The sequence below is a fragment of the Beta vulgaris genome, chromosome 6 (assembly GCF_026745355.1).
Source record: "Beta vulgaris subsp. vulgaris cultivar EL10 chromosome 6, EL10.2, whole genome shotgun sequence".
NCBI lineage: Eukaryota > Viridiplantae > Streptophyta > Magnoliopsida > Caryophyllales > Amaranthaceae > Beta > Beta vulgaris.
This window is the reverse complement of record NC_079207.1, coordinates 10,230,517-10,301,452: the sequence shown is the minus strand read 5'-3', so window position 1 is coordinate 10,301,452 and position 70,936 is coordinate 10,230,517. Positions and strand designations below refer to the sequence as shown.

At 35.9% G+C, this 70,936-nt stretch overlaps 7 protein-coding genes across 11 annotated transcripts in view; 2 read left to right on the top strand and 5 right to left on the bottom strand.

Annotated features, from left to right (window-relative positions):
• Positions 1-10,330: 10,330 nt before the first annotated feature.
• Positions 10,331-12,392, bottom strand: LOC104895653 (extensin). Its single transcript, XM_010682219.4, has 3 exons — positions 12,256-12,392; positions 11,090-11,825; positions 10,331-10,788 (listed from the first exon to the last, which is right to left on the bottom strand). The coding sequence occupies exons 1-3, from the start codon at positions 12,307-12,309 to the stop codon at positions 10,601-10,603; spliced, it is 978 nt and encodes a 325-aa protein (XP_010680521.3). The 5' UTR covers positions 12,310-12,392; the 3' UTR covers positions 10,331-10,600.
• Positions 12,393-19,429: 7,037 nt separating this feature from the next.
• Positions 19,430-25,128, bottom strand: LOC104895652 (haloacid dehalogenase-like hydrolase domain-containing protein At4g39970). Its single transcript, XM_010682218.4, has 11 exons — positions 24,630-25,128; positions 23,310-23,403; positions 22,674-22,718; positions 22,523-22,573; positions 22,234-22,308; positions 22,125-22,158; positions 21,924-21,979; positions 21,758-21,817; positions 20,046-20,105; positions 19,827-19,873; positions 19,430-19,696 (listed from the first exon to the last, which is right to left on the bottom strand). The coding sequence occupies exons 1-11, from the start codon at positions 25,028-25,030 to the stop codon at positions 19,648-19,650; spliced, it is 972 nt and encodes a 323-aa protein (XP_010680520.1). The 5' UTR covers positions 25,031-25,128; the 3' UTR covers positions 19,430-19,647.
• Positions 25,129-35,543: 10,415 nt separating this feature from the next.
• On the bottom strand, positions 35,544-36,884 carry LOC104895651 (EPIDERMAL PATTERNING FACTOR-like protein 1). The gene is made up of 2 exons (XM_057396018.1): positions 36,318-36,884; positions 35,544-36,078 (listed from the first exon to the last, which is right to left on the bottom strand). The coding sequence occupies exons 1-2, from the start codon at positions 36,441-36,443 to the stop codon at positions 35,815-35,817; spliced, it is 390 nt and encodes a 129-aa protein (XP_057252001.1). The 5' UTR covers positions 36,444-36,884; the 3' UTR covers positions 35,544-35,814.
• Positions 36,885-42,578: 5,694 nt separating this feature from the next.
• Positions 42,579-45,355, top strand: LOC104895649 (F-box protein FBW2). The gene is made up of 3 exons (XM_010682216.4): positions 42,579-42,739; positions 43,254-43,568; positions 44,439-45,355. Exons 2-3 carry the CDS (start codon positions 43,261-43,263, stop codon positions 45,097-45,099), a joined length of 969 nt encoding a protein of 322 aa, XP_010680518.1. The 5' UTR covers positions 42,579-42,739; positions 43,254-43,260; the 3' UTR covers positions 45,100-45,355.
• Positions 45,356-46,987: 1,632 nt separating this feature from the next.
• On the bottom strand, positions 46,988-54,636 carry LOC104895648 (uncharacterized). 5 transcript variants are annotated; one of them, XM_010682212.4, is made up of 14 exons: positions 54,153-54,609; positions 53,984-54,049; positions 53,846-53,888; positions 53,299-53,459; positions 51,405-51,506; positions 50,171-50,245; positions 49,978-50,090; positions 49,813-49,885; positions 49,332-49,424; positions 48,752-48,816; positions 48,622-48,634; positions 48,457-48,537; positions 47,526-47,634; positions 46,988-47,420 (listed from the first exon to the last, which is right to left on the bottom strand). In XM_010682212.4, exons 1-14 carry the CDS (start codon positions 54,291-54,293, stop codon positions 47,323-47,325), a joined length of 1,233 nt encoding a protein of 410 aa, XP_010680514.1. In that variant the 5' UTR covers positions 54,294-54,609; the 3' UTR covers positions 46,988-47,322. The 5 variants fall into 5 exon arrangements, 4 of the variants coding, with proteins under 4 accessions (XP_010680514.1, XP_010680515.1, XP_048501891.1 ...); XM_010682213.4 differs by having other exon boundaries at positions 49,978-50,081; positions 54,153-54,605; XM_048645934.2 differs by lacking the exon at positions 49,332-49,424.
• A 1,661-nt stretch (positions 54,637-56,297) lies between these two features.
• Positions 56,298-61,288, bottom strand: LOC104895647 (hypothetical protein). The gene is made up of 3 exons (XM_010682211.4): positions 60,446-61,288; positions 57,457-57,567; positions 56,298-56,949 (listed from the first exon to the last, which is right to left on the bottom strand). Exons 1-3 carry the CDS (start codon positions 61,091-61,093, stop codon positions 56,752-56,754), a joined length of 957 nt encoding a protein of 318 aa, XP_010680513.1. The 5' UTR covers positions 61,094-61,288; the 3' UTR covers positions 56,298-56,751.
• Positions 61,289-66,424: 5,136 nt separating this feature from the next.
• Positions 66,425-70,936, top strand: part of LOC104895646 (polyadenylate-binding protein 2) — an 8,270-nt gene continuing 3,758 nt past the window's right edge. The window contains exons 1-3 of the mRNA XM_010682210.4: positions 66,425-66,719; positions 66,874-66,976; positions 67,854-67,921. Of these exons, the coding sequence (XP_010680512.1) occupies positions 66,597-66,719; positions 66,874-66,976; positions 67,854-67,921 (294 nt within the window). The 5' untranslated portion in view covers positions 66,425-66,596. The remainder of the gene's footprint in view (positions 66,720-66,873; positions 66,977-67,853; positions 67,922-70,936) is intronic.

Below are 70,936 nucleotides of genomic sequence, written 5' to 3'. Positions count from 1 at the left end.
GGTTAACGCCGTTAGTCATTACTCATTAAGGGCATTTAAGGGTACCCCGTGTATTAGTTTGAAACTTAGGGGTACCTGGTGAATTTTGAAAATATGGAGGGTACCAGGTGAATTTTTTGAAAACTCGAGGGTACTTGGTGAAAAAACCGTAAAAGTAACTATCGTAGTATGTAGTTTTTAGTTGGTTGCTGCATTGACCATGATTAACGGTTACTCTCTCCGTTTCTTTTTAATCTAACCACTTTCTTTTTTGGTTTGTTTCTTTTTAATCTATACATTTGTTTTTTTCTATTTTTTGGGTAACAAATCTCACCTACTTTCTCCTCTTTTTTCACCCATGTCATCCACTTTTTAGTATTTAAATCTAATCCTTAGTTTCTCTCACTTTATAGCTTATCGCTCCACTTTTCAGTTTTTCTCTCATACTTTTGTACTTCTTTTTTGGTTCTCACCAAAGTGAAGTGACTAATCTAAGATGAAACAAACGGAGTTGATGTTAGCTGTAGTTATTAGGTGTCAAAATAACTTATTATCAAATATTGATATATTCAGTTATTAGATTAGTATCACAAAATATTAATATAACTCCATTCGACATTCAATAGACCTTTACCCAAAAGAATATATATTCAATTACTTTTCATAAACACTTCCTCGACTGCTCAATGATACTCTATGCGTCTCTCCATTATTATAAGTTGTTTCACTATGACATTTCACACTATTATTCCTGATTTTGATCATATTGTTTTACATATAAACAATTTACATAACATATTTTTGATTTTATCTTAATATGTATTCAAAGTATGAACTTTTCACAATTCTTATTAAAAAATTGTTCAAAATATTAATGATCATTGACAAATATAAAAGTCAAGTGAAACAATTAATTAATAACAAAAGAGACAGTACATTACAACGCTAGTTCAGTGGATACAACTAAAAGCTAAGTTTTGTCAAACCTTACACAATCCAGCAAGATTATCACCTGTAAAAGGAATCTAAAACTATTCATGGTAAATAGTCAAATTGGTGAAACATCTTTAGTTAATATTCTAATCCGCTCACATCCATCATTACAGGATCTTGTTAAGGGTGCGTGGCAATAAAGGAAATGGAGCATATGCATGCCATAAATAAAATTCGACATCATTAATATAACTTCAGTTCTCTTGGGTTTCATGCGATCTTGCAGCGAATAAAATGGTGAAATTCATGTGACAACATGAAATAGATAATATGTTAGTGATGCTACGACGCGACTTAGATCAATCCCCATCAATATGGTGTTTGGATCCTCTAGAGTTGTAAAATAACTCTATAAGGTAGAGTTTGAGCAATATCAACCATTGAATAAAAAATCAATGGCTCATATATTCTCTTTCCAAAATCCCCCTTATTTTATCTCATCAAAATCTATTCATAAATCTTTCCATTCCACCAACATAAGCCTTTGATTTTAAAATGTATGGCTCGGATACAACTCTACCTTGTAGAGTTTCACTAAAACTCTAGAGGATCCGGACTCATCAATATGATCGATATGCTGTATTGCTGTGTCTTAAACATGTAAAAAAAACTAAACTTTTCTATAATTAGAACAATTAACTTACTAATTATTCCTGGAAAAAAATTTATGTGATGGGTAGATCAGGTATCAAAGTGCCCTTCTTAACGTTTGCGGATGATACAATGTTGTTTGCTAAAGTAACTATTGAAAGTTGTTAGGTTTTTAAAATTATTTTAGACAAGTATTGTTGTATGTATGGATATTTGGTCATTTAGTTAAATTTCATCAATCAGCTTTTCAATGTATTTCAAATGTTTCCTAGGAAGCATGTTTAGTTTACAAGGATATTTTATTGATGGATAATGCTTCTCGTTAGGTAATTACTTAGGATGTCCTATTATTAATTCTAGAGTTAATAAAAATACCTTCGAGGGTGGTCTTGTACAAGTCAGTTTACCAATTTACCAAATGGAATTGAAGGCTGATTCGCTTTCTCAAGCGGGACGAGTTGTATTGATTCATTCCAATTTGCCAAGGTTTGTTTATTTCTGGAATAAAGATCCCAATGCGGTGTTAGCAAATCTCATTGTTTGGGATTTTATTTGCCAGTCTAAGTGTTTGGGTGGTTTAGGTTTTAGAAATGCTAAAATTACAAATATGATTTTTCTAATGAATTTATTGTGGATGATCATGTCCTCTCCTGGTAACATTTAGATAGATTTAATTAGGAGTAATTATTAAAACATGCCTCTCTTTTGGATTATGTTTTGAACAGTAGTACTTCTTGGCAATGGAGAATCTTATGCGTCTTCGTCCATTTTTTAGGACAAGTTAGAGATGGCAAATTGGTTTTAGAATAGTTTGGAGTTGGTCCAAACTTGGAAGGTTGTAAAACTTCCTTGTTGTTGTCCCACATTGGTGGTAGAAGAAGTTATACCCCAAATTATATAGAGAAATGTTCATAATGTGTTAAACATGTTATGGAGGAGATAATGCACAATCTCCCGCACATTGTCGTCTATCCGTCGTCGCACGCACGCCGGTCGGCTCAGCACAGTACTGTACTAAATGTGCGTGTGTGATTGTTATTTTTGGGGTCCACTTGGTATAATATTTTGACCACTTCAACTCTCTTGGTTGTTAAACTTTTGTAACGTTTTTATTAACTGTCATTATTTTCTGAATTACTTTTTATAGTTGTTGGAGATTTCCTCATTAATTCATCAGTTTCATTGCCTTTCATTTCTCCTGTAAATAACCCATCTTCCCTTTAGAAATATACAAAACACAATTCTTTCTCCCTCTGCTCACCGGGAATACTATTCTTATATTTTTATTTTGTTCGAGTTCAGTTCCTACTCCATGTACCGGAGTACATCGGTGCATGGAGGAGATGTTAACCCTGGAGTCAAAGCATGCTATCCAATCGCACATGTTGTGGAGGTCTATCGACTTAGGGCAGTGATCATATCACGGCGTCTCGATTTTCAGATAAATTACAGTTTTCCTGTACTAGTTCCAATATTGGTAATGGTGATAGTATCTTTTTTTGGTTTGGTAATTGGGTGTATCATATTCCTACTTTTTCTATTGTTTTTGGTCCTTATGAGACAATGAGTATGAGTTACTGTATAACTGCTTATAATACTTGGAATAGAACTTTTCTGAATGAATTGCTCCAGCAAACATTGTCATGGATATTTTGGGTATGTTTATTTCGTCTTACGAAAGACAAGATAAATTGGTTTGGAGTCGAATCCAAATGGTGTTTATCCGATTAAGTTAGGAGTGAAATTTTCTTCAAAATTTAGATAAACATGTCTGTCTCTCCTAGAGTGGGTTTTAACTGGATTTGGTCTTTGAATGTCCCTCCCAAGATTAAGTTTTCCTTTGTAAAGTTTGTGTTGATGCCCTTCCCTCTAAGGCTCGATTAGATAAGTCTCATGTTTTTGTACCCCAAGATTGTGTATATCATAGTTATCATTCAGAAGCTGCTCATCATATTCTCTTTGATTGCCCAATTACTCATGATGTTGCCTCTCTCTCTCTCTCTCTCTCTCTCTCTCTCTCTCTCTCTCTCTCAATCTGACAAGTGGTATGTTACTCCCACGGTAGACAGGAGTGAGGGGTCGGGATTGATGATATATTTTTTCTTCTCTTAGTAACACTAGTAGAAAAACTTATATTGTTGCAGTTCTTTAGGGGTCTATTGTCGCGGTTTTCGTATCGACGTAAATCAAGGCGCGACAATAGGTTAGATTTTTTTAAAAAAAAATATATTGCTGCGATTTCTTTTTTTTGCTAATTAAGTAAGATAGTTGAGAACAAACACACCATTACAACCAAAACAACTAGAACTTGAGGGGACAAACCAACTAGGTTGGACCCTCCCCAACAAAACTAGACCAACTAATTACATACTTGAATCGTAATTTGCCTTATCCACCCTCTATCACCTTTCGAGACTTTCTTAGGCATAATACTATAAACTCTATTTATAATAGATCTTTGTATGCTATTAACTAATTAATACACAGTAATAACCCTATGCTCTCAGTAAACTTCATTTCTTACTATCCATATGTTGTATATTGCCGCGGTTTCTAGTAGAAGCAACATCAATAGGTTATTTAGAACATATTTTTGTTTTCTAACGCAAGTCTATTGCTACGTATAGGTAAAACCGCGGCAATATGTAATTATTCTACTAGTGTAATTTTATTAATAAAGCTAATCTCTACAAACTTGCTTTATTTGGGGGCATGTTTGGTTATCCCGTCATAAAGTTATTTTCCAAAATGAAGTTATTTCTAGTTTTCGAATTGTTGCCCTTATTAAAAAAATTGTTCAGGATTAGTTTTGTAATCCCCACAAATTAATGAGTTATATATATATATATATATATATATAATATATATATATATATATAATATAATATATATATATATATATATATATTATTTAGTATTTAAATAATTAATTTCTTTAAGTGTTGAATATTTTTTTAAAGTCAAAGGGATTATTTAATATTTCACATAATCAAATATTTTATTTAGTCATACTTTGAAAGTTATTTTATAATTAAACTAGTGGAGATGAAGTACAAGAATTTTAATATCAGGTTAGAGGAGCCCAAACCTTATAGTTTCTCCTATGAACATTTTTACTAAACTAACTCATCAAAGCCCAACTCACTATTGAACCCCTAATGGAGGAACCTATAAATACTCCCTTATTAAACAATTTTGCCACATTAAAATACAACCTAATTTTCTATTGTCTCTCTCTCTCTCCCCCATGACTTCTTCTCCTACTCCCTCTCTCGATTTTCTCTCTCCCCCCTTCGGTTCTCTCTCTTGGCCGACCACCGCCAGTAGGCAGCTGCCCTCCCCTTCTCGGCGTTGTGTCTTCCTCCGATCCCTCTCTTCTTTGGTTTATTTTCTCTTTCTGCTCTATACTATTTTAAAGTTAGGTTTTATGTTTTAAATATTGTTTTGAGGATTTAATGATTAAAGTTTGTATCTTTGATGATTTAATTATAAATTTTAGATTATATAATTAGTGTAATACAGTAATTAAATTTCAGATTTAATATATATGTTTAAGTTAAGGTTTTAAGCATCAAAGCATGAATTTTTAATGTTTTAAGAGTTGGAAATTGTAGTATTATGTTATTTATGAAAATTGAGTACTATAATATTTAAAACTATTTTAAAGTAAAGAATTTTAAAGATGTTATATGTTGCTGAAATTTTAATTAGTATACTTATGATGGACTTTTATATATCAAAGTATGAAATTCTAAGGATTTTTAATTACTAGTATGGTAGTACTATAATAGGGGACACTAAAACTTGATGTTTTCATGTTTAAGAGGGTTTTTAATCACTTTTCAAGAGGGTATAAAATATTTTAAAGTTGTTGGAAATCTATTAGAGTATTGATACTTGGTTATGTTAGTATTTGGTAGGCGTAGAATACTCTTTGAGCGATTTCTAACTCTCGTTTTTTCTACATAAGGTACGTACATACCTATGTATTATTAAAGTAGTATCATGTATAATTAAAGAAACTTATTATAGTTCATATGTGGCTTATATTCAAGTGACTTTGCATGTTTTATGCCGTTGTGTGAAGCATGTTGCCTATGATGGTTATTATATGTTTGTATGGATGATTGATGCAAGCATGTGGAATTAGGAACTTTATTTTATTAATTCACATGAGGGATTAATATTTATATTATTTATTGGACCATGTTGTTTCTTTGGATTATTTTATTATAATTACTTTATAAGGACCGTGGACCTTGTTTGGTAAGTTGGATATTCACCTATGGAAAGGTTGGTTGATTGTTGATCCAAGTCAACAAATAAATATTTGTTGTTATTAAACTAAGTAATGGAATTATTCTTGGATTATTTGAGTTGTTTATCACCTTATTTAATCCTAAGATAAAAATAGAAGTTTTGTGTATCCATGTTATTTATGTTGGTTGTCTTACTTTGTGAGTCACAACAAATAGTATTTATTAACAACTTAAAATGGAAAGTGAATAACAATAAGTTTTAGGCTTGTGCACGTCTGAAGTGTTGGACTAGTATGAGTTGGAGTACATGATGGTAGCCCATGGCTTTTCTTGAGACCAGTTGATCACTGTGTTCTATTTTAATTAATTAGTACCTCGATATCGTTGATCGCGGGAGTATAGAGTAGCTCCCATCTTCGTTTTCTAATTTGAAGACTGGTTTGGTTTGGACAACTCTTTTCGTTGCCTATTCAATTTAGTTATAATTAACCTATAGGTTGTGAAGTCATGTTCAGTATAGTCATTCTCATTCTGTTATTTTATTATTTATTTTTGAGTTGATGTTTATTAGTATCATGTTAGATTTTATATTTTATTTATTATGTAGTACTCAGCTTTACTGATTATGAGCTTTTTTGTATGTCAATCGTGGTTGTGTCTCATTGATCCTGTGATGACCCATTTGGTGAGCAGTCTCTTGGGATCAATAGAGTATTAACCATTACTGATCTGAAAATGATGCATCATGGGTTCGGATTTCATTGAAGAGCTTGTGTTTAGCTATTTAATACTTTTATAATTTTGATTTAGTTATGGTTTGAATAGTTGTTGGTTTGACTTTTGGTTTAATTTGGTTTGGAGTTGACTTTACGGTTACTAAGTTATTTATGTTTTAAAGTTTTTTTATTTTCGTTGTAGAATTCTGAATAAGTCGATACGTTATCATACGAGCGATAATGCTTCGATAATTCTCTGAGTTTTATATGAAAAAGGTATTTCGGAAAATAGAGAATTGTCGGGGTGTTACAAGTGATTTTTTCAAAAAGCGGAGAATGTTAATAATTACTCATTCTAGAAATTTATTTTAAAATGAATATAGTTTTTGAATTAGAATAAAAAAAAGTAATATATACATTTTAATTAAAAGCACACATTCGTCATTATAAAGAATTGTCAATCTCGATATCTCTGCTACTTAGTATTTGGATGTGATTCATGATTGTGGTGTTTCCCCCACTCCTAATGCTCTTCCTAGTTTGAATTCCATAATTTAGACCCTCTAGTTTAACCAAAAATTGACATTTTATTCAATTTAGCTTACTTTTAGTGACTTTATCTTGGTGAGACCTGATCATTGTGGTTCTTCCTTGCTTACCGCTTGACTAGTTTAGGTGGATAGTTAGGGCTTTTATTTAATTTTAGGGGAAGTAGCAACGACGTATTTTTTTCCTTGTTCATATAACATGTATTATTTTCCCTATTTTATTATTACTACTATTTGTCATCTCTTTATTTAGAGAACGTATTGTGTCGGACTCGTCCGACCATAATCTTGGTCGGACGACTTTCAGGTAGTTCCAATTTTTTTTCAGGTAGTCTTCATTTTTTTTTCAGGTGGTTCCAATTTTTTTTCAGGTAGTCTTCATTTTGTTTTCAGTTAGTCTTCTTTGTTTTTCAGTGGGTTTTTGTGCTTCAGTTAGACTTAATTGGGTTTCAGTTTATCTTTATTCTTTTTCAGGTAGTCTACATTTTTCTTCAGGTAGTCCTCATTTTGTTTCAGTTAGTCCATTATTTCTTTCAGTTGGCCCATTATTTCTTTCAGTTGGTCCAACTGAAAGAAAAGAAAGTCTAACTGAAAGAAAAGAAAGTCTAACTGAAAGAAAAGAAAGTCTAACTGAAAGAAAAGGAAGTCCAACTGAAAGAAAAGAAAGTCCAACTGAAAGAAAAGAAAGTCCAACTGAAAGAAAACAAAGACCAACTGAAAAGAAAACAAAACACTAACCTCTGCTTTCTCTCACTTTCTCCTTCTTCTTCATTCCTCTTAGCTGATTTATACCAGCTTATTAAAATTATTATTAACCCCTCAAACAATCATTACAGCAAGTCAGCAACTATTGTAAATGGATTCATGTTGGATTGCTGGTAATGTATGGCACACAGTAGCACAAATTCATCACATGTTTTATTGACCATTTCAATCCTTCCACTTTTTCTCCTCTTATTCTTCGTTGACTATTAGACTCGTAGTCGCAGCTTAAGTCGCAGCAGCCCAAAATACTCGCAGAACCTGACGGAGCCAATGTGTGCGTAAGTACCAACAACGTGTTGTCAGTGGAAAAGGTGGTGCCGTGGTGGTACTCAGTAGTGACGGAACCGCCGTGGTGTTTGAGTGATGCAGCCACCTTCTCCAGGGCAAGACACCTAATGTTACCCAGTTCATGCTTGAATCTACTGTTGATCCGTCACCGGAAACCACCGAGGTTGATGTTGTCGACGACGTCGCCTCCATTTTAATATACCCGGGCTGTTTCAGAAGATTGAGGTGCTGGTTTTGTGGAGGAAAGTCGAAACTAAAATTGTATAGTACTGGGCTCAGCCCGTCTGAAGAGAATATTGGGTCAGACGGTCTGACCCAATACTTTCACCTTTATTTATTGTATCATCATTACTTTATATGTTATTATTGCTCATTTTTATGTTATTTTCACTTATTTTTATGTCATTTCAGCAAACATTTGTCATTTTATGCTATTTCATTATTATATATGAACTCCATATGTATCGTATCGTTATTACTCACCTCTTGTGTCAATTTCGCTCATTTTTAACATTTCACAGTAAGTGAAACACTTTCCTTTTTTGGCATATTCACAATAAGTGAAACCAAGCTCTAAATGGCAAAAAAATTATGCCACCAAAAAGTAAGAGGGGACTACAACCTATTTGTTTCATCACTCTACTTTATTGCGGTCCTAACTTTCTCTCTTGTTGGGTATATGGCATTATATGGAGCTCATGGAGGTGTATGGGTGTGGAGATGAGGTTGCGTAGAAGGAAAAGCGACAAAACGGATTGTATAGGGGTTCCCGATCGGGACCGCAACGAACTTGGCAGCAACGTGTTTTGAGAGGCGTTCGATGGCATCGGGCCACTTCGCCCGATCGGGCGGGACACCAAACTACGACGCATGCATGTTTCGCCCTGTCAGGCCCGAGAGCATCTTTGGCTTGGACAATAGTGCCCGATTGGGAGGGTCTTGCTCGACCCGATCGGGCGGTGGGTAATTTTGTCTGGTTTTGGTTCCGAAAACGCATTTTTCCTGAGGGGTATAAATAGGATGCCCTAATACGTCATTAATGGTATTACTCATCATTATTCACAGAATTAAGAGAGAGAAAGTTATAGAGAGAGCTCTTGGAGCGCTTTTGTAATCTTTCTTGAACGTTCATCGATTCCTAGTGCATATTCGTAGTTTTTCTCCCAGTTGTTGGGTTTCTACATAAAAGTTCTTGTGTGTTCTTTTTTGCTTTGTTATTTGTTGTTCTAGTATTGTTTGCTATTACTTGCTAGATTGATAGTCAATAGAACCTACATCTCTCTATATTCCTTGATATATGTGTACTTTCTCTATGTTTCACTTATTGTAAAACGGAAGAAGTATATTATTATTACGCAAACTTGTACCATTTTCACAAATTTTGTTATCATGTCAACTTTTTATATATGTACCATCTTATTATTAGTCATTTTTGTGTCTTTTTTACTCACTTCTATGACACTATTCAACAAAATTGTATCATTCACCTATTCTATTATTATCTATTAAGTGGTTATATATGTACTACCTTATCATTATTACTCATAATTTTTGTGTCATTTTACTCATTTTTATGTCATTTACATGTTAAGCATTTAAATGCATTGCATTGAAATTATACATTTTTATATTATTTTATATAAATATGAGTAATTAAGTAGAACAATATATTTCTTATCTAGCGTCTCGGGACTTCCATTAACTTTTATCATATCCAAAATGGACTCATGGCTTATTTTTGGAAAGCTAGCACTAACACCCATGTTGTCCGTAGCATAAAGAAGATTTGCGCTTGACATACCCAAGTAAAAATCACAATAGAAGACTTCCTTTACAATAATTTGTTGACTAGCTAGTTTCCCGTATACATGTGGCTATAAGCTTATAGAGCGGAGTAGATGAAGATCTAAGAACTTCAATGTCCAAAAAGGAAGTAGGGTTAACAAACAGATTCCTAATGATAAATGCAGTGCCTTTTTAAATAATCTTTATGAATTTTGACTAGTGTTCGTCACTGGCATGCCATCAACCAGGGTAACATAGACATAGTTATCCTAAAAAACTGATCACCCTCAAATTCTCTAGTAAATGAGGAATGATCCTTTTAGATAGAATAAAACCAAAATCACTTAAGCAATGTATTCATCCATAAAAACGAAAGAAAAAATAGAAAGAACTGAGCCATAGAACATTACGAAAGATGACACTTCATTAAATTATTGTTAAAACAAGAATACAACTAGGGAGTACAACACTGCGGCTATAGAAGTAATTGAGATACATATCTCCTAATAAGTATGTACCACCCTATTCAAGACGAACTAGTATCGTTTGACTTACAATTATTATAAAGGTATCAAAGGAAAGTAGCTATTATAAGGTTCAAGCATATAATTTGCTAACATAGTACATATAATTGTAGTTTTGGTGTTAGAGCAAGTAGCCCTAAGTTGATGCATGTTTAAGGGCACTGTACGGTATAGCCATGGTACACAATGGAGTCCCAACGGGGGCAGGTAACGGCAGCACTAGGAACACACTTGTCATTTTCTTTACAACATGCGCTGCATATTCTCACACACATCCTTGTCCTTCCGACGTAAGCTGGTGAAGATTTGCACCTATTCATGCATTCGACCACACAGAACCCTAACATATTGCACACCCACATACAAGTAATTAGTTTTACGCTATATTGTAAGATTACTTTAAAATGTATTCTAATATTTATAATAACGTAGAATGCAAGATTATATCTTTGATCAAAATAATGAAGATATAAATATTATCAAAACTTGTACTCCCTTTTTTCAAATTTAACTTGAATGTCTCGTTTGAAATGTAAAATATTAAAATTGGTTCTCCAAAATCACAACCTTTCAAATGAGATAATCAAATTTGGAAGGAAAACTCTATAACATATGTATATATATTTAGATATTATGCTTACCATGGTTGTAAGGTGCAGCAGGAGTTACTGGAATTGGTGGGTACGCAGAAGGAGGTTGGGCTGGAGGAGTAGATGGAGATTGTGGTGGTGTGTAGGTTGGGGGAGTGGCAGGAGCTTGTGGTGGAGTGTAAACTGGAGGAGTGGCAGGTGTAGGAGGAGTGGCTGGAACCTGTGGTGGAGTGTATACTGGAGGAGTGGCAGGTGTAGGGGGAGTGGCTGGAACCTGTGGTGGAGTGTATACTGGAGGAGTGGCAGGTGTAGGGGGAGTGGCTGGAACCTGTGGTGGAGTGTATACTGGAGGAGTGGCAGGTGTAGGGGGAGTGGCTGGAACCTGTGGTGGAGTGTATACTGGAGGAGTAGCGATAACCGGTGGACTAGCAGCCGGAGTCGGGGGAGTTGTAGGAGCTTGTGGTGGGGTGTATGTAGGAGGAGTCGCAGTAGTTGGGGGAGTCGCAGGAGCTTGTGGTGGAGTATATGTTGGAGGAGTGGCTGAAGTTGGGGGAGTTGTAGGGGCTTGTGGTGGGGTATATGTTGGGGGAGTCGCAGTAGTTGGGGGAGTGGCAGTAGTCGGAGGAGTTGTAGGAGCTTGTGGTGGAGTGTAGGTTGGAGGAGTGGCAGGAGGAGTTGTAGGAGTTTGTGGTGGTGTGTAGACTGGGGGAGTGGCGGAACCTTGTGGTGGAGAGGATGGAGACTGCGGTGGGGAGTAAACTGGGGCACAGTTACCGTCAGCGTACACCTGCATCAACTTATAAATTTGAGAATAGTAACTAGCACAATATACCCTAACACCTCATACGCATTTTGCATTACTAGAGAAAGATAGATGTGAACAATGTATATTACTCGCTTCATCCACTTTGTTGGCATGTGGTTCTCATAATATTTTTATCCATTTCATCTTCCATTTTGTCATTTATCCATATATTTCTACCTATTTTACCTTCTTTTTTTCATAAACAAATGAAGTTATGGTCTCCAACAAAATCACATGCACCTCCTAAAGTGTTGGGCAAGAATGAAATTAAGCAAGTTAAAAAAAATGAGAGTATTGCCTAGCTCTAAATACTAAAGCTAAAAAAGAACATAATAAAAACAAAGGCAATAGTAATATATATAGCATGACTTTATGGAAAACTTGATTGATTATTATATTTTGAGACATATACCTGGGTGGATACGATAAGGAAACAAGCAAATAAGACTAAAGTTTTCAAAGCCATTGTAATGGGCAAGGCTAAGAAAACCTAAGAAGGAAGTTGTTGAAGGCTAAAGGTTTGGAAGTGAGGTGTGGAAGTGTGTGGAGGAGTGAACTATTTATAGAGGGGAAGTACCAATACTTTGGAGAGAAGAATTAGGCTTTCAATTGCATTAATGAAGGGAAAGCAAGTCATAAGCAAAGTTTCCTTACATTAAGAATGTACTCACGTTAAATGTTGCAGTGATTAGATCTGACAATTAAAAAAAAACTTGAAACACTAGTTAATCATATAGTATAACTTAGTAAATGTCTACATTTTCCTGATAGATCCTTACACAATCCACATTCATATTATAACTTTTCCTGATAAAATCATTTATTGTGGTCAAATTTGTGCAATTCTTGTACTATTTGGTTGATTTTTCTAATCCTCTCGCATCCATCATTACAGGATCTTGTTAAGGGTGCGTGGCAATGAAGGAAATGGGGGTATATGCATGCCATTAAGGATAATTGATATCATTACGTTTAGTTCTCTTGGATTTCATGCATGGGATCGTGCAGCGAATTTAAAGGTGAAATCCATGTGGCTACTAGGTAATGCGACTTCGCTTTATTCCCATCAACATGCTCGATTGCGTGCCTTAAACAGGGAAGTACGACTTTAAAAACCTAAAGTCTAGAACAGTTATCAGCATTATGAGTTTCCAATTGAAAAATTGATATATTCTTTTGAACGTAAATTTGTTGAAAACTATATTTTTCGAACAGCTTTTTGTATGTGAAAAAAGTACCTTTTAAAAAAATACTATAAACAATTACCTTCCAAAAACTTTGTAAGAATAGTGCCTTGAATGTGTTCGTCAAAATGCGTCAAAAAAGAGTTTTGGGGTACCGCCCAATCGGGTCGGGCAAAGCCGCCCGATCGGGCCCGCGGCGAACTTGAGAACAGTGCTTTTGGGAAGTCGCCCGATGCCATCGGGCTTGGTCGCCTGATCGGGCGAAGTACCGAACTACGACTCAGACGAGTCTCGCCCAACCGGGCGCGCAACGATTTGGGAAGAAGTAAAAACCGCCCGACCGGGCGGATGTAGCCTGACCCGATCGGGCGGCTGTCCGGTAAACGCGGAAACGCGTTTTCTTTGACGGGAATATAAATAGGTTATATACCTATTCTTTAGACTATTAAAAACACTTTATTCTCTCTGTAATCTGTTCTCTTCTCATAATGAAATATTCTCTCTCTGCCGTGGATGTAGCCAAATTGGTGAACCACGTAAATCTATTGTCTGATTTTATTGTTTTTGAGTTCATTATTTGTTTTTCTCTCACGTCCGTTATAACAAGCTTTATAATTTAATTGGAGTCAAATCGAGAAACCGAAAGTCGTAGGGGGACTTAGAATTGTCAACCTTCTCCAGCACAACATGGCTCTTCTGTTTAAATGGGTGTGGAGATATCTCACTGAACCAACATCCCTTTGGCGCTCGACAATCCAAGTAAAATTCGGATATGAGAAACTTTTCATTGCAAATGATCTCAAATTTCCCAAAATAGGAGGACCATGGTGTGGCATATGTTCGACCATTATTCGTCACTCTCAAGGAAACACTTTTTGGTCTGAAAACATCCGGAAAAGAGTTGGTAATGGTGCTGAAACTCTATTCTGGCATGACTTGTGGATCGGTTCTTCATCTCTGAAACTCGCCTATTCGAGGCTCTTTCGGATTAGCTCTCTCCCTAATGGTGCAATTAACTCCTTTGGCTTTTGGGACGGTATAAAATGAGTTTGGAGCTTTGCATGGTCCCACGCTCTTAGGCCTCGGGATGAAATGGAGAGGACTTCCCTACTCCAAACATTGCAGGAGACCACCTTTCACCTATGGACCAAGACACTTATATATATCTGGTCCCCTTGCAAAATAGAACCTTCTCGGTCAAATCTGCAGCAATGGAGCTCACTGCTCCTGTACTCTCCTCCCATCTCGACACCGTAAAAGGCTTGTGGGAAGGTTTAGTTCCCTACCGAATTGAGATCTTCACATGGATGGTGCTCATAGGGAAGATTAATTCCCAAGACAAGCTAGTAATGTGAGGCATTATACCCATATCCGAAGTTGTATGTGTTCTTTGTGGCCAATGGCAAGAGAATGTCAATGACCTTTTTTTACATTGCTCTCTATCTCATCAAGTATGGTCCGAGTGGTTAAATTTATGGGACCTCCAATGGGTCTTCCCGGGTTCCATAAGACTTGCTTTCGATCAATGGAAATCACCACCGCACGGCCCTTTCTTCAGAAAAGTGTGGTGTGCATCTTTCTTCATAATAGTATGGTCCTTGTGGAAGGAGAGAAATTCAAGATGCTTCAATCAAAAGGCAATCCTTGTCACCCAGCTTCATGAACTCATTCTCCTTCGCCTAGGTTAGTGGATAAACGGTTGGAATTGCTCTTTCCCATACTCATCTGCAGACATTAAAAGGAATCCCCAGTGCCTCATCTGGAATCCTCCAAAACCAGCTTCGCCTCCCTACCATTGAATGCCCTCCCTCCATCTTGGCTCCCTCCCCCCGCATCCAAGTTAAAGCTAGTGGAATGTGAATGCCTCCCTTGGAGAATCCAGATGAAGGGCCGCAATTGATGGCATCCTCTGTGACTCAAACAGACATTTCAAATGTCTCTTTTCAAGCCCCATTTCGGCTCTGGACATTAATCACGCCGAAGTTCTGGGAATTCATAGAACACTCAAGATCTTCACAGCCTCCCAACACTTCATTGAGAATCTTCAAATTCGATATGATAAATATATGCATAATCAATTTGATCATTTCAATGATTATATTAGCATATATCATATGATTTTAAATATCTCAAAATCATTAATTTAAAATTAAAAATGATAGCAAAAATGTCGTAATAGATAATTAGATAACACTTAATATATTCACAAAATGTCCTTCAATTAAGTAGAGTACAAATTGATGTGACCGAGGTAAGCGAATAAAGAAAAAATAGAAACTTAGGTCCCTTTGTTATTAAACTACGTGATTTTCAGTTATTATTATTTTTATTACACCAAAAACAAATAATCTTGCGGAATTAGAAGTATGTTAAATTTTAATCAAAAACTAAAAAAGTGGAAATTAGCACTATATCAAATGAGCCCTTAATAATTAAGAGTTACCTAATACTCATAATTACTAGTCTTTTAGCCTTTTCTCAGCAGAAAATGTAAGTTAACTAGTTGTGCTCTTTCAATCTGATAACCCCGTGTAAACAGACACGTACCGAAGTCGGATGTCTCTAATTTGGGGGAGAAAATGCAACAAAGCCTAAGATTTATAGATACAAATAAAGAATTAAGAACTAAGATTACGTCCGAAAGTTGAAGCTCTTTATTTTGGGGGGATCCAAAAAAGCCTAAGATTGAAGTAATAGATACAAATAAATTGTAACACGCGACCCATACGAAGTCGAGTATATCGTCATCAGTGTGTATTCAGGGCCAACAATTATCCTCAATAACCAACACAAGTTCTTCTAGCGCATTTTGCCCTCACTCATGCGCGCGCACCCTGAGAACCTAGGAAGTCACCCATCCATGCACTACTCCCAGCCAAGTTTAATTGTGGAGTAGCTAAGAAAATGAACTCCCCTGCTAAGGAAATGAACTCCTATCAAGCTCATTTCATCTCACTCTAATCCAACAATATCTCTAGATGCTTAGATATCTCACACCAACCTAGTCGTCCTTTTTCTTCTCCATCCTTTGTTTTTCTCTGAATCTTGAACTACAACAGACAATTTCACTATATAACTCAACAGACTTATTACCGAATTGATTAATTAATTAGTCACTCAATTGGATTAAAACTGTGATTGTTAAACTAATTAAACTGATCACGAATTGATTAAACTAGTTATGATATTCAAAAATGTGGTCAAATAAATAGTCATTCTAGCCGAAGCCCGGCCATATGCACACATACAAAGTCTAGCTATAAGAAAAACCAAACTAAGTTCAATTGTGATAACAGACTAAATTCTCACAAACTCATTTTTAAGTACTCTAATTGCAACTATTTTCTATTTAATCATGTCACATGCAGGTCGGGTCTAGCTAGTATGACCCAAACAGATCTAGATTGTTCATGTTCTTATAAAGTTGATTTTAGTAACTTATATAGATTTGATCCGCACTGAATATAGTGTAGATCTGACGCTAATGTATGCTATTTATGAAGAGAAAAAAAAGGTTATTGTGTTTAAAATAATATATATAAAAGAGGTACCAACAGTTTTTAAAAAGTGATTATGTGAGAAAAAAATACTATTTTATAAAATTTAATATTTACTCCCTCCGTTCTTTAGTAGTTTACCCGTTTTAACTTTTCACATTTATCGATGTAAAACTTTGATTAATAATATCACTAATTATGTATTTGTAAAAATTATAAAAATTTGATATTCCGAAACTACATATTGAGACGAATCAAATGATATCTCACATAATTGTATTTTTCCTTACATATAAAGCACAAATGATGGTTAAAGTAACAATGATGAATAGTGTTATAAGTCAAAGTGGGTAAACTAATAAAGGTCGGATGGAGTATATCGTAAACATATATAAGATAGGGTGATTGTATGAAAAAAAATATCACTATATTAGATAATAGTAGATTTGTGTAACATTATATGAAGAAAAAAAAGTCACTAAACATTTTACGTGTGAAACAAAAAACAAACAAGCTTCTACGTGTGAGCATTTTACTACTGTCTTTGTCCTTATAAGCCATGGAATTCAGTTATTTCATAATAGCACTATAGGCACGTGATGCGTGCGACAGTATTATATTATCTTGTAATTTGGTAGATCATTCAACAACTCTCCTTTTATACAATGATCTAGGTTATAGGCGTAGTCTATGAGTAGTAATTCAATTTAATTTCATTAGATAATTGAGGTTTTAAGCATACTATGGTGAATAGTACTTCAATAAAAAAAATTATAAATTGATTTTATCAAATGACAATGTATGCTCATCTCTTTAATTATTTATTATCTCAACTAGTTGTGAGCCCCAAAAAAAATAAAAAAATAAAGTTTGTTTATGCATGTTATTTGAAATTGTTATTGCAACTAAAGTTTAGATGGTAAGAATCAGTACCATATTCAGGTTCCATAAACAAACTCTCTCCTCCCTACTTTCAAAAACCCTAGCCTCCATTGTTGATTTTTAAAGGGGATTCCATCGGTTTTTACCGTTGGAAAGCCCCCACCTTTGTTTTTTTATTTGTTTTTAGGTTTCCAATAACGATTTCTCCCTCGAAAGAAAGGGTTTTCGATCTCCTTCGTAAGAAAAGGTTTTTCGATCTCCTTCGAAAGACAAGGTTTTTCGACCTCCTTCGAAAGACATGGTTTTTCTCCTCTTTTAGAGGGGGAATTTCTACAGGTTACAATCCGGGATACTAGATCTAATGGATTGCCGTGAAATTGTTTTGTTGGTGAAGAATTATGCGGGATCACAAAGGTTATCAATTTTTCGAATACGGTCAGATGAATCCGACGGAAATCATCCTCACGACTACAAGGGATCGTTAGATTGTCTTCCAACAAGGCTGTATTTTCCAGCGATATAAGCGGGAGATGTTCCACATTGCAAGATTTGTTTGACGATCGTAGTTTTTATGAAGGAAATTTTTGTTTGATTCAACTTATGTATTTGTTTGATTCGATTGCTTATGTAGATGTCGTATGACTTTTTATTAATGAATTAATTTTACTATTCAAAAAAAAAAAAAGATGGTAAGAATCTCTGTAACTCTTTGTTTTTATAATTGTTTGAAAATTGATATAATCATCAGTTTATATTTTCAATTGTCAGTTTCCTATTTTTACACTTTTTTATGTATGTCTTTTTGGTAATATTACCCATAGTTGTAATTGAGGAAAGAATTAAGAAAATCGTTTCTTCATTACTTTTTGTGAGATTAAGGGTATATAAGTCTTTTCAAGAGCAAACACCATAACTGCCCCTCCACGTATATAATAGAGATAAGGATTATTTGCTTATAATAAGGCAAACTTTTGGCAATTCGCAGATAATAGAGCAACCTTTTGATTATTCCACAATTAAGCAACCTTTATACCCATTAATTTTGGGTAGGTCAAGTTGACCAGTCACCTGAACAAATGGTAATTTTGTAATTAAAACTCTTAATTCTAATTAATAATTTTAAATAAACTTAAAAAAAACCTAAACTAAACCAAACCCCCCACTCACTGCCACCCCCTCCCTCCCTTTTCCATCCACTGCCACCCCCCCCCCCTTCCTCAACCACTGCCACCCTCCCTCCCCTTCCCCATTTACGACAACCATCACAGCTACTTGTCTTTCCCATCAACAAAACCAAATCTCTCTCCTCCCTCCTCCTCCCCTTAATCTTGACCCACACCCACAGTTGCCGCCTTTCCTCCAACTCCACAAAAACCCTAACCATCAAAACAAGCATCCCTTTCAAATGCCACATCGTCGAACTCTCATCTTGTTCCGTTGACACAATACCCACCGAACTCATGACCTTCCACGACATGGCCCTCATGCGTTGTATGGAGATCATGGGTCAAGTAGAAGAAGGGAGGGGTAAAGATGGGTGGGGTGAGGGTGGCGGTGGACCCGATGGTAAGGGAAAAGGGTGGGTTGGGGTGAGGGAAGGAGAAAGAGGTGTGGCAGTGGGTGGGGGGAGGGGGGGAGGAGGAGAGAGAGGTGTAGCAGTGGGTGGGGGGAGTGGGGGAGGAGGAGAGAGAGGTGTGGCAGTAGGGCTGGGAGGTGGGTTTATTATTTTTTTTATCTTTTGTTTAGATTTTTTTTATAAAATTTGTTTATGGAACCAATCAATAGGCAACACGTGTCCCATTTTACCTATTCTTCATGTTATGATTGGTTTTGGCTTACTCAAAGTTAATGGGGTGTAAAAGTTGCTTTATTAGTTTATTCTGAAATAATCAAAAAGTTGCTCTATTATTTGCGAATTGCCAAAAGATTGCATTATTGTAAGCAAAAAATCCTAGAGATAATCCTTCATAAATTAAAATAAAAACGGCTATAATGAGGGGAAAACAAGATAAAGAAACAAAGATAATAACAGAAGCAAAATGGGAACATATAAATTAAACTTTTATCTCCCCTCTGATTTTTACATCTTACATGATCACATAATATCATATGGACGAAGACAAAGCTGAAGAATGAACTGAAACTCATGAACAAATTCTACAAAGCAATAGTAGCTTGCAATTTATCCACAGTTCCCAAACTCCTTTTTCTTTTTCTTTTTCTTTTATCCATTGCTAGCTACTAGGTGGCAGCAACAACATTTTGAAGCAGCGTCTCCAAATCACTCAATCTGTATGGTTGACAAAAAAGTCACATGCATGAGTGTAGAAGACACTTAATGAACGTAATGTCCAACTTGTTGAACAATCAAATTTTTATTCAAACTTTTTTTTTATTCAAACTTTATGCGCACACAATACCTTACAGAACTCAAGTCAGGGTAAGTTGCAATTGCGTCCGTAAAATCCTGCAAAATGAAGCGCCCATCATTTTTTTTCTAACCAAATCCTTATATTGTTATCTAGGCGAGAAGACTGAAGATCTCCTGTAAGCTCAGTTCTTAGTCAGTTTATCAATGCAGAAGAATTTAGTTTCTTAATGATCGAGTTTTCGATTACATTACAAAACAATCAACTGACCTGGTTAGCTGTGGACGATGTGTGAGTTATAACACAAGGCATTCCAGCCTTGGTTGCTGCCTGCAATAGTATAGGTTTACATTTAAGTTATACTTTCTTAAAAGTCCTATGATTGGACTACTATGATACTGTATAGTGATTATTGCCAGAAAATATTGTTGATATAAAAGAATGAGGATCATCATATTTCATTCAAAATCTCAGTGTGAGTAAGCACATTTGATGCATCTATTTCAAATAGAAGTGATGCAAATGCTCCAATCAATGGGAGTCACAGACTCATAGTCAGCATATTGACATTGATCAGTTTGTGAAAAATCGAATACTTGTGCAATTTGTAGGAACTAGGAACTGCACTCTTTGGGTTTGTTTGGTCAAGCTTCTACATCACATATTTCTTGTTTTAACTAAAATATACTTGAGTTGTAATAGTCTATATTTTGTAGGATTGGAAGTAAATATGTTACATGAATTTATCAAAAGAGTTGGCCCAACTATTCCATCAGAGCATTCAATCAAAGCTTGTATAAAAAACCCCACCGGCAGTAAAAAAGCAACCATGCATGTGCAAGCCCATAATTATCAGTCAAAGAACAACTCTTAGCTATAAATCAAAAAGGAATTCTGACCTTCACCCCTAATATGCACCAATAACTGACAAATGAATAAAAGGAAATATTAAGATCTACAAATTTCAAGTAAAAATCAATTTTAATTGCTTGGACTTTGTCGTTTTGGGTGGACGAAAAGCAGTGATAATGGCCAATGCTAACATGAAGCATGTTAATTGTGGAGATGGCTACTCTTACAGTGGCAGAGGTGAGAAGGAAGGGTAGTTTTCTGGTTCCATCTCTTCAACTGATGTGTGATGTGTGATGTCTCTATATCTATAATGATGAGAGAAAAAGAAATCTAAAAGGGGGTCATTTGTTCTTTTAATCAGGGGTTGTTGCGTATGCATCCCAATCCCCAGGAGAGATAAGGAGGAGTTACCTAGTTTATAAGAATTCACTAACTACATTAATATGAGGTCTTTTAGAAAGTAGCCCAAAAATTGTGCGGGTTAGGCCTAAAGCAGAAAATATCATACTAATGGTGGAGTTGTAGGTAGACTCGTGGGCCCTTCAAGGGTATTGTAATAGATAAAAATCATCAAATGTCGAAGATTGCTCCCTGAAAAAGTTTTGAGAAGCTCTACATTGGAGCTTCTATCTCTATCCCCTGAACTCCCAGAAGATATATTGTTTGGCATAGTTTCAATTTTTGGATAGTAGAAGCTCGGCCAAACACGAGCCCTGAGTTTTATATTTATATCATTAATGCTAACATCCCAGTTGCAAGTCCATGGGCTTGTGGTTTACAGTGGTTTTTTATGGTTATGTAGAAGTAGAACCATGTATTCTTTCAAAGACCTGGAGCATAAATCCCAATTTTGTGAGCTTATTCAAGCTTCTCTTTGTCACTATCAGCAGCGTCCATTTATTTCACCAAATTATCACAAAATCACTCTTATATATTTAGTTCTTCTCTGTCTATGCTACCATAAATGTACAACACCACACATCTGCTGCATCTCTTCAAATTAATGGATATCAAGACTCGGAATTCTGAACTGGAAGTGTCAAATTCACCAATACAAAGCAAGAAATATGTGGAAGAAAGCTCAAAGTTAGTTTAGCATGTGTTGGATCTTAACAAAAGATGTGGTGTACCTGGAGGCCGATGACACTATCTTCCACTACGAGACACTCTTCCCCAGACAAACCAAGTTTCTGCAACATTTGAACCCAAAAATGTCGTTATTTATTCATCTCTAGATAAATAAAAGGAAACAGCTAAGAAGCATGCACTGGATATAAGTCTGTTACATTGATCTACCTTAGCAGCGGCTATGTAAATTGATGGATCAGGTTTCTTTTCTTTGACATCGTCACCTGCAATAAACATCAGAAATTTGAGACCCTCAGAATGAAGCAATTTGATATCACTATCATATGTTTTCTGTTCCTGCATGTTACAACTACAAGAATGTAATCTGATCTCAATATCAAAAGAATGTCAGTTATAAAGTCAACAAACCTGCAAGAAAGCAGTCAAGACCTTGGAAGCGATCCTGTGAAAGAGGAAAGGTAAGTTCAAAATGAACAGCAGCTCAGACGCGCTTTGTCAAATGGAAGAACGAGCTTACTAGTCCTATCAGACTCTCAAGAGTAAGTATAACTGAACTTTTGGTTGCAGCTGAGCACACAGCTAGCTTCTTTCCCTGCAAATACGAATACCAAAAGAACCACGTCATAAATCTCTGAGATCCATGAAGGCACAAGTTCGTTAACATTCAGAAAAGTGAAAAACAGGATTTCATAAGGAAAAATCAGAAGCATCCAGTGGTAAACTGATAGCAATATATCAGCAACAATTCAACAATGAATTACACCCACAAATAGGAATAAATGTAATAGTAGAGTAGTTTAACTTACAGAAGCCTTTGCTTCATCCATCAATCTCAAAACTCCAGGTCTTGGTGGCACCTGATAAAACATTGTATTGTTATTCAAAGGCTCAAAACATCAAACTAGCCTTGAAAGAAAGGGGATTAGAAAGAGCGCAAACATTATAAAAAAGACTTACAGAGCCAGACTTGATGATTTCTTGGTACCTTTCTGTTTTCCAGTCCTACAAAACTACAAGCAGAATCAGCAAGGTCTCCACTATTTCGAGAATAAAGTTTGAGTTTTAATACTTCTTAAATTCATTACTTTGATATCGGTGTGCTAAGCCCATACATCAGCACCCAATTATTTACACGTATGCAAGGAGAAAGAAGAAAGATAGGAGTGCTGGGGGTACTGAAGTAATTAATCAAGGAGTCACAGATGGCAGCAGAGGAGTGGACTGATGGGAGAAATTATTCTCTGCCACATAACAGAATCAGTTAGAGGAGATCATTACATGACGGAGGGGTGGGAGTGAATATCTGTAATTATAATAAATAGGGGTGTTGAGGAGAGAGAGGTATCCAGAAATTGAGTAAAGAAAGGTAGGCTTGGAAGATCCCTTACCTCTCGAAGTGTAAGGAATTGTATTGTGAGGTTGCTGAGTTTCTCATATATACAATTACTATCCTACTGGGTTGTGCCTAATTCTCTTGCTTACTTTGTTATCTGTTAGCTAGGTGAGCCCAGTACCTAGCATCGTGATCATCTGTACCAGCTAGAAACTGACAACATTACTGTATAATGAGCAAAATATAGATAATACAGGAACCTGAAGGATATCGATCAACTTTGATCTATCAGCATCACTTTCTGGAGGTGTCGCAAAGACTGTTGAAGTTGGCCATCCATGCTCCTTGAAGTACCTTGCATTTGAATTCTGACCAATCAGTGAAGCAACATGAAAAACAACCTCCTCAACAGGCACTAGGCAGAGCATCACAGATCTACTTATGAATGAACATCACTTATTTCTCTTGGCAGACCATAACAACTAAAACGACAATCAATAAACCAGACTGGCAGACTCTCCAAAGGATGTCGATTCATAGACACCAGTTCTATCACAATTCACAGCCTTTGCCAATCTGTGCATCTTGAATAATAAATGCACAAGTTAAAACATTTGTTGTTACTTCATACATTTGAGAAATTGCACAGAATAGATACCCTTATCATATAAAAAAATAAATAATGAAGCGAGCTGATATGTAACTTAGTCTCCTCTATAGGATATTCGGCAATTTTTCAAAGAAGTTCTCTCTCCAGTAGGGACCCTTTGGTCTAAGTTAGGAGGTTCTCAGCTATAACGCCACCACCCCAACCCAGCTGATGAATGAAGATAATAACAATCATCAAAGTGTTGGACTAATGATTGAAATATTGAATTGGGACACTCCTTTCTGTTGCTATTCACTCTTTGTTGTTTCTAAAAGCAACACATATGCGTTAGTGTCAAATATCATTGTGCCATTTTTGCTTCAAGCCCATGTATTTATGACCTTATTATCTTAAATCAACAACATAAGAGTTATAGGAATACTCCCAGCTTAGTGTTTTAAACAAACACGTTTTTACTAGAGCAGGGAAAGCTTTTCGAAAACTAAAAAATTCACAAAAATGTCACAAAGGTTGAACTACTTGAACATTATGGTATTTTTACATGAGAAGGGGCATAACAACTATTAGCTGAAAGGTTCTGAAGAGAAAGCCATCCAAGATTACATTATACAACCGCATGAATTCCACCACTGCAGAGGACCTTAATCCAACAATGAGGAACTATTGCTCTAATTCTGATCCATTAACCAATCACTCCTCTTGTTTTTTCTCAACTTGAACTATATTAATAAATGACTGTTACTCAATTTCATAAGGTTTAGCGTTAATCATGTCTAATCAGGTCCAATAACGTTATAAAGCATACGGTGAAAATTGAAATCAGATTGGATCAGGTCCAATTAAGTCTTAAAAAGTTCAATTCAGATAAATTCAAGTGAAAAGAAGGCGCCACAAAGAAGCATGACATATGAAAAACTCAATATCATATTTAACTCAGAAAATGAATGAAATATAGTAAGAGAGAAAATACCAACGCATCTTAGGTTTTCCACCACCAATACGATTCTGTAAAACATCATAAAACTCAATATCCCAATCAAGAGCTTTATCCGAAGAAGAAGAAGGGCAACGAACATTGAAGAAAGCGAAGGCATCATTGTAAGCTTGACGATGCAAGTCTTCAGACTCTAAAATTACTCCGTCGCAATCAAAAATTAATGCAACAAAAGAATTTGCGGATGCTTTTACTACTGATGATGATGATGATGAGAAGGTGGTGCGATTCTTCGAGCGAAGTGGAAGAAGAGAGAGACGGACGGCATTGGAGGAGAGAGAAAGAGAAGAGCGAGAGATGAATGCGGCGGAAGAGAGAAGAAAGTGGTGTTGGTGTTGGAGTTGCGGCACCACTGAAGATGAGGTGCTTAACGCCATCCTAATCTTTTCTTTTCAATTTCACACCCAAATGGAGGGAGAGCATTTGGATAGACTATTTGTTGCCGCCCTTTTTCTCTTTTTATTTGCTTTTTTTTTATCGACAGGCGATGTGTGCAAAGGCATATAAGAGTAAGCCATTGGATGATCTACAAGCTAGATCATGAGGAGAGAAAGGGAGAAAAATATAATAAAGAATTAGGAAAAAAAAAAAAAAGAGGAGAGAGAAGGATGATCAGATCATTACAATGATCTGATCATTATTGGATCATAGTGAAAGCTCATAAAAGAGAATAAATGGTAGGAGGCATTAGCTTTTTCATTGAACATATCCAAGTCACACCGATTATCACAGTATTTGGTGCGCAAGAATCTTGACCATAAAGTCGTCAGTTCAGTCAAGAGATGCCAACCGGGTTTGGTGAGAAAGGTTGAGTTGGCGTGCCTCATCACACGAATTCCTAAAGTTTTCTATCTTTTTTATGTTGGCCCACGACACCATATGCATCTTTATTACCCCTTCCTTCTCACCCCAAAAAAAACCCATTTCGATCAATATCATCAGATATGGTCAATCTAAATCGTTTTTGCTTTCCAACTTGCTAACTTATCATTCATCTTGTCCACTAGGACTTAGTATTCTCTTTTTGAAGTATTGTCCATTGATGGTTGGAACACCCAAATATTTCCCAAAATCTTCAGTACGACTTTCCATCCCCAAGCAAGCACACACTGCATCTCTCACATCCTAAGTTGTATTCCTGGAAAAATAGACCCTTGATTTGGAGATACTCACTTTACTAACAGATGCCTCACAAAACGAATTCAAACAATTCATTACAAGTTGTGCTTGCTTGACCAAAGCTTCACCAAAGATGATGAGGTCATTGGCAAACGCAAGGTTTGATATTGGAGGCCTATTTCTACTTGCGTGCATCGGCTTCCACTTTCCTAACCGAACTTCTCTATCAATCAAGTGTGCAAGCCATTCCATACATATCACATACATATAGGGAGACAATGAATCCTCCTGGCGGATGCCTCTTGAAGGGCTAAAAGCTTCCATCAGCCCCCCATTCCATAGAATCTTAAGTCTTGCCGAAGTGATGCAATTCATAACGACGATCCCAACAAGATTATGAGGCAAGGAAAGTTCCATTAAAGAGTCGCGAATGAAATTTCACCTTAATCTATCATATGTCCTTTCGAAATCTATCTTTATTGCCATGTAACCATCTTTTCCTTGCTTTCCTCTCATTGTATGCAACCTTTCTTGAACCATGATGATGTTGTCCATTATTTGACACTTTGGGGACAAAACTACACTGAGTTGGTGATATAAGAGAAGGAAGAACCGGTTTTAACCTATTCACAATCACTTTAGTTACCAACTTGTACACAATATTGCACAAACCAATAGGTCCAAATTGATTTGGTTGGCTTGGGACATCCACCTTAGAAATCAACACTAAGAACGCATCAGTCAATCCTTCCGGATACTCACGACCCTCTATAACATCTTTTACCAACTTTGTAACATTGGGTTGAACCACCTCCCAAAACTTATGATAGAATAAAGCTTGAAAGCCATCCGGCCCTGGAGCTTTGAATGTTTTCATATCTTTTAAAGCAACAAGAATTTCAAAATTACTAACTTGTCGAGTCAATTTCTCCCTATCATCATAACTTATGGCCGGGAAGTAGTCTTTCAATAAACTACCTCTTGGGACATTCGGGTTCTCCTCATGGAAAAGAGACTTCCAGTATTTTAACACTATCACTTAGATTTGTGTACCATTTGTAATCCACTGACCCGCATTATCCATCAAAGCATCCACTCAATTTCTTCTTGATCTAATGATGGTTGAAAGATGGAAATAACGAGTGTTACGGTCTCCATCACAAACATACATGCGCGACTTTTGGAATCAAAGCATCTCCTCATCATTAAGCACCTCATCCATTCCTCTACGTAACTTTGCTTCTAGTTTGATGAGATGTAGTTGTCTAGCTTTCGATAAAATTTATTGAATACCTGCTAATCTCGCCCACAACTTCGATTTCCTTTGGAATATATTATAGAACTCTCCCTATTCCATTGTTGGAGTTTAGAGGCAAACTCGCTCAAAAACAGTACAAGGGGAGCAACAGATTTCCAATTCACTAGCACAAATTCATAGAATTTTAGGTGATTCAAACACGCAGCCTAGGATCGGCCCGGTCTAAGAGCCATAGGAATTGGCGCAAAACCGAAGGTGCTAATGAGAATGGGACAATGGTCTGACTGAGATTTAGGCATGTTACGAACTGCACCCTCCTCAAATCTAACCCTCCACTGATCATTTGCAAGCCCACGATCAACGCGTGCTGATTTAAAAGTTTCACTTGAATTTTCTCAAAACCAAGTGCGTTCCGGTCATGAACACCCCAAATCAATCAAATCATTATTGTTAATCCAATTCGAGAAATCTCGACATCTTCTAATCATCTTAGAACTTTCACTACCATTTTGCTCACTTAGGCTCCTGGTTTCGTTAAAATCTCCAGCCAACAACCATGGGCCATTGCAGTTTTCCTTTATCTTCTCTAGCTCACTCCATAATTCCTTCCTTAAAGTACTATCAGGACTTGCATAAATTGCAAAGAACAACCAAGGATCTTCACCATTCTTTTTTTTTTTATCTCAATGGTTAAATGTTGAGAGCGCGAATCATAAGAAGTAATTGTCACTATATCAGACCTCCAAAGATTATATCACTTGGTTTAGTGGTCAAAACATTAGTATATGTGCTTGTGATGATGGGATTGATGGGATTGAATCTTAAATTAGGGAATTATACCATATTGTGCACATTATATTTCCCCTAAGTTGCTAGGATAACTTCTTCCTTTTTTTTTTCTTCTTTTTTCTCTTTATTTCTACAGTATTATTTTTGAATGACCATATGGCAACAAGATATCAACACTGTCCCTGTTTGGAGGATGCCATAAATGCTACTCGACTAAAAACAAGGCCTTAGGTGGGATGGATTGTACTATCACAATCAAATCAATAACTTCTTCAACTGATACAATATTTGCAGACGAGCATTGATACAATAACTCAATAAGTCCATAATAGAAGTACTAAAACTCTTAAAGTGGCCATATAGCTACTATAAAATTAAATAAAATAAAGTAAGAAACAACGTGACTAATAGCTTCAAGGACAATCTATATCCCGTCGAAAAAAAGGACGATTATCTACTGCAGACACCTCAAATTATTGAAAGAAATGAATTATCAAAAAGTAAATTATTGAAAGAAATGTGGTCAAAATAAAGTGAGGTGGCTAAATTTTCTGTGCAACAGGTTATGAAATTTACTTATCATGATTCATGACACAGAGTAGGCTATATAATATTGGTGAATGTTTGCTAATTTTTAACGGTTTTTTCATCAGGTACCCCTGTGGTTTTTTCAAAATTCATGGGGTACCCCTGGTTTTAAAAAAATGCACCAGGTACCCTTATTATTCAAGTTAAATGCACCAAATACCCTTAATGACTAACGGTGTTAAGTTTCCGTTAGTCATTAGGGTTAATTAACTCTCTAACCTAATTAAACCCTAATTAATTAACTAAACCCTAACCTCTAACCTTACCCTAACCCTAACCCTAACCCTAACCCCATGACTTGAAACCACAACCACCACCCAACCACCACCACCCCCTCCCCCTCCCTCCCTCCTCACCCCTACAGCAGTCCTCATCATCCCCCTAGATTTCCCCAACCCACCCCCCCCCACCCCCGGCAGCTTCCCCCTCCCCTAGCAGCAACACCATTTTCGAAAATCAATTTTAAAAACATTTTCGAAATCAAAAACCATTTTCGAAATTATTTTCAAAACCATTTTCGAAATTATTTTAGAAAACCATTTTCAAAATTATTTTCGAAAACCATTTTCGAAAATCAGTTTTCGAAAACCTTTTGCGAAAACGATTTTCGAAATCATTTTCGAAAACCAATTCTGAAATCATTTTCGAAAACAAATTTTGAAAACATTTTCGAAACCATTTTCGAAATCAAAAATCAATGAAGAAGAAGAGAGAGAAAAAGAAATCAAGGAGGAATTTCGACGGGGTTGTTGAGAAAGAAACGGTTCAAAGTAATTCGCGACTGGGAATTCGCGCAAGACGACGAGGAGGAGGAGTGGCGCCATTGATGAGCTTCAGTAGAGAGGAGAGAGGGGGCTGATGTCGTGTCGGTTGCGGGGGAGGGGTGTTGCGGGCTCCGAGGTGGGTGGGGGAGGGGTGTTGCAGGGTAGGGAGGGGGTCTGTTACGGGCTCCGGGGTGGGGTGGGGGAGGGGGAAGGGAGATGCTGGTTGTTGGGTGGTGATGGAGTGGTGGTGGTTGGATAGTGGTGGGCTAAGGTTTGAAGTTAGGGAGTTAGGTTTAGGGTTAGGATTTGCTTAGTTAAGTAGGGATTTAATTAGGGTTAGAGGGGTTAAAGGGGTTAATTAACCCTAATGACTAACGGAAACTTAACACCGTTAGTCATTAAGGGCATTTCATGCATTTTGTGAAAAGAATAAGGGTACCTGGTGCATTTTTTTGAAATTAGGGGTACCCCATGAATTTTGATAAAGTACAGGGGTACCTGGTGAAAAAACCGAATTTTTAATAGTATTTGATTCGAAATTTCTTTATTATTAGAAGTATATTTTTTTATCACATTCTGATGCAGAGATCAGATATGTTAAGTCCTCAAACCTAAAGAAAAAAAAGGGACCAAAAAGAACTTAGGGTCTGTTCTCTTCGGCATAAAACAGTTGAGCTGAACTGATTAAAGCTGAGCTCAACTAAACTGAACTGAACTGAACTGAATTGAATTAAATTGAATGTAATAAATATATAAATAATATTTAAACAATAATAATATGAATATTAAATAATAATTATAATGATAAGTAATAATAATATGAATATTAAATAATAATTATAATGATAAGTAATAATAATGAATAATAATAATAATAGTATTTTGGATATTTCTAAATGATAGTTATAAATATATAATATTAATAATCATAAATTAATAATAATAATAATAATTAATGATAATAATGATAATTAATAATTATTTTATATTATTTGCTTGTATTAATATATTAATATTTGATGATGATATATAATAACAATAATATCTAACAAGTAAATTAATATTGCTATTTTAATAATTAGATTTAATGATGTAATAATATTTAGTAATAAAAATAATGATTGGGTTGGACCGCGATTTGATTGGTTTATAGGCTAAAAAACGTGGGTTTATTTGTGCTTTGACCTAAACCATGTTCCTCCTAATAATGATAGTAAATAATGAGTAAAGCTATAATAAACAACAATAATATATAGAAACAACAACAACAATAATAATAATAATACTTAATAGTAATGATATAAAAATAAATAATAATAATAATAATAATAATAATAATAATACTTAATAGTATGATATAATAAATAAATAAATAATAATAATAATAATAATAATAATAATAAGAGTAATTAGTAAAATAAATTATACCAACATAATAATAATATTTAACAAAACGGTTATAAAAAAATGGAGCTGAGCTGAACTGAACTGAGCTGAACTGATTGAAGCTGAACTAATTGGAGCTGAACTGAACTAAACTGAACTGAAAATAAGTTGGGGAGAATAGACCCTTAATTGGACTTGCAAAAAATACCTTTTTTTTTATATAGAAATTCATAATACTTTTAGTTATAGGTTTTAGTAACTTATTTACACTGTTTTTTCTTCAAAATTTTTTTGAGTTGGAATATTTTCTCCTTCATTAGAATTTAGAAAGTAAAATGTAAATGAAAATATTTCTGAGAGCTTTGTTATTTTTCATGTTGATATCTTAACATGGTGGCGGGTTGTGATTTTGGGCCTTTGGGGTGAGAAGTGGATAAGTACACGGCTTGCTCCGTGTTTATAGAATACTATATAGCAATATATTCTCTTCACTTTCAAAAAATAAGTTATAGGTCCAAGTAGGTTTAATCATGGTTGATTAAGTCAAATCAAGTGTAAAAATAAGGTGAAATTCAAGGCTAATCAGATCTATTTAAGTTTAATAAGTTCAAGTAAAAAGATTACATTCGAGGATATACGACAATAAAATGGTAAGGAAAATTAGATAAAAAATGACTTATTTTATAAAAAAGAATATAAATTAAAAAAAGTAATTAATCTTTATTTTTTTCTATCATCTCGCAACACTTACTTACGTTCATTAAACCTTTTGATTAACAAAATCAACATTAACTATGATAGTATTAAAAGAACGAATTTTTCACCATATACTTATGAGATTTTACAAAATTCATGAGGTATCCCTTTGATTTCAAAAATTCACCGGATATCCTTTAAGTTTGCATATATCAGACACTCTTAATAACTTACTAGTATTGATTCTGTTAACTTCTATGATCTAAGATCACATAAATCCCAACCTAATTCGCATATTAACCCACGTTATGCCAATAATGTCATTTCATAGTGATATAAATCGTTATTTTTCTGTATTAAAATAGTTTTAATAGTAGCCTAAGTACCTCTTAAGTAATTTTATATGCTTTTAAAAGACTCTGTTGGACATAATGTAAAATATTAGGAGAATTAGGGTAGTAAACTAATTTTTGGTCATTTAAGTTAAAAAAAAAACTATAAGTTATTAAGAGTGTGTGGCATATTATATGCAAACTTAAGGGGCATTTGATAAATTTTTGAAACCGTAAAGGTACCTTATGAATTTTGTATAACCTTAAGGGTAGCTGATAAAAAATCCGTAAAAAATTATGCTACAATTCTCATTTTATGAGCCTATGTATGAACACTTCAACATTAGCATAGATCTCCAAATTTTAATAAATCGACCATGACTAGAACACCAAGTTCTCCTTCATCCACACCTGCAATTATGCCCAAACATAGCAAAATCGAGACTGGTTAAAGCATACTTGATCAGTCATAGGTTCTGTTGGCAATTAACGGGTAATTATTAACTAAAAGTATTTGGCAATTAACGGGTAATTATTAACTAAAAGTATTAGGTGATAACTAATAGCTGATTACATTAGTTGTTTATATTAAAGTGTGTGGCAAATGAAGTAGTTGATAGTTTACTCTTACATGATTGTATAAAATTACCAATAGAGACATGGGCATAAAATTATGTTTATAAATGTAATTTTCAAGAATTTTAAGATAAAAATATAATTTAGTTTTTTTTTATTAGGAGATAAAACTATGAGGTGTCTATAACAAGAGACACCCCCTAAAACATCCCGAAGGATGGTTACAAGATGCAACATACAAACAACAAGGTAAACGAGAAGAAAAAGGAGCACAAAGGAACACTTGTGGAAGCTCCGCCGCGGCTAATTCCTTCACCCCAGGTCCAATCGAGTGAAACCCATCATGGAGGCGAGACAAACACCACAAAAACTGAGATAGCTCCAAAACCTTCTCAAAGTGACCACCATACCTTGAATTGTCACCAATCACGGAGACGAAAGAAACACCGACGACATGAACACTCACGAACCACCACGAACGAACTGAACCCACACCGCGAACAACCATTCCCAAATTGACTGATTTTAGAAATGGCGAAAGTTAATCAAGAGGCTATAAAATCAAGAGTCCGACTGAGGACAAGGAAAATTGGGCTAGTAGACAAAGCTAAGCCATAACAATTACCAGATCTAGGAGGAAGAGAAGAAAGAGAAGGCTAGGGTTTCAAATTCTAAAAAATTTGATTTGGGGGTTAGGGTTTTTAGGGTTTTCTTTTGGGGGGAGCTAAGGGGTTTTTTCTAGAGAGAAGGCAGAATCTCTCTCTCTAGAAAAATATAATTTAGTTAACTCATTGCTAAACCTCTAATGTCTAAAAGCTACTTACCAACTTTTTCGAAATAGTTTTTTGGACCCAATAAACTATTTTTTACATTTTTTTCCCAAAACACTCAAGTTAGACGATAAACTAATCACATCATCTAATATGAGTTCAAATTTCTAAGGGCCTGTTCTCTTCGACATATATAAAACAGTTGAACTGAACTGAACTGAATTGAACTGAACTTAAATGAATAGTGATATGTGAGAGTAAAAGTATTGTCAAAAGCTGAACTGAATTGAACTGAAAATAAGCTAGGGAGAAGCAACTTCAATAGTAGAACAAAATGAATGTTGGCTTAGAGTGTCACCTAGGTTTTCTAGCTAACTCAATTTTAAGCCAAAATCCCACAATGATTAGTCAATATACTTGTTGTTTGAGTAGGTTCCATTTGAAGTAAGATAATTTTTTTTGTAGAGAAGAATATAAAAATTGTTTACCGAAATTCCCACATAGGCTCACAGTTTCAGCTCAAGCAAATTGGCTTAGTTAAGCTAAATCGACTAGCAAATGAAATTTCAATTACTCACTTCAATGAGTGGGGTAATTACTTAACTTGTTTTTATTTGCTAGCAAGCTCCTAATACTCACCATTGAAGTTGCTCTAATATCTCTCGAAACCTCTCCTTATCAAACACGGTCTAGTATTCTCTTTAGCACTAGAAAACACTAACAACTTAACAAGCACACAGCGTAGTAGTCAGTAATCACACAGGTCTGGAACTGTGGGTGTGCACTGTGCAGCCGTGCAGGAAGGAAGGGGATGACGGAATACTGAACTGCTGATGGCGATGACACATTCTTTCTCACATGCTCCCAAAAGCTGCTGTTAATCCCGAGGTCTCGATGCTACCAAAAAAAATAGGCCATGTCTGCCCTACTGACCTTGACTTTTACTTAATTAAGCAACTCAATTGCTTTTAACTTAAAAGATAAAATAATTTACACACTTGTATACTTCTACAGTCTACTCTACAGAATACAGTGCGATGTAGAACGATGATTTTGAGCACTCCTCTGATTCCTTTGTTTTTCTTCAACTGAAAGAATCTGAGTAGATATTGTAATTTCAGCTGCTAAACTCCTCTGTTTCTACCTCGTTTTATTTCTATGATTTCAGATTGGATATCACATGAAAAAATGACTTGAAATTGACAAATAATCTACTACTAGATAGCAAAAATATAACTTGGAATAAATCATTGAACCTTTGTTTGACTCAATATAATGAGGCCTCGTTCTTTCGTGCTAAGAGAAACTGAAATGAACTGAAACTGTACTAAACTGAAAATAAGTTCAAAGAATAGAGCGCAAGTTCTGTTTCCTTGATTCAAAGTTCATAATCACATTTGATGAACTAATACAAAGTATTGTCTTGAAATGTCCCCAAAAAACTATAATATTGATTATGATGATTAGAATAGAAATTAGAATGCATCAAAGTTAGGCGAAATTGGTATCATAATAATGAAGTACAATATCATACACTTACTTAGGCTATTACTATCTGATAATTATTATCAATTATGTGAAATTGACATGCATACAAGACATATTTTAAACTCTAGCTACCTAATAATGCAAAAAGTAACGTTACATTCTTGATATTGTTTCTCAAAATTCTAATTTAAATTCAACCCTTTCAATACTCTCACTTCTCCATTATTAATACCATCTAAGAGTATGTACAATGGGGCTCTCCAACTAGCTCTCCAACTAGCTCTCCAAGGAGAGAGAAAATGGAGAGCCACCTCTTACCCAACAATGGGGATCTTGGGTGTCTCTCCATGGAGACACTTTGTCAAAGGGCTCTTGGGGGAGATACCATTTGGGTTGATGGAGAGATGGCTTCCAATGTGTGGGACCCACTTTTTATTGTAATTACTTCAATTCTTTTTTCTTCATCCAACCATTTAATGATCTTTTCTATAAAAATTAAAAAAAAGATGGTAATAATTATTATGCCAACAAGTATAATTTTCCTTTATTTATAAAATGAGCCTAATATTGGATATTTAAAAATTAGTTTTTCATGTTGTAGGTTAATTCTTCATTCCATGCCAAATTTATGAAAATTAAATATTAGCACTCATAATTATATTGTTTTTTAAAAATTCTACTTTGCTTAAATTATGAAAAAGATTAATTTGTAATTATATTTAATTTACATGAATAACTTAATTTATATAGCTTTGATCATAATATGAAATGAGGTTCATTTATTGACATGGGGACCACAAAATAATGAAAAGTTGAATGGAGAACTCTTTAAAGGGTTTTATTGTTGTTGGGTGTTTTTAGACATGACTCTTGAGAGTAGCTTGAAGAGAGAGAATAAGAGAGAGAGTGTGGAGAGCTAGTTGGAGAGACACCAACCATTGTACATGCTCTAATACAACGAATTCGACCCTCCATCTCTAACCTATTTCTACACCCTAACATTAGCACTATTGTCTCCTACAATTAATTCGACCTTAAAACGGCAAGGGTTGCATTAATTTCAGAATGGATGACATTGTTTGAAACATATGAGCCACAAAGGAGGCAGTACAAAGAAGGGAAGAGAAAATTCGAACATGTAACCAATTGTTCACAATACCTCAATCTTAACCACTCGGACAAAACATCCTTGGTTGTCATACCACACGACATGACTAACAGTCTAACATGATAACATATATACAACCCAAATTCTCACTTTTGTACAAACCATGCATAGCCTAATTACAAACATCTGTTTTACCTCCAAAATTTAAATAGACTGTTTGCACCCACCAAATAAACTACCCTTTAATCAGAAGTGGAAAAAAATGTAAAAAAAAAAAAGAAGAAAAATCAAGGATTGTAAAAATGGTCTCTACAACGGCACTTCCAACCCAAAGGCTTGTAATTGGAGTACCTGTTATTATCCCCAGAAGACGATTCATACTCAAACATCGCCCCCGAGTTCGCGGGTTGACTCGTTTGAGTGGGATCGATTCGGTCAAAACTCGGTAATGTAGAAACTTGAATAGCTGTGCAAGGGTGACATTGATTGCATTTGTTGTAGCAACTCGGTGGTGTTGAACCTAACCTTGTTTTCTCTTCACATAAAACACCCTGCTACAAAAAAAAAAATCACGTGTAAATAAAACATTATACTTTATAATTTTGATAGGAAGAATTCATCTCGACTGCCCTCGCACAGAACCCCTATGCAGAGGCCTATTACAAACCAGGAAAAATGGGAAAGCTCACCACTTGAATCAATCAAAATTCTTAATAAAACATTATACTACTAGTATATAAAAAAACAAGACAAAGAAATAGAGTGAGAAAAACAAGAGTTACGGAATTACCCTTGTATGATCAGAAGGATTCTGGTGAGTAGGAAGGGAAAAAACAGGGGAAGAAAACAGAGGAATAGTAAATATTAATAGGAAAATATAATAATTGTAGATGAGTGAAGAATAATTCAACGCCATTAATGATCAAAACATCTGGGATTTCAAGAATTCACCATAAAAAGACATAAATTAGTAAATAGAGAAATATTTGAGTTAAATTTCTTTGTTTGAACCTTTTGCTTGTAGTAAAAAAGAGTAATGAAAACTGAAGAATAGGAAATGGTGGGGTGGTGTTTTTTTTATTTTTATCTTAATAATGAGATAGTAATGGAAAAAGAAAAACAGTGGAAGAAGAAGAAAAATATGAAGTGAAATTTAATGGAAGGATAGAAATGGTCTGGCCTTAATGAGGACTGAAAGAAATAAAAGTAAAGAGAGAGAGAAAGGAGTGAAAGGAACAAGACGAGTGGAGGGAAACAAAATCTGAGGGAATCCCTAGAGAAGTTTGGGACCTTTCTTCCTCGTCATTAAAGTTCTAGTAAAAATGTTTTATGGGAAAAAATTTGTCAAAAGGAATGGTAAGTTTTTGGTAGTTTTACTCTGTATTTCAAAGTTGGTTGTGAGTTGTGACTTGTTAAAGTGGTGGTTGAAGTCTTAAAAAAAGATTTATATTGGAAGTGAGGGGTGGATAAGAATCCATGACCTTTATGTCACGCTGGCTTTGATATTCATGTCAAAGGACCAACTCAACCAAAAGCTAAACTGGTGGTTGAAGTCCTAATAATAGATTTATACTCTATCACATTTGTTTGTTAATGTATGATTATGATTATTGATATGTCTAATTATTATTTAATAAAAATTATGAGATATTAATATATTGAAATAGACATAAAACTTAAAACCTACCCTTCTTCCATATAAAATTTAGAGATGGCCAACGGTGCAAGTCAATCCAATCCAGCCCGTCTCTTGGCCCGTGTAGGCTGAGCCCGCAAAAATCCCTATCCGGTCCAGTTCGAACTGTGAAATTGGTGGGTGGATTGTAAGCCAGATTTTTTTAGCCCAGCCAACGAAATCCCGTTACTAAACCGGCCAGCCTTGACGCAGTCGGAAAATATGGAGAAAAGCAAGTGCTAATCTCGATCAAGAACGAACAGATTTGCAAGTGATAAATCTGTAGAAAATCTGGAATCCACCATAAAAGAGTAGGAACTCTGTGATATTATTAAAAGTCGAAAACTACCTCCCAATAATGACCTAATAATGTTTAAATACTTAACACAAAACCCTAATACGAAATTAAGAAAATAATAAAATCCGAAAATAATTAAAATGCTGATTTCGGGCCTTAAACGAACTCGGATGACTTAAAAAGCCTATAGGTCACGGCATAGCAGTGAGTTTGACTCGTTGGCCCGTTCCGCTTCCAGAAAGGTATTACAATAAGCAATCGGACTCCGGAGGCCCGATTAATAGAAATCATTTAAGGCTCTTTTGTCGAACTTTGTTATCGAACTTATCCGCTAACCTTCCTACGTCAAGCATAGTCCACGAAAGCGGTCCAACCCAATCCATGAACCGGACAAGCCTAGCCCAAGTAATTATTCAACCAGATTGTGTATATTTCAATCAAATTGTATATATTATAATCAAATTGCATATATTATAATTCAATCAAATTCAAAAATAATGAAATTATTCATTAATATTAATAATTATATACATTTTAATTAATATTAAAAGGTTTTATGTAACATTAATAAATAATTATATAACTTTAGAAAAAAAATCCCATGTCGCCCCGCTAGGCCCGCGAACCGCCGGAATCGATTCCCGAACCGTGAAATCGGCAACGCACTAGTGTGGGATAAGATTTTTCAACCAGTGGACCAACCAACCTAAACCGTGAATTTCATGGTATGGTCCTGAGCCTTGAAATCTCAGTCCGACCCACTAGGGCCCATAGACCAGCCCGCACCAGTGGCTATCTCTATGTAAATGTTGTTGAATTTGTTTTAATGAATATTTTCATAATTTTAATTTTTAATAATATTTTAAAATACATAATTAGAGATATTATGCTTTTGACAAGCATGAAAGTCAAAGTATTGTATTTATCTAGAAATATAGAAATCATTAGTTTTTTAACCTCTTCATTTTCCTCTAATTTCAGTTCTTTCACCTGTGCAAAATTGTGGTTAAAATATTAGTGAAATACTTGTATGAAAATATAAATATTCCATAGTCATATACTCATATCTGAAGTACTCCCTCTGTTTTTTTTTATCATTCCTACTTTGATTTTGCACGTTTGCCAATGCACGTTTTAAAACTTAAATATCTTTCATTATATATTAGTAAAAATTATAACGATTGAATATTAATAAAGTACTAATTGAGACGAATCAAACAAGACCCCACATGACTATGTTTTTTCTTATAAATTGAGAACATTTGAGAAGATTCTCTCTATGCATGAATAGTGTCAAGATTCTAAGTGAGAAAGATAAAAAAAAACAGAGGGAGTATGGTATTGTTGTGTATGACAATTGACACATACTACAATGACATACATATAATACAAAAGAGTCGAAGTAACATGATAACTAATACTTCCTCCGTTTCTTAATAAGTGCAATATAGAGAAAGTGGGAGAATACCAAGGAATGTAGAGAGAGAAAGTTGGGACCACAATAAAGTAGAGTAATTCAAGTGATGAAACAAAAAAGTTGTGGTCCCCTCTTGCTTTTTGATGGCATATTTGTAATAATATTGAACTTTTTTACCATTTTGAGCTTGGTTGCACTTATTGTGACTATTCCAAATAAGGGAAATGTTGCACTTATTAAGAAACGGAGGTAGTATAAGTGATAAGTCAGTCACATCGTTCGGAAATCAGAAGGGAGCTCAAACAAACAGAGATGAGTGAGTAAAAATTAAAGTGTTAAAGAGTTTTGGATAATGAAAATGAAGAAAATGAGCATTAACAGTAGCTGTTCTGAAAACGAAAGAGATATATTTTTTTTTTTCAAGGTGTCACTTGTCAGTGTATGATGAAGTACTACTAATTACTACATTTACTAAGTAGTACAAAGGAAAAGAACTACAGTGCCTAAACATCTCATATTTATTGCGCAACAGCAATCACACCCTTTAATTTCTTTATTTATATGTCTGTTTGTGTTTATTCAACAACATTCATGAAACAGAATAATAGAGCTTTGAGCCTTTGACTGAGACTGATTGAATTGAATGATCTCAGTTGATGATTTGAAGTATCTAGACTTCAAGAACTGTCATGTATAATTCACATTCTTTCTCATTACTCAAAGCATACAAATAGATAGGCAATAAGCAATGTATTTCTGGAATTACACAAAACAATTTATTTTGCTCGGCTATGCTTCGGGTATTATTGTGAATTACTCCAATCCGTTTATTTTTAATCTACATACTTTTCTTTTTAGTTCGTTTCTTTTTAATCTACACACTGTTGCCTTTTCTATCTTTGATAACATATCACATATATATTCTCCTCTTTTTCCACTCATGTCATTCACTTTTTTTTAAATATTTTAACCCACTCTTTTGTTTCTCTCTCCACCTTTTCAGTTTCTCTCATATTTATGTACTTCCTCCTTCATTCTCCTCCAAAGTGAAGTGAGTAAATTAAAAAGAAACAGAGGGAGTACGATTTAAGGAGTTGTAGTTTAAGAAACTTACTGTCATTTGGTGCATAAAATTGTTAATAGTTTAAAAAAATAACATGTTCCCTTTGTTTTTTACCATATCTCATATAAGACCGTCTTATCATGATTTATGATAAGACATGGATAACTTGTTGTATTAAAGGGGTCGCTTGATCCATTATCTAAAAGTGATCCCTTCAACTTGTAGGTTAAGCCTTTTAATATGCAAAGTGAACCTTTTAATAAACAAAGTGATATGACTTACACTAGTTTTATGATAAGGTGGTCTTACACAATAGTATACTTATCTTTCTATTGTCAATCGACTTTTCCACCATCTCCAAGATATACATTTGACAATTATATATCTCTATTCACACATTATTCAAAATTATAAAGTGTTGATATTTGAAAACTATACTTCACAAAGTATCTAATAAGATCTCACACAATATTTTTTTTTTGGGGAAAAAAATACCATTTGAAATTGATCCTTTCAAGAAAATATCCCTTGTCGAATTACACACCTTATTATTATATTTCTACCGAAATCGAACTTCGGGTCATAAAAGAGTAATAGAAATGGAGATATTAGTTAAGCAAGCTTTTGATCTTTGTTAGAGTTAGGGCTGACAATCATTGACACGACCTGATAACACGACACGAACCCATCCTGAAGTTAAGAGAAACACGAATCTGACACGGACATAAACGACACAAGTCAAACCGATTAGTTACATGCATTTATCATATTATACAACTATTCCACTTTTTATATCATTTTTGATACATTTGGGGGTCAACACCACCCACAGACACGAAATCAAACATGAATACAACCCATTGACACGAATTGCCAGCTCTAGGTAGAGTAAGAGAGTACACATCAAGAGTAATAAATGCATTTTAATAAGAGTATCCCGTGAATATTCATCAAATCACGAATGGCACCCAGTACATATGCCATATAATATAATTGGGAGAGACTCATATATGTTATGTTCAATAAATATGATATCCATTTCCTCTTACACCACTGCCATTTATTAAGGGTGTGCACAAAATCTGATTCGTAACCCGACAGATCTGATCCGTTTTAGGATTCGGGTATTTCAGATTAGATATACGAAAAATTCGGGTAGGATACAAATTGAGAATTTTTCATTTTTAGTTATTCAAAAGTCTCTGAAACGTGGGGAAGATATCCAAAAATACCCGATTCCTTGACTAGATATCCGATGACAATGGTGATCCAATCATAACTTTTTTCTATTTGAACTTTTCTTTCAAAAGAACCATCTTTAAGTTATCAGATATCCGATTTTTTCCGAATCGGACCCAGATCGCGTCTTCTCTGTCTAAAAGTTGTGAGTATTCGAAATCATGGATTAAATTATCCGAAATGAATGCCCCTACCCTTTTACTCCCTCCGTTTCCTAAAGATCTTCCCACTTACTGTTCCTACAGATACCAAGTAAAATCAAGTTGTGTGGGGCATGGTGTGAGTAAAGTAGGAGAGAGAAATGGGTTAAGATAAATAAACAAATAAAAAGGGGTTAAAGTAGGAGAGAGAAAGGGAGTAAAATTGAATTAATAATGTAATAGTGGACCATATGATAGTGACATGAGAGGGTAAATAGGGAAATTTGTTTTGCCAAATAAGGAATAAAGCAAAAGTGGGAAGATCTTTTGGAAACACCCTTAAACGAAAAGTGGGAAGATCTTTAGGAAACGGAGGGAGTATGAGCTATCTCCTAAATGCAAAAATTAAAAAGAACACTTTTCGCCCCATGGAAAATATCTAGTATGAAATAATATGAGATGTTCTTTTCTTGGACGAGAACTTAATATTGCTAAACAACATACTTTAGATGTATTTTATCTGAAGGACCGAACTGACGCCTCGTACAGGTATAACTAGTCAGATTTGCAGGTCCGACTTTTTGGAAGGATGGGGATGGTAAAGGAAACCTCACCCTAAAAAACTCCTAATGGGATTTAATAGAGGTGGTCATTTTGGCCCGACCCATTTTTGGGTCGGGTTTTTTTGGCACGCGGTCGGGCCCGAGCCGGCCCAATTTTTCTGGCTTTGGTTAAGCCAAAAACGACTTTTTGGTCTATTTTTTTTGGCCCGCAAAAGCCCGATAATTTTGGCCCGAAATAGTGGGCTTTGGGCACAAAATTCGGCCCGAATTCAGGCTCGGTCCGGCCAATGGCAATTTTTTTTTGCCACGGCCCAACCCGACCCATGATCACCTCTAGGATTTAATCTTATGATCTTAAAAATTATGATGCCAAATCTTTATCACTAATCCAAGTGTTGCTTGATATTTTTATCTCATATATGACATGAGAGTTGAAACTATATATTACCATAAGATAATAAAAGTATTCAATACATTTCCCAAAACAATGGACCACCTTAATACTTAATAGCAACTTCCATTTGCCAATCTCCTGAGCAAGTAGTGGGCTTACATGTGGTAATCATGCACAGTACATAGTTTCCATCGGGCCTGGACTTCCTCAACTCCACGAATCTCCTAACCACTTTTCAGTTTTGACAACCTAACCAAGTAACTAGTAACTAGGACTTTAGGTAGTTTAGGAGTAGTACAATAATGAACTTCCCCAATATTTCTAACTGCCTTTCATCACTCATCTCCTTTTCTCTTCTCTGTTTTCTCTCTCCTCCTACTCCTCCATCAATCCACTAAAGATATTTGATTTATGATAATCCAGGTGATCTCCAATATCTTCATCATCTTCATCTATATTCATACTACATGCACTTCCTTATATTTTTACTATAACTTTTCTTTCTGAATTATGACTTCTTAATTTGCTTATTGTTAACTGTAAAAGTATTGATCTTTTAATTCTGTTTTGTCTCATGTATATTTCTTTTGATTCATGTTTAAGGAAAGGATCTTGAACATATATATCTGCTTCAATTCAGATTTATTTTTTGTATTTTATAAATTTGGGTGACAACATATAAATACAATAACAAGGATTTTTGTGATTCAAAAACATAAACTTCCTGAAAGGAAGAATTGTATTACTATTGAATTATTTTGTTAGTTTTGTAATGATAGTGATCATATTAACAATAATTGTTTTGATATGCTGAATAAATTTCCTAGTTAGATGGCTTGATACCCTAATAAAAGATTGATCATGTGTTGCTGAAATTAATTTCGTCAAGATATTCAATGCCATAGACTTATATATATTAATTTATTTATTTTGGCAGTAATAAAATGGATGATAATCCGAATTATCGGCCATGGGACGAACTAATGCCAGATACACTCGGTTTAATATTTCAAAGGCTTCCACTTGATGAGATACTTAATGTAGTCCCAAGTGTATGCAAATCATGGGCAGTGGCGGTCCAAGGACCGTATTGTTGGCAGGAGATCGATATCGAGGAATGGAGTCGATATCGTAGGCCTGAGAGCCTTGATCGGATGCTTTTATTGCTGATAGGAAGGAGCTGTGGTTCGCTGCGAAAGCTGTGTGTTTATGGCTTAGCAACCGAAACGAGTTTATCCTTGGTAGCTGACCAGTAAGAAAACATCTCTTTATCTCTGATTTTGCTAATTGAGGTCTCAGGTCTCCTTTTATGTTTGATGCATAGGTTTGTTTTTCCTCTAATATAATTCTGATGAATTGAGTAGCTAGATTAGCTTGTTTACTATGTTTTATAAATAGTTGGGAAGATTGAGATGAAGAAATCTTGATAATTCGGTTGCATTCAGATGGAAAAGAACACCTAATCAATCGGTTTGGTAGAGAAGAACAAACTACAATGACGTTAATATTTTTACTCATGGTTGGTAAACATTTCTTCACAGCCTCTTGTTGGTTGGTGTTTTCTGTCAAAAGTTTAGACTGTTTGGTGTTTAACTGGATTTCATCGAGATATGACTGATGACATAAATTTGCAATCAAGGAACTTTGGCCTTGTTTGACAATCATGCAAAGCCAAAACCCTCTCGAAAAACTGGCAGGAAGCAAATTACCAATCAAGGCCTTTGTCTTGGATTTATTCAGAGTAATTGTGAAATTAAAGAGTTGGTTTCTATGTGATATTTTTCTAATATATGGATAGAAGTTCTGTAAACTTGTGAAATCCGGATATTCATGTACAATTGCTTGTTAGAATAAGACTATTGAGTATGAATCCTGTTGAAACTTGTAATTGCTCGAAGGAAGGGGGGGGGGGGGGTGTCTCATTTCTTGAAGGATGTAAATTTCACATAGAAAACTACCCTAACTTTATAATATCATATTGAAGTTGAATGAACTTGAGAACTTTGAATAGATTTTAAAGAAGGTAACTACTATATTCCACAGAATTATGTTTTTCTTGTTTGGTGAATCTGAATGTGACTTGTGTAATTCCCCCTTATCTGAATTGTTTTGCATTGCAAAGCGCCCAGTCCCTTGAGAATCTGCGGCTTCTAAGAAGTGAAATAAGTGACTCGATGGTGGAACAAGTTGCTGCTCGGTTTTGTAGGCTGAGTTCCTTAGATTTGAGTTATTGCACCAAAATAGGAGCTCCAGCTCTCAAGGCCCTTGGGAAGCACTGCAAACTACTCACATCTTTGCAGAGAAACATGCATCCCTGGGATGTAGCTGAAAGGACATCTCAAGATGATGAAGCATATGCTATATCTACTACAATGCCACAACTCAAGCACCTTGAATTGGCCTACTTGAATATTACAACAGACGGCGCTTTCAGGATCCTTAACGCCTGCCGTGAGCTTAAACTGTTGGATATCCGAGGTTGTTGGAATGTGAAACTTGACGATAAGTTCCTTAAGGATCGCTCGGGATTGGAGGTCGTAGGACCTCTTGTTGTGGATTGTGGCGTCAAGGTGAAGGAGCGTTTTAATTACTACCCTAGTTCTTCTAGCTGCTGGGCGTGGGGTTTCGGGGACATGGATGAGTATGATGATGATGATGATGATAATGATGATGATGATGGTGATGGTGATGCATGTGCGATGTCTGGTGTTCTCTGGGATGACATGAATGAGATTGAGGACTTAGGTTTGATGCTATACGAGGATGTGTATGGCTATTATTGAAATTTTTCGTTTCATGAAGATTAAAAACGAAAGGTCTCTTGGCATGTGGATTTCCCTATATTGTTATCTATATCTACTGGAGATGTAATTTTTTTCTTATAATTAGTTGGTAGAATGTGTATATTTGACCTAGGCCTCTTAATGGTGTTCAGAATGCTGAACTGCTGTAGCTTACGCCTTACCGTAGCTGGTGCTTTTTTATGGTGTTTTTTTTCCTTGGTAATGAAGTATAGTTCTTGGTAACCTAATTAATATAGGCCCCGTCTTTTTGGATTGAGAGAAATCGAAAATAAGTCCAAAAGAACAGGACAGTCTCTTTGGATGTGGCATTATGTATCTTTAGCCGGATGTTGTAAAGCCAAAAAAACACTTCACTAGTTGAGCGAAAGTGCAAAGGACTTTGCAATGATATTGAGCAAGGATTGGCCTAGTGGTAATTGTTTTGTCTTTAAAGTCATGATATCAAAATTTTACCAAGGAGTCTTTGGGTTAAGGGATTTCTTTACCTTTAAATAAAGTTTTTCATCTTATTTACCTAGAAACATAGCTTTGCAATGATTCTGCTAAGGCAAAAATGAAAATTGCCTTAATTTGCACCCAAACATTTTAAGTTGTAACTATTATTAGGCAGGGCTATGCCCCGCATAATGACATTTTTCATTTAATAAATTTTACTTTAACATAATAACATTAAACATGAGTTAGTTTGGTGGTTAAAACTTTAATATATGAGTTTGAGGTTATTGGATCAAATCTTATACAAAGCACTATTTTTTTTATATTGTGTATAAATTACATTTATCAAAAAATCCTGATAGAGTGCCACGTGTCGTCTTTCTTTATTTAGGAATGCTTTTTAATATATTGGTATAGATGAGATGAGACAACTCATTCATTAGAAGGTATTCAAATTCAACTCTCAAGTCTCAACTTGCATCTGATGCACTGGGGAAGCTACGGTGGGGGGATGGGCCAGGCGTTGCCTCCTCAACATTTTTTTGAGTCCGATATACATTATACTATTGCATTATAGAACAAAGTACAATCCTAGAAAAGATGGTTGTTGCTTGATTAATTACTGATCCCACTATTATGTTGTCTTACTTAGCCTTTAAATTTCAATGCGACTATTGTTTGGACCCATAATCTAGTCAAATAGTATTACATAAATCCCACCTAAAATATCAGCACACTATACTCCCAAAGGGCCCATCAACTCTTTAGGTCAAGAAGAGCTTTAACATAAAAGGCAGACAACTTTCCTAAAAGCAAGGATGTTCCCCAATAGGTTCCCTATCTGGAAAATTCCCAACACTATAAAAGCAGTAAGCCCAATCAGAGAGCAAATATTCAATTCTCACCTACTAAAATCAAAACATCCCTCTACAATTACTCATTTTCTCTCGCTACCTCAACTGACTTGAGCGTCGGAGGGACATTCCCGAAAAATCCCCCGAGCTAGTCTTTCTATTTTGCAGGACCTTTGGTGACAAGACTCGAGATTTCACTTTCACTCAAGATTCAAACTTTCTGACCACACTTCATTTCTTTGACTAGTTTTTAGACAGATTCAACTACTAAATTTTTTTTGACTAATTTGTGTGACTAACGCAAGTGTGAATTTATTGGAGATTAAGTTAATAGCCAACACAACTTATTTCTAGTCAAGTTAAGTATAACTCGAGCTTAGCTTGGTAGTAGGTAGCTCAACATTTAAAATCCAACTTGTACACAATGCAATCGTGAAACTTCATGCATCACACACGCCGTACTTGATGAAGTTCCCTCCAGTTTAGCCTGTAAATTTGTACTAGGTTTACATGTGAGAGTTGTCAGTTAAACGCATTATAGAATATAGCCATTAGCCAAACAAACAAACAACAGAACGTGGAGAATATGCAGAATAGATTTGCCTGATCCCATTTGCCACAATGATGTGCTGCAAAGCCCTTCACTTGGGTATGCGCTTTACTATTGCATTAAGAATTGGACAAGTAATATTCGCAAAGCTTCCTTTTCTTTCCCCAATCTCTGGGCAAAGCAGCAAAAAGAACGACCGACTACACAAGAGTTTGACCAGAGAAGAGGCTGCTCATCGTAGCAAAGATATCCAGTATCCTACAAAACTATTGAACTATATTGCCAGAGCAGTTACATCTTATGTGTCAATCTCCAAAACAGCCCGTGTTAGCTTGTCAAATTGTCGCATCCAAGAACAGTAAATTAAGGAGAATTTTGCATGCTAGATCTATATAGTTCTTCATCTACGATTAAAGGTGGTATACTCCATGATCCGAGAGAATATCCGGATATCTTCCCACCTGAAGCACCACACAGAGTTTCTCGATGAAGAAAGGATTGAGGAAACTTGGACAAACTTTTAGCAGTCTGCTATCGAAAAATCTAAGCCAGAAAACAATGCTTACCTTCTCTGGTGGCTTCTTCACATCTTTTTTGGTAACTCAAACAAATCTGGGGATCCAAAGCTTGTGACAGTTTCTCATACTTCTCTTCAGCCTCAGTAATATATTTAGCCTAGAAAGTCATATATCAATATCCAGATAAATAGTCACAAATAATCATCAGTGCACAATAATCAAATCATTAATGAAAAACAAGAATTGCAGCAGTAGTATATACATTAACTTGTGCTGGAAAACCCTAAATCAATATATCTCCATCAGACATCACAAGATAAGTAACTCTGTAAGTAAGCTCTGTTCCCTCGCCTCATTTTCACTCATTTCCAGGAAAAATAAGGTAACTTCAAAGCCAATATCTTCACATAAGTTAGAGAATGTTTATAGTACACCTGGGTGTACCATGCTCATGGTACACCCAAGACTATTTTCTCCAAATGAGCAAAATGAGCGAATGAGCGAATGAGCAAATAAGCAAATGAGCAAAATGAACAAATGAGCAAATGAGCAAACATTTCTACTCATTTAAGAAAATGAGCAAACACTTTTATTACAAAATGAGCAAATGAGTAAATGAGCAAAATTCCCATATGAGCAAATTTGTGTCAAATGAGCACATGAAGTTCTAACTTATTACAAAAATACCCCTGGGTGTACCATGCTCATGGTACACCCGGATGTACCATGAGTGAACTCCATAAGTTAAAATAGATTAAGTTTGAAAGCTAGCCGATTTCAAATTTACAACTACATTAAGTACACATAAGTTAAGTTTATAGCCCATAAATTCAGTAAGTTCAGGAATAATTTCTAATAAGTCAAAGTCAGGTGAAGAGATTACACTCTAAGAAACATATTGCCATCATTGAAAATCATTTAAACTTATCTATTTGGAAAAGAAGGCCCTAATATACAAGTGAACAATATGGACACTCACTAGCATGGTTGGGGCTGCAGAAGGGCCATATATTCTGATGAACATCCGCAGGACATTAAAATTATTCTCCAGCACATCCTCCTGGACAACCAGAAAAAACGTTGAAGAAGAAGGCAAAATCAAAGTATATATAACAACGTCAAAAGATTTTGCACATAGACTAACCTCATAGTCGAACCTGATGCATCACAAATTACATATCCATCAGCAAAAGAATGATAAGAAAACACATAAAGGTGTTGTCAAAGGGAATCACAAGAGAGCATAACAGAAAAATGAAAGGATAGGCACTCACAGATCATCTGATATCTCCACTAGAAATTCAGAGACTGTCAAAAACTCCATATGCAGATCATCAACCTTCATTGAAGCTTCAGATAGAAACCATCAGTCTCAGAGCCATGAGGAAAGGATGCAGAGAAAACACACTTCAAAGAGCAAGAACTAAGTAAAGCAAGCCATATTGGGTCACACATATAGGAGATTTTACTCACCATAAGCATGGTGAGAATGTACACAACCAATAAGACTGAGTAATTTGCAGATGCACGTTTTTTTTATGTTGATTCTCCGAAAATTTGCATAACATAGAGCATGTTCACAAGCAAATTCCAGCAAGTGCATAGTTTAAAGTGTGAAGACTACCTAATACGTCCAAAGCTTGGTGGGAAGTGGAAACCAAGAAGGGATAGAGAAAAATCAGCTGGTTAAACATAAGCATGGTGGCCTGGTGGTTGTTAGAGGTAAGCACCTAGCTACAGTATGCTCGGGAATCTTAAAGCCAACAACGTCATACCCGCTCTCAAGAAGATACTCGGCTTATAAAGAACCAGGTATGTTTGACACCTAGATATATAAGCAAAAGAAGGAAATACCTCTTCTCCACGTAGTTGATACAAAAGAAGATTTAGAACCCGATAATCAAAAGATTTGAGATGAATAGCCCTCATGACATCTTCAATTGAAATCTGTATAAATATTTAAGAAAATTAATGCAAATAAATTGACGAATCAAGTCTTCTAAGAAAATCAATGCCATACTATTGATGAGTCTGGCCACACTTCTAGTGATCTAAGAACAATATCAATAAAAGAGTTTGAGAAATGAAAATATGGACAATGAGTGAAACATGCATCTAAGGTCGATACACAAGGGGACAAGTCTATATCAAAATCATTCTATAAATCAAAGGAGACTCATCTAAAGTGACATGGTTGTCTTCTTGTCTATATAAATTTAAAAATCCAGAATATAGACCCACTCGAAAAGGTGCAGAAAACTTTGACAAGTGCTTATGAGTTTGTTCTATACACAATATGGAAATTTGGCAGCAATCAGGAGTCAAGTAGCTCAACTTGTTCTGATGCACCACAAAGCCTCCTTTCTAAATCCCAGTACTCCTCTCCATACTTCAGTTCTTCTCTAATCCTGCATGCTTAACCAAATTGGAAGCTGTTTAGTACATTATGTAAACGTAAACAATCTTCAAACACCAGATATAGCAAAGTAAGAAGTCTTACCTCTCTGTCAGCAACCCATGATACTGCAGCAGAAGTGTAAGTGGCCGAAATGGATCTGATTCAAAATCTTTGTTGAAGCTGCATGCCAGGGTAGTATACGCTTCCTGGATAAACTAAGACTCAGCAAAATTCCTCTGGGTCACATAATAGTTTTCAAGAAGAATCCAGGAAAACAGTCATATTTTCAGCTTACTTCATTGGATCTTCCATCCCGAATAATAACTTTGTTCATGGTTACATTAACCATCTTCTCATTCAAAGTGTCCAACTGTATCAAAAAAGCTGTCTTAGGCTACTAATATCCAGACTAAGTAAATCTCTATTCTATAAGGCAAGAGGAGGGGGACACCAAAATATTAAAAACCCCATTCTACCCTTCATAAATTAAACAAATTACAACTAAAAATAGAAAAAAAAGAAAAGGAAAAAAATGATCAAAGATAAACTGGCTGTTAAAGGAAACTGTTTAGCCAAAAAAATTTAAACAAAGAAACCGCCCTTCATCAATCATCATTCTCTACAAACTTCTCTCCCATATTCTCTTTCCTCTTTTTCTTTTCTCTTTCCTCCTGAATTAGAAAATCCTCAATTGCTCAAAGTGCACAGGAAGCCCTCATATGTCGCATATCTCCTCATTGTTTGATCTGTTTGTGAGAGAGATAAAAAGAGAGGGAAATCATGTTATTGGGCCACAGGTGACTTCATCAGCCATCGCTGGAGTTCTCGCCACCGGTGAAATTATTTTGTTCTCTCTATCCTTTGTGTTGGCTGGATAGTTATTTTGTTGGTGATCTGCTATGTGTCCTTAAATAAGAAATCTGCTTTTAAATTGATGATTTCAAGTGATCTACATATATTTCAGTTAAAGATTTTCTATTTGCTACCTCGATTATACTTGGCTCTGTCATGTCATACGGATGATATTAAGGAGGTGAGAACATCAGCTTTACTATGTGGAAAGTTGCAGGTCAGGAAAAGGCAAATCTTTTTATGAGTTTCTCAATAATTGTATGTCTTAGCTATTTTTGGGATTTGTTTAGTTTGTAGTTGAAGCGAAAGGGTAATGTGCATATATGGATTTGTTGGTTTTTGTTGGCAAAAATTTGCCAAGGTTTTATTGATTGTACAATGAAAGCAAATGAAATAAGTGAAATCATACTATTTTAGATGTTTGTTTATTATAATAGAGATTATTGCATTATTAATATTTTTTTTAATCAGAGTTTGTGAGTAATTTCTTATACAATATTTCAGATTATTAGATGTAATTACACAATTAGTTTAACTTTTTATATACTTTCGCACGCATCGCGTGCATATAAGGCTAGTAGGAATAAGAGTAACCACACAAAGCCAAACTACCTGAAGTCAAACTTTTTACTATTAACTAGTTACAAGGCAACTAATAGACTTTTGTACCTCAGTACCTGGTAGATAAAGCTTTCAGTGAAAGAAAGCATGGGTAAGTATTTGAATATGGATGCTGGACTTTTCACATCCATCCCATGGAACATAAAGTAAGATCGACACTGCGAAATAGACATATGAAAATAATCATCATGAGCTTTCAACAAAACCTGCAGTGTTACTCTTGTTACTAGACATGTTGAATGTGCGTTTAATATACAAGTATCTAATATAGGTATGCATAAATAAAGTGCCCTTGTAAGTTGTAACAAAGCATAAAATGTAATATTTCAGCATAAAAATAATGGAACTTTGCATAAAAATGACAAAGTTCAAGATAAAAATGATACATTCAGCATAAAAATGATGAAACTAGAGCATAAAAATTGTAACAGTTGAGTATAAAAATGATTGAGTTAACTATAAACGTGACATGGTTAAACATAAAAATGACAAAGTTCAAGATAAAAATGATAAATGTCAGCATAAATTCAAATTGAATAATCGATGCTTCATTAGCTATCAAACCAGAGGCAGCAGCAAAAGTAGCTAGGCTTCTCATAATTAATCTAACAGAATCTGACTCACCTTTGCTGTTTGCTGTTGTTTCATACATTTTGTTGAGTTTGATATTTGCTGTTATTTCATACACTTCTTTCTTATTAATCTTTGTAACGGATCTTTGTAATTTTCTACAGCTCCTAAGAAGAAGATTAAGACTGGCAAGAACAATATCACGTTGAGGGGGAAATTAACCACTTTAAAACTGGGTGTAACAGCATTTGAGATGTTCAAGGATTCTCAATTTCTGAATCTTTTGAAAATTCAGAACAACACTCCATCTTCTGCCACTCTAATGCATGCGATGTGTGAGCTTTATGATTTGGACAAGAAGATGTTTGTGTCAAATGAAGATGTTTACTTCACATTTTGTCCATGTGAAGTTTGTGCTGTGCTCTTAATTAAAAAACTCTGGAAAGAAGCGAGAAGATTTCAAAAGATAGCTTCTTCCTTCCGGATTACATTGACAAGTTAAAGCCGAACAAAAAAGGTGAAGGAAAAGAAAAGGAAAAAAAGAAGTCAAAAAATGAGAATTCTAGGAGTTCTACTTCCTTGAAGACCATTTTAATGACAATGAAGCTTGACAGTAAAGAACGCGAGAAACAGTACCGAGAGCTGTTGCGTCATTACTTTCTGGATCAATTCCTTGTTCCTACCTCTGATAGTCAATGTGCAGAACCTAAGGTAAAGGGGTTAATATGGGTAATGCATAATTAGTTAGTTATTAGTAGTAACTTGAGGAATAAGATAAATTGAGTGCGGGATGAAATGCTATAAATCGAGTAGGAGAATGGAAAGGTATGGAAAAATATTGTTAAGGCCTAAGGGTGTAGTTTGTTCTTGGGAGAGAAACAAGCCTCTCGAAAGCTTGTTATTATTTTTGTTTCACTGTCAAATTCCATAATCAAAGATCAGTTTTCCTTCTTAATCTTATTCTGTGATCTGTTTAAAGATACAGTTCACTACACCGACGAGGTTTTTGAGTCCATTAATTGGGCAAAGGTTGTTTGTGATAATATAGTTGATGCAGCTGGCAAAGTGATCCACGGAAATAAACTCTTTGCTGGTTGTTCGCCAGCATTCAAGGTATAATTTCAATGTTTATGGCAATTCTAACAACAGAAGCTTTTATAGAAAATGTTTATCGTTTTAATAGTAGATTTTTTCAATTTTGGGTAGGCAATGATCGAGAGAAAAGTCACCAAATTTTAAGAAGCTAAAAAAAAAACAGCCTGTAATTTCTTTAATATCAGTAGATCAAGTGCAATTTCAAAATTCCCAAAATACACTTGACTGCCTACTCAGTCCATTATGATCAAGTGACATACAATAGAGGATTGAAAAATTACTCACAAAGTCTTCAAGAGTGGAATTTGCTCGTTGCATCGCGTCTAACCCAATTAAAGCCACGTCTGCACTAGCATAATTTGTTCCTAACCCATGGCAGCCACCATTAGCGTCCTCCCTATTCAGGTCAACAGACAATGAATCATCCAGGATACCCGTCTGCTCCCCTGCAATAACCAAGAGGTAAAATCTATCCATAAACACTCTTGAGCTATAAAGGTGGCTAAAACCCTAATACCCTATTGGTATTCTATGCTAGATGATGGTAACAATAATGAATTGATAAGTAATACTATGTCACATAGAGTCTCATTTCAATGCTCATGGTAATGGAACTTCATCCCAAAAACATGTGCTTTTGTTCACAAATTTTCATTAAGAGCTCCTTAACATTATTCCAAATGTACAAGCATTACCATCATACCATGCACATTGGCACGAAACTTTATTCGCAAAGTTAACTTTAATTCTATTCTTATTACCACCAATTATTATCGACTATCAAACGGGCCATATAATAATTTGCTAACAGCTATGTTATGATAGTTCTCACCAGGCAGAACCACTAGTGCTTTTTCGAGAAACCGCGGCGAAATCTAAACCAAAAAACGTAAGAAAAATACATGAATTTCAGATAAATTAAGGATAAGTGTACAATTACAAATACTACAGCATAACATAAATTGATCACCTTAGGCAAATGTTGGGAAATCAAAGTGCATTTATTGTGAATACTGAGTTTTCCACTGGGTTCCATCTTTCTCATAAAAAAAAACATAGAAAAATCATTGGTTAAACACAAAAGAGATGGTGAGAGAAACATGAAGAAAGAAAAGCAGAAAAATAGGAGAAAGAGATACCAGAAAGAGGAGAAACTGAGCGAGAAAGCGGTGAGAATCAGAGTGAGAAGAGGTGAAGGAGAAGGACCCAGAAATAAAGCCCTCGGATTCCATGAACAACAACATTCTCTGTATTTCTTCCAATTTCTTTAGTCCCTCCATCTTTTTTCTTCTTCGCCCTTCACTTCCCTTGACAGAAATTTCCAAGTGCACTCAAAGTGTCAAACTTTTTAGTTCCACAAAGTGATTAGGCAACATACGAAGTACAAACGAGGGAGGGGATTCGAACTTAAATCGAATTCGTCTGAAGTCTAAACTTATTAAAATTTATTTTGGAAGGTATCAAATTTTATTTTTTACTTTTATTTTTATTTGTTTTTTATAAGGATTGAAAATAAGTTGAATATGATAGAACCACATGAAAATATTTATACTACACCTGGATGTACCATGTTCATGGTATACCCATGAGCGAATGAACAAAATGAGCAAATGAGCAAACTGAACAAATGAGCAAATATTTCTACTCATTTAAGAAAATGAGCAAACACTTTTATTGCGAAATGAGCAAATGAGTAAATGAGCAAAATGCATATATAAGCAAATTTGGCGTCAAATGAGCACCTGAAGTTCTAATTTATTACAAAAATATCCCTGGGTGTACCATGCTCATGGTACACCCAGGTGTATCATGAGTGAACTCGAACCACATTACTAAATTAACTACAAATTCATCAATATTAATAATTTTTAGTAAATAAAAGTGCGTCAAGTTTTTCAAAACATTTTCTACTTTTATCTCCAAAACTTTCTAAATTACCGTATAATTTACAACATGCTTTTAAAGGTTGAGCATTATAGTCAAAAATATCACCTACTTACCCAAGAAATAGTACTAAAATCTGAGTAACATAGGCAAAAAATTATCCTCCCGACCTTTTAGTATAAGGGTAAATTCTACTTACTTATTGACTTTATTTTTTGTTCACACAAGAGTTTGCAACGATTTGAGATTAGACAATCGTTTGATTCCTAGACAAATGAAAGAGCTAGGGTTCACTTTTTAGTTTATATATTATGGTCTCGACATTTTAAAGCATACTTAATGGTTGATCCAAAAATTTGAATCATCAATTATTTTAATATTTTCTCTATTTTTCACCTCACTTATGATCTACTATTAGTTTTTATGGGGCTTTTTTTTACTCTCAATAGATGATCTACAATTTTGGAATTTTCAACTATTGAATTGCTTTTCTTGATGCCATTAGATTGTTTCCAGCTCACCATGCATGGTGCCTGCCATTTATTCTCTTTCAGAAGTTTTGACCATGATCCAACTATGATCAGATCATTGGAATGATCTGATCATCCTTCTCTCTCCTAATTCTTTATTATATTTTTCTCCCTCTCTCCTCATGATTAAGCTTGTAAATCATTCAATGGACTTACTCTTATTTGATAGAGAATAATATTATCTAATTATCATTATTCTACAATGTTATTGACTTTCATTATTTCTGAAGTTAGAAACTAATATTGCATCCCCTTTTGGAGCTTAGTACTTAGTAGTAGTACTTTAGTAGGATATTAGTTGAGGATGTTAGAGGTGTGGTCATGCCATGTTTTATTGTCCAATAATTTTTCTTTGATATGGCTTGGGACCTCATTGGAAGCAAAAAAAAAATACAAAGGATTGACATACAAGATGGAAAATGTACGAAAACATACTATTTAAATTTGAGTTTAATTTTGATATTGTGTTTTATTACTACCTATATTCCATGTCGAATCATAACTTCAAAATCAATAATTTGAATTTTAGGATCTTTTTAGGATTTTGAGGACTGCCTATTATATTATAGTATTTACAGAAGAACTTCAATATATATATTGAAAGGGGAATTTCCCCACCGAATATGAAAGAACATTACCTTAGAGCTCGTTCGTTATCGTTTTTTGTTTTCAATTATTTTTGAAAACTAAAAGCCTTTAACAGAAAACGAGTTAAAGTAATTTTTACTTTTTAGTTGTCAGTTTTCAAAATCATCATGTTCCTAATAAATTTGACTAATTTTTCATTCATTATAGGACATATATCATATGACTTTGAAAATCAAAAAACTAAAAAACAGAAAACCACATTAATACCGAACGGGTCCTTGATTGTCATAAATTTAATAACATTATTCAAATTTGCTAGTATCATTTATCTTAATATTGAAGCTTTTAAAGAACTAAAAAAGAAAAACTCGGTCACAAAGAATAGATTCGTTCACAAATACTACATCGCATTATCTCAACAAGAAATTAGACACTGAGTCAAACTCTCTTAAATGAATACATTATTGATCACAACGTTATACAAACAACAAACCCTCAAGCAAATGCCTCTTGAGAACATAACACAACAAATCAGTCAAAGTATAGGCAACCACAAAATGCTTCGCAGTATCAGCTATGATTCCACCTATACCAGCCCTAGTTTCTTCCAAACAATACAACTAGCTGATTGTACTGTCACAACAAGGTTGTTGAAGAAACTCGAATGTTTTGCTCGTTTAGTCCATCCGAAGACCACATAACAATCAAAATGTGAATGACAAGAAGTTCTGAAACGTCATGGTCCTGATACCCTGTCATTCGCGCCTTTTTGCACTGCCGTTGCTTGAATTTGTTGCCCATCAACTTGTCTCAAACCATTATCTGAAGCTGTTTTATTCATGCCTGGCCTTTGACTGGGTGCTTGCTTGTTTTCAAATAATTTTCCACTCTTTGCGATTGTGAGGATCAGCTCCAGCTGTTTTTGCTGCTGGTCCTACACACGAGAGTACAAGATGTTCTCAAAGATTGCATGACAGTTACAAGATCCACATTACCAATATCAGGTCAGATAATATAGCTATATTTTCGTTATATGAGTGTGGAGGCATTTTTGTAACATCAATTGGTGTGGGACTCAGCACCACTCTATCCCTTACTTTAGTTAACTAAAACTTAGCAAACAAGAGTTCCTCATATATGATGACCCCACCAACTAGGCAATCTAAGAACAGCAGGGATAATTATTCACCCAATGTGATCTAAATAGAGAAGTAACTATGTAGCCTTTTGCAGGCAGCAGCCAACACCAAATTACTGGCTCAAATGCTACTAATTAGTAGTTCGGGACATCAAATACATGCAGGAAAGGACCTTTATAAGCATCCAATTTATAGAGCCAAGCTTATCATCATGAACAAAGTTCACTAGTGAAATTGAAGATTCTTTTTCTGAATAGGAACCCCTATATATGAGGTGTTCCTGGAGGTATTCGTGTTCTTACCTGCATTGCAAGCAGAACTTTTTGCACTTCAGCGAGCTCTTTTTCCAGGATACCTTCTTGCATCACTAAAGCACGGGTAGCTTCGGAATTCTTCTGAGCCAAAGCTGCAGTCTTCAAACAGACACGAAATCAAGAACAAACTACCAAGGGATAAATAAGAGCAAAAGAAGGAGAGAAAGAAAGGGTAACACAGACATGGGGAAGTATACAGGTAGAAGGAGAGAAAACCTCATCATTTGTAGTGCTTTCCTGATAAAAACTAAAATTACCGTACAGCTCTGCTCATTTCAATTTTCTTACAGCCTTATCTTATACATGAAGAGTTTTCTGCCAAAGAGCTCTCAACGCTCAATGGCACTAGAGGCATCTTGCATTAGCAAGTTGACAGTTCGATCCCACGCCCGTTATCTCCTCATGATGGGAAGATGGTGGGCTTGTCAAGCCTTTGGACCTTAGGCCTAGCCAGGTTGAGGGTGGGAAGGGAAGCCACACTTGGGCTAACTAATTCATGTCACACACAAAGGAGCTTGTCAGTTTCTCAAGTAGAATAAGTATTCGTGTCAGTCGGGAAAAGCAACTTCAACTTCAAGTCTTCACTTTTCAACTCCTATTTAGACATCAACGATATAAGTACTTCATGTTATCCAAGCCTAATCTGAAGCTCAGAAGTACAGATAAACAGATCAGCAAAACACAAACTACAAAGCATATTGATGCTAATCCATATTTGTATAATCATTTGATTTATCAAAGTTCATGTCAACTTCAGCGCATTTCCATCACTGATTAATCTATCATCCCAGGACTCATAATAAAGGGAAAAGTTTATGGTACCTAGGATTGCCACATCAATATTCCAGTCACCCTGTATATGGGGAAATTATACATCCAAAACAATGCTCAACTGCATTTAACTGTATCTGTGTTTTCTTAGCTCAATCCACTGACCAACTAAAGGGAACGCTATGGTTACCTCCATCAAGCAACATCTACGGAAATACAGTGGACTACCCACTCTGCATGAGTTTTCCGTCCCCTAAAAGGAGTGGCCTTCCAGCAAGAATAGTTTGTGTTCTTTGAACTTATATCAGTCATTAAGTTGATCAAGGCATCAACAATTGATTTCCAAATGCATAACATTGTTGTACTTAATCAACTTAAACAAAATACGTAACAGCCAGTATGACAAGGAATACCTAACAGCCAGTATGACAAACGGCATACCTAAGCATTCCACTGCCATTCCAAAGGAAGTATGACAAAATACAGAATTATAATTTTCTCACGTCTATCAATAGTTAACCCACCAATTATAGTAGGAAAAATTGATTTAATCAGTCCCAACTATGCGCGTCCTGACAGAAACAGTCCAACTATCGTTTTTTTATTGTTCAGTCCCAACTTTGAAGGGTGTTTTACAATAGTAGTCCCAGTAAAAAAACCTGTTGTAGCAGATAATTTGTCATTTTTTTTTTTGCTATCTTCTTCCTCCCTCCATCCTTCCTTCACTCCTCCCTCCTCTTCTCAACTGCCACCCACCCCTCTCACCTTCCACCCCACTACCCACTGCCCCATCCCCCACCTCCCCTAACCCCTCACCCGCCAACCCTCCTCCTGCCCCCGCTACCCACCCCCTTCCCCAGCCAACCCTCCTCCTGCCTATAAAACTCCCTGCACCTGAAACCCCTCCCCTAGCTCCAGCCACCCCTCCCCCGAAATCTCTCATTCCTTCATTATGTTCCCAAACCCCTACCATGCTCCAGCCACCCCTCCTCCGCCCTAAAACTCACTCCCTTGTCCCGCTGCCACCACCCCCGAAATCACTTCGAAATACCTCCCCCACCCTCGAAATCACCCCAAAACATCTCCCCCACCCACGGAACACCTCCCCCACCCCGAAACACCTCCACCACCTTTGAAGCCACCTCTCAAAAACCCTTAAAGATGAAGGCAAGAGAGAAATATGGAGGATGCAGGGGATTGGGGTTGGGGGTTAGAGGGTGGGCGGACATAGTAGGGACGTTCTAGGACTACGGGGTGGGGGCTGGGAGAAGGATGTGCGGGGCGGAGGGCTCAGGGTGGTGTCATTGGTGGCTGTATGGTGGTGGGGTGGCAGGGGAAGGGGAGAAAGTATGGAGGAAAGAGAAACACTGAAAGAGGGGTAAAAAAAATGGTAAAAGAAAAATAAAAATAAGGGTTCATTCGTTTTTTACCGGTTTAGCAAGTCACCAGTCCACTTGGACCACTAGTGTAAAGATGGGGTTAAAGTTGAGACTGAACAATAAAAAACGATAGTTGGGACTGTTTTTGTCAGGACGCCCATAGTTGGGACTGTTTAAATCAATTTTTCCATTATAGAAAGCAAGGAGTACAAATGACATATCAATCAACACCACACATTTCTCTACATTTTCCACGACCTTAAGCTATGCTCCTGACTCTTTATTTCAATTCCGGGACCTTGAGCTATCATATGCTGACCCTTTATTCAGCTCACGTATTTGTATTAAACACCCGAGAGTCTAGACTATGGTCACACTTCAAGTTCGTCAAAAGAGAAGTGGTTATGTGATAACAGAATAACAGAAGGTATCATTTTCCAAGGTACAACCTCGGGACACTCATACCCCCGCCGCAGTATCTTCAAGTAGAGAATTTATCATATCAGACTTTATGATCCATACCCGAGTTTGACAATCATAACCTAGTCGAGTATCCAAGCCAAGCATCCTATTGATTCCCAACATTCACACAGTGACTATAAGTTTACATTGTGATTAGATGGTAAAGAGGAGATAGAGACACCAAATAGAATGCCCCAAGAATTGGTATGCAACCACCATATTGAATGCTTGAATGCTAATAGCTAAACATATCTTTCATGCTACGGAAATTTCCCAAAAATGGATACATATACATACTCCAAATTCCATTAAAGCTATACAAGAGATCTTCAAAGTAAAATCAATAATTGAATGCTTTAGATTACCTCAGAAATGGGCTCCTTCAAGGCCTTCCTAGTAACCCGAAACCGAATCCCCAACTTCTCAAGCTGCCTAGAAAGCATCCTAATAATTGAAGTAGCACTCTTCATACTCTCCTCCAATTTCTCTATCCTATCAATCACATTTCCATTCTCATAACCAAATTTCGACCTCGTGGGCGACCCACAAACCCGCCTCCATTGCCGCCTTCGGATCACAGAACCAACTGCCACAGAAGCAGCTAAAAGCCATACCAATATTCTGTTTCCTAACAACAGTAATCCAGAAGTATGCTGCTTAAAAAACACCCAATTTACAAAACATCCCACTGAAATCAATACTGAAGAAACCACGCAAATTGACTCCAAAAAAGAGAGAAAACCGTCCCAATTGAACAATTGAACAGAAGCTTCTTGTTCTTGGAATGCAGTGAAGGAAGAAGAATCGTGAGCTTTGATGAGAGAGAAGCGATTTCGCAACAAGGAGAAGTTTTTTTGAAATGAGTAGCTGTTATGATGCAAGGGTTGATGATAGAGGAGAGAGAAATTGAGAGTTTTGGTAGGATTGAAGTGGGTGGTAATGGGATTGTTGGAGGACTGGAACTTTATGCGATAATTGGAATTGGATAAGGGGTTTTGAAGAATAAGTGACATAATTTTCAATCTGTTTTGTAAATTTCGTTAGAATTTGAAGATTGTGAATTTTATCTGGGTTTGAACATTGTTAGGGTTTGTTACAGTTCTGGGTAAGTAGGATTCAGGTGAAATGGCGGAGAAGTTGAAGATTGTAGGAGGAAACAAGTGGAATATGGTTCAACTGTACCCGCGGTGCCCATAGTCAACTTCTCAATTTTGATTTTACCTGTGGTCAAGGGTACAATTGGAAATTCACCCAAATAAATAATTGAAAGTGAAATCTATCTATCTATACAAATATATTAAAAGACGTGCAAGGTATCAAACATGTTCTAATGCAAATGTGCCACATGTCACTCTACTCAAATTTCTAATGCAAATGTTTTATGTCTATGTGTACTCCTAGTCCTCAGTTAAAAAAAATGTAAGGGCAATGTATCAAACATGTGACATTTGAAATGATAAGTCAGAGTTTAACCATCAATACACTATGACTTTGTTGTCTACTGTTTTAAATAAAATATGATAAAGTCTTGTAATAATTATAATTAATTAAAAAGACTTAAATAAGTATATACATCTCCAACACTCTTATTATGTAACTTACAAGAGAATATTTATTTCATATTCTCTTACCATAATTCCTTTTAAGGTATTGTTTTCAAACTCAAACCTTTCAAATTTATTTTACTTATCACGTCGTAACATGAATTTTTCAATTTCTTAAAGGATAAAAAATACGAAAAGTAGCAAAATAAATTATGAAATTTAAAATAATAACATATGTGTTTATTGTAGCTGACTCGAGGCATCGCCCGGGCAAAAAAGACTAGTCTATACTAATATATTAAAAGGCGTGCGTAAACGAGGAACGGTGCCACGTGGCGCTCTCCCTAGAGAGTTTTAGTTCATGTAATCCATGTACAATAAAAAAAATTAGAAATTGTATAGTATAGGTTTTGATCCCATGACCTCATGGTTCATGTACTAAAGTTTTAACCACTAGACCAAGTTGTATTTAGTGTTATCGATCATATCAAAGTACAATATTAATAAATGGAAAATTTTCTTACCCGGGGCATAGCCCGGGCCTAATAACTAGTTAGTAAGTAAAAACTTGTGAGGAGTTGCAACACAAACACCCTTTAATCCGAAATAGTGCATGAACTTTTTGGTAACCAATAACCATTAATGAGAATTTCTTCAATTTTCCACCAACTAAATTCAACCCAAAATTATAAATTAGAAGGATCTCGTGTAAAAACAAAGTCTCTCTCTAGCCATCGCTAGGTTTTCAGTGAAAAGTCTTGCGGAGCGAGGGTTTTGTCTCTTTCGGTGAACCTTTGGAGTTTGGTCCCTACTGGGGATACTTTGCTCGTTTTTTGTCTCGAAATCATTGCACGTTGTTCAACATAAAAAATTACAGAAAAGGAGAATTTTGTTTTGGACTTTGATAAAATTACCAGTAATAAAGCGAACCCGCCTATATTGACATGGCAATTGTGGGGAAGGTGATGACAAGGAGGCCTTATAATTCTGAAGGTTTTAAGCGGACCCTAAATCAAATTTGGGCGATTTTGAAAGATACGCTATTCAGATCGATTGGGAACAGACTCTTTGTATTTGCATTGTTACGGAATAAGACAAAAGTCATGGAGGGTCGACCATGGACCTTTAATCAACACCTAATGATGATGTCTGAGATTGACGGGGGTCTTCAGCCTTCGGAAATTGCCCTTGATTTGTTCCCTTTTATGGGTAAGACTTTACAATTTACCGATGGACTCTAGGTCAGAAGAACATATTGGAATGATCAAAAATAATATAAGGGATGTTATGGAGGTGGAATCGAACGGGATCTTGTGGGACAAGCTAGCGCAACTGCCAGTTATGGTGAATATCACTCGACCCCTGCGTCATATCCAAAAGGCTAGAAATAGTAGGGGTAAGGTAGTGGTGGTGGAAGTTAAATATGAGCAGCTACCGACCTTCTGATATGTTTGTAGAGTCTTGGGGGCATATTGAACGCGATTGTACGGAGGTGGTATTAGAGGATGGTGGTGGCGAAGAAAAGCAGTGGGGGCGTGGCTCAAAGCCTCGCTAAGGAAGGGATGGATGAAAAAACAAGAGGAGACAAAGCGATTTTTGCCTTGCGTGCTCGCGAGTACTAAACTATGTTGGCTCGAAACTTTCAAGAGGAGAGGACACTGGGGGGAAGAGGGTGGAAACACCTAAAGGCAGTAACAGTAGCTGAAAATGTGGTGCGAAAGAAGGGTTGGTGCAACTCTATGGTACCACAACCACCGAAATATTGAAGTCTATAGAGTGGTGTAATACTAACCTCGATAACAAAGGTATGTCTCATAATATGCATGGTAGAGATAGGTTGGAGGATAATAATACTATACTTGATAGTGTTAATCTGGAGAGTGTTAATACTATTGCTAAGGAGGATAATGGGGGATAAATATTGAATGCTAATAAAATGTTGTTGCATGAGGGGGAGAAGGGGATACAGGAGGAAGGGGGCACGTGTGTCATTGCTCGAACGGAACAGGTGGGTGAACAATGGTTGGGCCATATGGAAAGCCTATTCTTTTTCATAAGGCACAATGCTATTGTTAGCCGCAAATTGAAGAAAAATACAAGGAGAGTGTAGGGGGATAGTATAAGGAAGAATAGGGGGAGAGTAAATTGTTAGATGAGAAAAGGAAGCATAATGTGGAGATGGATTCGGGGATGCACGAAGATGATGTAACTATGGGTGAGGCAGATGACTTGGGCAAAAAATTGAAGGTGTCAGATATTTTTGATGGGGAGGCTAGTCCCTTGACGGTAGCGAAGGTTGGAGAGCACCAATCCCGCGAAGGCCAATGAAAATTTTTAGCTGGAACTGTCAGGGCATGGGCAGCCCTAGGACAGTTCAAACGCTCCAATCTTGGTGTTGGAGAGAGGGGCCTAATATGATTTTCTTGATGAAAACCATGGTTGATTCTAAAAAAACTCGAGCTTGTGAAAGGAAAGTGTGGTTTTTCGGAAGGATTATGATTTAATAGTATGGGGCTTTTGGGAGGTATGGGTTTTTGGTGGAGAGATATGAATGTTCATGTGCTGTCTTATTCAACTCATCATGTTACAGCTCAGGTTCTTGATGATGATGATGTAGTATTATGGACGACGGTGGGTATTTATGGGCGACCGGAGGCTACTAATAAGCACCTTGCTTGGTCTTTGATGCGTGAGATAAGAAATAATATTGCAGGGCTTGTTGTTTTCTTCGAAGATATTAATGAATCTTGCACGCCTCAAAAAAGAATGGAGGGGGGATGTTAGGAGGGAGTGTCACATTGTTGCGTTCCGAGAAGTGGTTAATGTATGTGGACTCCAGGACTTAGGCTATATGGGTGGCACTCTCACTTGGAAGAGAGATAAGGATGAGGCTACAATGATACGAGAAAGATTGGACCTCTTATTAGCAAGCGAGGATTGGGAGATATTTTTCCACACTGTTGAGTTCGCAATTATCCTATTTACAAATCAGATCATGCCCCAATTCTACTTGGGACTGATTCGGTACAGCAATTGAGAGAGCGACATAGGCGGTTTCAATTCGAAGCCTTATGGCTTTCAAACCTCGATTGCCAACAAGTGGTGAAGCGGTCGTGATGTGCTGCTGGTGACGTGGAGATTTCTTCGAGGGTGGAGCAGTGTGCGACGACTCTTGGTGGGTGGGTTACGAATACTTTTGGGGATGTAAAAGAAGTATAAGGAAAAAAGAGGAAGAGTTAGAGGAGTGGCAAAACAAGGCTCCTGATGGTGTGATGATTAATAAATGCAATGAGCTTGTTATGGAGTTGGATGATCTAAATCGCCTGCATGAGTCATATTGGTTTGCTAGAGCCTGCGCAAATGAAATCAGAGATGGGGACAAAAATACTTCATATTTCCACCATAAAGCTAGCCAACGGAAGCAAAGTAACACTATCCATAAAATTCAAGACCGTGTCGGAATATGGAAGACGAATGAAGATGAGGTGGGGGAGGTCATTAATGATTATTTCATTGAGATTTTTTTCCTCTTCTTTACCATCATATTTCAAAGCCACTGTAGTGGGTCTCACGGCCAAAGTTTCCACGGAAGTAAATGCAACTCTAGTAGTCGAACCCATAGGTGAGGAGATACATGCATCATTGTTTCATATGCACCTGAATAAGGCCCCCCGATCTTGATGGTATGCATGCTCTATTTATCAGAAATTGTGGCATATTGTGGGTGATGATGTTATAGCTTTTATTCAGAACTGGTGGAAAGGGGATGTAGACAATGAGACATTGAACAAGACTTGTATTGTATTGATTCCCAAAAGCCCCAATCCTAAACAATGGGGGAATTCAGGACTATTAGTATGTGTATGTTGCTTTATAAGATTCTCTCTAAGATGATGGCTAATCGATTGAAACTTTTCCCCTCTGATCTTATTTCAATGCATCAAAGTGCTTTTGTGCCAGGGAGACTTATTACAGACAATGCTATGATTACTTTTGAAATTTTTCACAGCATGAAAAGAAAAAATGAAGGGAAGATAGGGACTATGGATTTTAAGTTGGATATATGAGCAAGACTTATGACAGTATGGAGTGGTCTTTTCTTGAAAAAGTCATGTACAAATTGGAGTTATGTTGAGAGTGGATTAATATAGTTATTTTATGTCTTTCGAGTGTCTCTTATTCGTATAAGCTAAATGGGTGTGTGAAGGGCCACATTATACCATCGAGGGGACTTCGGCAGAGAGATTCGATGTCCTTGTATCTATTTCTCCTATGTGCGGAAGCTTTTTCGACACTGTTGATAAAAGTTGTTGATGATGGTTTGATTCATGGAGCCCGAGTATGTCGTACTACACCCCATATTTCTCACTTATTTTTTGCTGATTATAGTATACTTTTTACTATATCTTGTTTAGGAACGCCTTTTAATATATTAGCATATATATAAATATATATTGATGATGATCATTAATATAATAGGTTTTTCAATAAATAGAATAATATGAGATGGAGAAGTGGGACGGGGGAGGATGGGGCGGGGCCGGGCGAGATGAGACCAGTACAATATAAATTCCACACTCTCATTATTTATAGGGGGTACCATTTTCATCCCACCCCAACCCACAAACCCTTTACCCATCCTTAATTCCTCATCTAACTGGGGCGGATATAAGACATATCTCCACAAAATCGCCCTATTGACATCCCTACTACTAAAAAGCCTAGCTCATTAATTCACAATTTAGTCTTGAAAGTGAAGCAAGGCCACTGAAATAACCAAAGTCCAAAGCCCATAGTTTCCCCATAGTTTAACACTTGAGAATTGGAATATCCAAGTTGTTTTCCTCCCTCTTGTGAGGTGTTCTAAAAACACATAAAATCCGCAATTACGAACCATCGAATCGATCGACCTTTTCCCCCAAACAAACACACGCGACACTTTCAGAGAAAGAGGAGAGAGAGAGAGAGAAAGATGGATGAGGAAGAACATGAGGTTTATGGAGGAGACATTCCCGTTGAAGGTGATTTGGAAGGAGACTTGGATGCTCATAATCCCGACGTCGACATGTCCACCGCCGATGATGACGCCGTCAAGGTTTTTTTTCTTTTTTGGAATTCAAAATTTCGCCGTTATTTTGGTTCTGGAATTCTTTGTATTTTCTGTTTGTTTGATCTGTTAATTTGTATCTATTTGATTTGATTTATTGAAACCCTATTGCTTAATTTATATGGTTTTTGTTTCGGTTTAGGAGCTTGATGAGATGAAGAAGAGATTGAAGGAAATGGAAGAAGAAGCTGCTGCTCTTCGTGAGATGCAAGCTAAAGTTGAGAAGGAAATGGGCGCTGTTCAAGGTTTTTTTTTTTTTTTCTCTTATAACCTATTTTTTTAGGTTTCAATTTTACCTAGCCCTAATTTTTTGAGCACTTCATTTTTTTATGTATGGAATTAACCAATCAAATTTATCTATTAGTTTGAGGATGTTGAATTTGGCTTTGATTACTAGTCTAGTTTTGATTTTGTTTGTATCTGATTGGAATACATTGAGACTTGTATTTAAAGTAATTGGCTTCATATAGCTTGTTGCATACATGAGGTTGAGGTCGTGGAGTAGTGTCATCATTTATCACCTTGTATCTCTAGGGTCTAGAGATCAAACCTCATGGGATGCATTTGAGGCCCTCAAGTGAGCCCCTTCATCCTACCTCAAAAAAAAGGTTGCATACGCGCTTCTTTGTTATTTATTTATTAATGCATAAGGGTAAAAAGTTAGATAAAAAGCTTTAAGGACGCCTCATGTCAATTTTAAACCGATAATGTCACATTTTGTTCTTTGTCCATTTATTTATCTGGTAGATTGCGGAAAGTAGGAAGTTACACAATTTAGGTGGTTGGCTAAGTTCTAGATATATCCTCCTCTAAAATGCTAAAAAGTTTCCTTTCTTGTGCATTCTTGCTATCTTTTATTTTTTCCTGTTTTAATGATCAATTAGTTGTTAGTATTTGCAACTGCCATTTCTTTTAGGGACGCAACAAGCCAGAAAGTTTTGTTTTTATTCAGTTGTATGAGCTGTCAGCATGTTGTTTCCTTAAACAATAGAACACCGGGATGTGTTTTTAGTTGTCAGCTCAAATTCTTGTGTTGTAGTTTTTCTACTTTTCAAATTGCCTTTTATTGTTTTAGTTTTTGAATTAGCTACGAGCTTATGATAGTGGTTATCTTATTTGCAGATCCTGTCACTGCTGCAGAAATGGCTAATAAAGAGGAGGTGGATTCACGGTCTGTGTTTGTTGGCAATGTAAGAATCATGCTCTCCCAGTTGAGCTTCTATGTTGTGGTCTATATTAACTTACGCATGTGTTCTCATCACTTTTTTTTACGGAAAAGAAACAACATTAGAGCCTCTATTGCCAAAAGATGGGGCTGTTCACCGACCACAATGTCGGAAGAAGTACTGCTTAATAGGCTATGTTTGAGTTTGTCAGTCAAAGTTTGCAGACCTTGATAGATTTTTTGTTTTGTTTTGAGATGATGATAAAATAATTTGTCTGAGATATGCATTGAATTATAATGTGAATTATCATCATTATGTTTATCCTAAAAGGTACTTTCATAATGTCATCATTAGGATTAATAATGATAATGGAAATTAATATCGAAGGTGACAAGATCTGAACATAAAATTCAAATGTGGCCTATTATTTGAAATAGAAATTTATAAGAATGCCTAACTTTGGCAAATTTTTAAGGAATTAAGAATGATGTGGGTGATTTGGGAAGCTGATTGTTTTGGAGTCTAGGGAATTACTGGACTTGGCTCGATTCCTCAAAGGCTTGAACTAGATGGGATTTTGTGATTTTTGTCTTTCTTCGAACTCTTCTCCGTTAGAAACCAAAGTAGCTTCTCAGTGAAGCGTGGATTATGCACTAGGGTGCACAATGAAAAAGAACATATCATTTATATAAAAGAACACGAACTTTTTTCAACAACTTTTCTACTTTGAAAAAGAACACACGACTTAAAATTAAAGAACGTGTAAATTTATATTTATGAAAGAAAAAAGGTTATAATGAAAAGAACATATAGTAAATGAACATCTACACTTAAGGTAAAAGAACCTATGTTACTCCGACACCCTCTCCAGGCCGGAGTATCGCGTATCGACTCGACACGACACGCGACACAACGCGCGACACGCCTGGAAAAGGTGTCGAGTCTCGTGTCGGAGTAAGTGTCGAATATACTCTTCAAGGGTCGACACTAGATGAACCGAGAGAGAGAGGAGGAAAGAAAAGAAGATGAAAAATCACAGATCTAGGGTTGATTCGAAAACCTAGATCTGGAAATTGAAGAGGAAAATGCTTATACTAGGACAAATTACCATGGGGCTTTGGTTCTAGCAAGAATTCCGAGCCAGATGGTGTTGTCAGATCTCCGGCAAAGGCAGTCGGCGGCGGTCGGCAGTTGGCTTTTTCTCTTTCTTTCCCTAGCCCCCGACATTTTCTTTCTCTGTCTTCCTCTCTTTTTTTTCATTTAATCCAGTCAGTTTCTAATTACGTGGGTGTGCCCCTCCCCCTTTTCTTTATTATTTTTTCTTTTTTATTTTTTCTTAAAGTTTTACCAACTAGGGTTTTAAAGAAAGCATTAAAGTGGGCTAGGTATAGTTGGGCCTTAAAAAAAAAAAAAGCTGTCATAACTCATATGTAACATTATATTTTTTTTTACGGGCATAAGTAACATTATATTAGAGATACGCTAGTTGAACACAAGTTTATATAACTAAAGTATTTTTTTTATGCTATCTCGTACTAAAAAACTTGTTACTCTTTATTATTTATTTTAATTTTCAATTTCAAAATAAATGTATTTTTTGAAAAACATCTCAAGTATCCAATTTTTTTCCGACACTTTTCAGATACCCGTGTCTAGAAAATTGGTCAAGACACTCTTTTGACCGTATTGCCGTATCCCTCAAATTTTGGGACTAGAGTGTCGGATCCTCCGATCCCTACTTGGACACGACACCCGTATCCGTGTTTGAGCAACATAGAAAAGAACATATACCTTTTAAATTTAAATTTGAAAAAGGAACTTTTTGTTGCAAAATTTAAGAAAGCAAATAACAATAATTTTTTAAAATTATAGACTGTAAAAATGATAAAATGACGTAGTTTAGAAAAGGGTGCACCATGCTCTACATGCACTTGGGTGCATGTACTTATTAGTACGAGGTCCCTTTTCATTATATGAGGCAATTTCTCCTCCCAATTCGTCCCAATGAGTGAAGAAAGATTTATTGCCTATGGGAAATATAGATTCAATGAGTCTCTATTTAATTCCCATTACAATTCCCTTCTTTTACGAAAACAAAGACAAGCTCACAACTCACAGGTGCTTCTTGCAGACCTTTGGGAATGTCCTCACTAACATATAATTTTACTAGTTAGGGTTAAAGGATATGTTCATCTGAGCCTCCTTAAATCCTGAATCAGTGGGACCGATTTGAGGTTTTAATCGTTGCACTCAAATGTCCTGATTTTGTGTAAAGTTGGTCATCAAAGCATGAATATATAGCTTTTCATGAAAGGAGCTTTCTTCTAGCAGATTGGGGTTGAAGTTGTGTAGATTTCTTATATTGACAAATCTTGTCCTCGTATCTGTCGTTTCTGTCACTTTATTCACATCAGATCTGTGTTTAGTAGCTAATAGAGATAACGGATAAGAGCTTGTTGTTGTCAGTTTTGCATATCTTTGTTGACAAATTCAAAATTAAACAAATAATTTTGCTCTATGTAACCCATGCCTCTAAGGACTTGCTGGTGATATGATCATACATACCTCAACATGTAGATTGTTGAGCAAGCTTTGCTTGGGGCCTTCAGGGATTAATACTCGCAAAACTTGATTCTTATTGCGTTGAGTAGGTGTAAAGCCTTCTTCTGAAGGTAACTCGACGATTGCAAGCTCTATGATCTTTATTTGTTATCCTGTAATAGATTGATGTATTAGCTTCCTAGTGCGAAGAATACTAGCAGCTCAGAGGGTAGAAACTACGCTGGTGAAGCAACTTCACATATAGTCCATATTCGGGTCTGTTATTGTTAATATGAGGTTACCATCTGGAGGCTGATTTGATGACAAACACTTGTACAGTTATAATGGGTTTTGGTACATGAGTGATTGGTAATCAAGAACTGCAGTTTTTTTTGGAGTTTATGCTGTGTACGCCTATAGTGGTTTGAAATTATGAATGTAGATTTTTCTATTCAGTAGAAAGATCTCTTGTTTGTAATAGATGTTCCCTCGCATATA

Excerpts from the sequence above, each read along its gene's own strand:
- LOC104895653 (XM_010682219.4), bottom strand. The coding sequence starts at position 12,309 with ATGGCTTTGAAAACTTTAGTCTTATTTGCTTGTTTCCTTATCGTATCC. Across the intron at positions 11,826-12,255 it reads TCCTTATCGTATCCACCCAG|GTGTACGCTGACGGTAACTG; the intron begins GTATATGTCTCA and ends AAGTTGATGCAG. Across the intron at positions 10,789-11,089 it reads TGCTGCACCTTACAACCATG|GGTTCTGTGTGGTCGAATGC; the intron begins GTAAGCATAATA and ends GCAATATGTTAG.
- LOC104895652 (XM_010682218.4), bottom strand. The coding sequence starts at position 25,030 with ATGGCGTTAAGCACCTCATCTTCAGTGGTGCCGCAACTCCAACACCAA. Across the intron at positions 22,309-22,522 it reads TGGATGAAGCAAAGGCTTCT|GGAAAGAAGCTAGCTGTGTG; the intron begins GTAAGTTAAACT and ends TCGTATTTGCAG. Across the intron at positions 19,874-20,045 it reads CATCGTCCACAGCTAACCAG|GATTTTACGGACGCAATTGC; the intron begins GTCAGTTGATTG and ends TTCATTTTGCAG.
- LOC104895651 (XM_057396018.1), bottom strand. The coding sequence starts at position 36,443 with ATGGCGTTGAATTATTCTTCACTCATCTACAATTATTATATTTTCCTA. Across the intron at positions 36,079-36,317 it reads ATCCTTCTGATCATACAAGG|GGTGTTTTATGTGAAGAGAA; the intron begins GTAATTCCGTAA and ends TTTTTGTAGCAG.
- LOC104895649 (XM_010682216.4), top strand. The coding sequence starts at position 43,261 with ATGGATGATAATCCGAATTATCGGCCATGGGACGAACTAATGCCAGAT. Across the intron at positions 43,569-44,438 it reads TTATCCTTGGTAGCTGACCA|CGCCCAGTCCCTTGAGAATC; the intron begins GTAAGAAAACAT and ends TGCATTGCAAAG.
- LOC104895648 (XM_010682212.4), bottom strand. The coding sequence starts at position 54,293 with ATGGAGGGACTAAAGAAATTGGAAGAAATACAGAGAATGTTGTTGTTC. Across the intron at positions 49,886-49,977 it reads CATGGGTTGCTGACAGAGAG|GATTAGAGAAGAACTGAAGT; the intron begins GTAAGACTTCTT and ends TTAAGCATGCAG. Across the intron at positions 47,635-48,456 it reads CTGCAGCCCCAACCATGCTA|GCTAAATATATTACTGAGGC; the intron begins GTGAGTGTCCAT and ends ATGACTTTCTAG.
- LOC104895647 (XM_010682211.4), bottom strand. The coding sequence starts at position 61,093 with ATGTCACTTATTCTTCAAAACCCCTTATCCAATTCCAATTATCGCATA. Across the intron at positions 57,568-60,445 it reads TGAAGGAGCCCATTTCTGAG|ACTGCAGCTTTGGCTCAGAA; the intron begins GTAATCTAAAGC and ends GTCTGTTTGAAG. Across the intron at positions 56,950-57,456 it reads AAGTTCTGCTTGCAATGCAG|GACCAGCAGCAAAAACAGCT; the intron begins GTAAGAACACGA and ends TCTCGTGTGTAG.